The sequence below is a fragment of the Gigantopelta aegis genome, chromosome 2 (genome assembly GCF_016097555.1).
Source record: "Gigantopelta aegis isolate Gae_Host chromosome 2, Gae_host_genome, whole genome shotgun sequence".
NCBI lineage: Eukaryota > Metazoa > Mollusca > Gastropoda > Neomphalida > Peltospiridae > Gigantopelta > Gigantopelta aegis.
The window spans coordinates 17,885,498-17,951,201 of record NC_054700.1 but is presented as its reverse complement, the minus strand read 5'-3'; the positions used below and the strand labels follow the sequence as shown (position 1 = coordinate 17,951,201).

The 65,704-nt window shown below is 39.8% G+C and overlaps 2 protein-coding genes across 2 annotated transcripts in view; one reads left to right on the top strand and one right to left on the bottom strand.

Annotated features, from left to right (window-relative positions):
* Positions 1–19,583: 19,583 nt before the first annotated feature.
* Positions 19,584–45,672, top strand: LOC121387486. Its single transcript, XM_041518627.1, has 3 exons — positions 19,584–20,086; positions 44,027–44,112; positions 45,452–45,672. Exons 1-3 carry the CDS (start codon positions 19,584–19,586, stop codon positions 45,670–45,672), a joined length of 810 nt encoding a protein of 269 aa, XP_041374561.1.
* Positions 45,673–62,907: 17,235 nt separating this feature from the next.
* LOC121387479 (thrombospondin type-1 domain-containing protein 4-like) overlaps positions 62,908–65,704 on the bottom strand; it is a 168,577-nt gene continuing 165,780 nt past the window's right edge. The window contains exons 15-16 of the mRNA XM_041518616.1: positions 65,436–65,628; positions 62,908–64,651 (exon numbers count right to left, since the gene is read on the bottom strand). Coding sequence (XP_041374550.1) covers positions 64,533–64,651; positions 65,436–65,628 — 312 coding nt within the window. The 3' untranslated portion in view covers positions 62,908–64,532. The remainder of the gene's footprint in view (positions 64,652–65,435; positions 65,629–65,704) is intronic.

The following is a 65,704-nucleotide window of genomic DNA, read 5'->3' as shown; positions in this document are numbered from 1 at the left end:
TGACATCCAATAGCATATGATTAATAAATATATGTCCTCTAGTGGTGTTGTTAAATGAAAATAAACAAACTCGTCCAGGATCGATCGATGACCGTCGGATCATTGACCACGTCTGGCCCCCACCCATTTCTCATCGAGCTGTCAGGACCTGACCGTCGAAAACATCTATGCATTTCAGAACAGCTTAATGGCGGATCCAGAGGGTGCCGCGACACCGCCCCCATATTTGACGTACTCTTTTTTTAATGACTTGTTTTGTTTGTTTAAAATCATCATCCACAATATACAACGCTAAATTGCTCTGAAAACGCGCCTCGGAGCATCTTTATTTGAAGGGGTAGGACGTAACCCAATGGTAAAGCGCTCGCTCCACATCGATGCACAACGACTGGTATATCAAAGGATGTGGTATGTGCTATCCTGTCTGTGGGGTGATGCATATAAAATATCCCTTGCTACTAATGGAAAAATGTAGCGGATTTCCTCTCTAAGACTATATGTCAAAATTACCAAATGTTTGACATCCAATAGCCGATGATTCATTAATCAATGTGCTCTAGTGGTGTTAAACAAAACAAACAAACTTTATTTCAAAATCTTACGTGGAGCATGCCTCCGAACACCCTACAGATCTCGCTCCCCTTGGGAGCTCTGCTCATTTTCCTTCCAACAAACTCAAATTGACCTTGTTACAAGTTTGTGATCCCTTTTGCAAAATCATGGATTCACCCCTGCAGCTATAAGTGAAATAGTATTAAATTATAATAGCAGTTTTCTAGACGAGAACATCCTAGATTTTTTTAACCCTAAGTCGATTTTTTTTTTTGTATGGTCTTTTTGGATACGCGAGTTCCACCATTAGCTTTGAACTTTATGGAGAAACCTGAAAAACAAAATGTGTTAACAGAGCCATGTTCAGAACTCTGTAATACCTCGGTTTATTGATTAATGGGGTTCTTCTAAAAACCTATTTTATGGCGACTTCGTTACGTTCTTCCGATAACATGGTGTAATACCAGATCTATTAGCTGCATTCGGTTTTTATGTTACCACTCAAGCCACGCAAGGACGCTCTCACCAACGTGCCATACCTAATTAACGTCGCATCAAAGTCACTTTGCCAGTGTGGATGAACCGCAAATTGCACACTTTTTATGCAAGGGTGACCAGTGATGTTTTAGTTATTTTGTATGTAGCTTTTACACGTGGGCTGTTGCAACGTGTATGTTCTTAGCGTGTGTCATGCTTACAGGTTTCTGTTAAACAGACTGTTTATATAGAGAATAATGAGTGAGTGTACGTTAGATACCATTTATCTCACAGCGAATTGTTTTATAGGGTGTATACTACCAAATCAAATCCCATAAACGACAATAGTAACATGTGGCTAAAACTCCTACCTGCAACGTATCAATCGACATAAACGCCACGGATATAAATACTACCACCCCTCACCCTTAAAGTGAATCAGAAAAAAATTGGGTGCCAAGCTGCCCATTTCTGAGATAACGGGTAGCATCTATGACTACCCTAGTTCCGCACAAAATCTGAGTACTTTGTTTTGCAGTACATGTTGCAAGCACAAGGCTACTTGACACAGTGGTACTAGATGAAATAAAATTGCATACATTTTTAGCCCAGATGAAACTTTTTTTCTTTTTTTTACAACCAACACACATTTATAACCAATCACAGGACTTCTGGTGTTCACTTCTCTATCAAAAGTTCGAACTTTGACCCAGCCGGAAGTTATTTGGTTTAGTACTACCTACATAAAATGTATAACGATCGAAAGCGAGTTTGATACGTTTTGTTTTTAAACAACGGGTTGTGAGATAAATGGTATCTAACGGACACGAATGTATTATTCTATTTCTTACATATCCTAAAAGAAATCCCAGGTTTTAAGCAAATTTTAACATCTTTTTTGACTAGAAGTTATTTTCAGCCGTTGCATTTGTAACAGACTTGCGCGCCATAGACACATGCTTGTCAGGTTAACTATACATCACAGTGTAATCGATTTCCACTGTACTGGGTTTTTTTTATTGAACGTATGGCATTGGTGACCTGGTCATCACCTAGGAGCAGCTAATCGTATGTCTTGAAATTAACACACGTACGTGTGTAAACAACTATGTGTTATCAAAATAACGCATTGTGTTCTCACCAACGGGTGTGCAAGAAATGTGTTCGTTAGCTATCTGATCAGGCGCGTTTCAAGGAATTTCAGCTGGCTTGTGTATGTCAGTGTGTGTGTGTGTGGGGGGGGGGGGGGTCTAGACTGTGTCGAACAATGTATAGGGGGATCGAGTAATGCTCCCCCGGAAAATATATTGAAAACAAATTGCTTCAGCATGGGTGGTTTCGACTCCAGAACCCTGCGCCTGCTTAAGGTTTTGAAAGCAGACGACCAAGCATTACCCCGACCTCGTTTTGGCGTCTAACTGCTCCCTACCAACACTCTCCCTCTAAACTAAACTAAACCGTTTTGCCATGACTATATCCAAGTGTCTTGGGCGTTTACACAGGGCTTATTAGCCTGTGATCTCGCCACCGACTTTTCGGTAGTCCAGACCAAATGGAGGGTGGGGAGTGGACATATTTACATGAACTATTTAGTATAGTTCCTCACTCATTTTCAGAAATGTACAGGGATTTTAGCTGGGGGGGGGGGGGGGGGGGGGGGGGGGGGGGCTAGACTATGGTGACTAAAGTTCATAGGAGAGTCGTGTCATGCTCCCTCGGAAAATAAATGGACAAAGAAGAAAATTGTCTTGAGCAGGGATGGGTTTCGACCCCCCCCACCCCAAGACTTCCACCAGTAATATCAATATTCCGTTCAAATCCAGATCTCCTACGTATCTGCCCTGGATTTAATATTGGCTTTTAGACTCTTTGCATTTCCAGTCATTACTGTGTGCTTATTGAAAACTGTCTGTACATAAGAGGGTGTTAACGAGCTGTCTGCACTTCAAAGAGTTGCTTGAGAAACACTAAACATCGTCATTGCCCGGACACTGTTACCATTGTGGTTACCAATAGTAAACCAAAGCAAACACTATTGGCATGCCCATATATATTTATGATTCAGACATAAGGCTGTAGGAACTGGGTGGTGGGAAATGTATGCATTTTTGTCCAACTATAATAAATAAAAAAATCTGGCTTCCACTAGAGATTGGGACACACTCTCCCCCCCCCCCCCCCCCCCAATATCGTTCCTACTGACTGGAAATCCCATTTAAGATTCAACCATGACCATATTTATTTAAGGTTTAGATATGCCATTTAAAATTTAGCCATGTCCATGCATTTTAATTGAAGGTTTAGACATCCAATTTAAGATTCAGCCATGCCATTGATGCATATTCGTTTAAGGTTTAGACTGCTATTTAAGATTCAGCCATGCCATTGATGCATACTCGTTTAAGGTTTAGACTGCTATTTAAGATTCAGCCATGCCATTGATGCATATTCGTTTAAGGTTTAGACTGCTATTTAAGATTCAGCCATGCCATTGATGCATACTCGTTTAAGGTTTAGACTGCTATTTAAGATTCAGCCATGCCATTGATGCATACTCGTTTAAGGTTTAGACTGCTATTTAAGATTCAGCCATGCCATTGATGCATACTCGTTTAAGGTTTAGACTGCTATTTAAGATTCAGCCATGCCATTGATGCATACTCGTTTAAGGTTTAGACATCCAATTTAAGATTCAGCCATGCCATTGATGCATACTCGTTTAAGGTTTAGACTGCTATTTAAGATTCAGCCATGCCATTGATGCATACTCGTTTAAGGTTTAGACTGCTATTTAAGATTCAGCCATGCCATTGATGCATACTCGTTTAAGGTTTAGACTGCTATTTAAGATTCAGCCATGCCATTGATGCATATTCGTTTAAGGTTTAGACTGCTATTTAAGATTCAGCCATGCCATTGATGCATACTCGTTTAAGGTTTAGACTGCTATTTAAGATTCAGCCATGCCATTGATGCATACTCGTTTAAGGTTCAGACTGCTATTTAAGATTCAGCCATGCCATTGATGCATACTCGTTTAAGGTTTAGACTGCTATTTAAGATTCAGCCATGCCATTGATGCATACTCGTTTAAGGTTTAGACATCCAATTTAAAATTCAGCCATGCCATTGATGCATACTCGTTTAAGGTTTAGACTGCTATTTAAGATTCAGCCATGCCATTGATGCATACTCGTTTAAGGTTTAGACTGCTATTTAAGATTCAGCCATGCCATTGATGCATACTCGTTTAAGGTTTAGACTGCTATTTAAGATTCAGCCATGCCATTGATGCATACTCGTTTAAGGTTTAGACTGCTATTTAAGATTCAGCCATGCCATTGATGCATACTCGTTTAAGGTTTAGACTGCTATTTAAGATTCAGCCATCCCATTGATGCATACTCGTTTACGGTTTAGACTGCTATTTAAGATTCAGCCATGCCATTGATACATACTCGTTTAAGGTTTAGACTGCTATTTAAGATTCAGCCATGCCATTGATGCATACTCGTTTAAAGTTTAGACTGCTATTTAAGATTCAGCCATGCCATTGATGCATACTCGTTTAAGGTTTAGACAGTTATTTAAGATTCAGCCATGCCCATCTTTATTTAAAAGCGCAGACCCTAGTTTTAACCAGTAAACAATAATAGACACTTAAGTTTAGTTAATTTACAAACTTGTAACTCATTTAGATAAAGTTACAATAGAGTGAAAGAAGAGTCTGTGACGTTAAAATGGGAAACATTTTAAAAAATAGACTAGAACTCAAATCGGTTAACCGTTACTTCTTAGACGCACGTGCGTTTTTAAAACTATGAAAAATGCTATTTTTGGTAATTCAAACACCAGAATAACCAGAAACACTTCGGTTCTACGGAAATGAATAATCTAAAGAATAACCTATAAGTAAGGTTTGATTTCAGTGATCATAAACGGCTCTAATAGTGACAAATATGCTGTAGTGTTTAAAAACTAGGTTCTGTCCCTTTAAGGTTTAGACATCTCATGTTGGCTTCAACCATGTCCATGTGTGTTTAAGGTTTAGACATGCCAGTTAAGATTCAACCATACCCATATTTATTTAAAGGGACATACCCTAGTTTTTAACTACTAAGGCATATGTTTTACTATTAGAGCCGTTTTTGATAACTAAAATGATACTTTACTTAGATTTTATTTTTTAGATTATCCGTTTCCGTACATTCGAAGTGTTTTTGGTCATCCTAGTGTTTTTAATATAAAAAAAAGCATTTGTCATTTTTGTAAAATGCGCGTGCGTCTGAGAAGTAACAGTTATGGAGTCGAGTTTTAGTATATTTTAGAGATTATTTCACCATTTCAAAGTCAAAGACTCATGTTTCACTCAATTGTAAATTTATCCAAATGTGTTACAGGTTTGTAGATTAACTAAACTTAGTGTTAATTTTCATGGGTTGAAACTAGTGTCTGTCTCTTTAAAGTTCAGACATCTCATTGAACATTCAGTTATGCCCAAATTTATTTAAGGTTTAGACATGCCACTTCAGATTCAGCTATGTCCACGCATATTCATTCAAGGTTTAGACATCGAATTTAAGATTCAGACATGCCCATATTCATTTAATGTTCAGACATGTCATTCAATGTTCGCTCATGTTCATATCCATTTAAGGTTTTAAAATGTCCATATCCATTTAAAGTTCATATCCACACTGCACAACCATTGACCAAGCCCAGGGCAGGGGTAGAGATATATTTAAATGGACGGAATTTGCAATTAAATATTAGTAAATAACTCAAAAGGCTATGTCCACGGGAAACAAACAAAACAAAAAAACAATTTTAATTATTTTGAAATTATAATTTTATATATATATATATACTGATGGAAAGAAATAAGGGATCGTTTTTCTACTATCAGTAAATAGGGTCATAATTGCGCGTTTTGCATTAACTCCCATACAATTTCAACGCTATTGATTGAGCCTAAACTCACTCCCTGTAATGTAATGCACGTGCAGAATATGTTTCCACGATTTTTCCACAATGTTCTTTCGGGTATATAAGTTATTGTTGTATGGAGATTACAGGTTAGAAAGGGTTTTGAAATGGTACGACAATACATGACTTTAGCTCAAAAATGGACTGCTGTGGGTATGGTTAGGTCAGGAAAATCACTTAGACAGGTTGCAACTGCTCTTGGGAAGTCAATTAGCGTGATATCAAGGTTATGGACCTGTACCGACAAACTGGCAACGTGAAAATGCGACCTGGTCGAGGAAGACGTAAAGTCACCACCCTTCGACAGGACCTTCAGATTCGCCTGATTGCTTTACGGGACAGATTTAAGCCATCGTCTAAAATAAATGTTGAATTAAGGGCTATATGTCGGCTAAGAATCAGCGACCGAACAGTACGCAATCGACTGAAAGAAGCCAGGTTAAAAAGTCGACGACCAGTTATTGGAATCAAGATGACAACCCAACACAAACGATTGAGGTTACAGTGGGTGCGTCAATATGGGGTACGACAACTACGTCATTGGCGTTGTACAATGTTTAGTGATGAGTCTCGGTTCAATCTTGATTATGCTGATGGAAGATTGCGTGTTTGGCGCCGTCTTAATGAGCGATACACTACATGCACCATTAAAGAACATGACAGATACGGGGGTGGTTCTGTAATGGTGTGGGGCGGGATAATCTACGACAACAGGACAGATCTGATACGGCTTGATGGAAGAGTCACTGGTATTCGATACAGGGACGACATTTTGCAGCCGGTAGTGATACCGTTTTCACGCAGGGTTGGACGCAACTTTGAGTTCCAGCATGATAATGCACGCCCTCACATAGCCCGTGTTTCGGTGGACTGCTTAAGAAATGCCAATATCCAAACTTTACCCTGGCCAGCAAAAAGTCCAGACCTGAATCCAATAGAACATTTGTGGGATGTTTTGGGTCGTCGTGTTCGTGAACGCCCCATTGCGCCCCAAAACGTGGATCAACTGTTCTTGGCTCTCAGAGACGAGTGGCACAACATTCCAAGAGCTACCATCCGTACTCTCATTCAAAGTATGCCCCGACGTTGTGCTGAAGTTGCGCGGGTGTATGGGGGACACAACCGTTATTAATATTCAATAAAACAACTTAAAGTTCAGGTTTTTTTGTGTCATTTCTAACTGTATAGTAAATTCAAATTATATAACATAAACATCCGATCCCTTATTTCTTTCCATCAGTATATATATATATATATATATATATATATATATATATATATATATATATATATATATATACATACACATACATACATACATACATACATACATACATATAGTATATATACATATATATATACATATATATATAATATATATATATATATATATATATATATATATATACTCTTCAAAAGAAGAAACGCAAAACCACATTGTCGTAACATTTGGAGAATTGATTTAATTATTGAATGGTGAGTCCGATAATTACCAAATGTTGCAGGATTGTTCACAATTCACTCTAGTCCATTGTGAGTAAGTGATAGGACACACCACCAAGGTCAAGGTCATCTGGAGTCAATACCGGGTGTGGCCTCCGCGTGTGTTGACAACTGCCTGGCACCGCCTGCCCATTGAAGCAACCAGAGTACGGAAGACGTCCCGGGGGATGGTGGCCCACTCGGCCTGCAAGGCTGCTGCCAGCTCGGGCAGGGTCTGGGGCTGTGGTTGTCGCTGTCGGAGGCGTCGGTCCAACTCGTCCCATAGATGCTCATTTGGGTTCAAATCCGGTGATATCGATGGCCAAGGAAGGACATTAATGTTGTTGTTCTGTAGGAAAGCCGTTGTGAGACGTGCTGTGTGAGGCCTGGCGTTGTCATGTTGGAACACTGCGTTGGCGTTGGCCATAACTGGAACGATGTGTGGCCGGAGGATCTGGTCAATGTAGCCCTGTGCATTCAGGTTGCCCTGCACGTGGACCAGGTCAGTTCTGCCAGTGTGTGAGATGGCTGCCCACACCATGACACTACCCCCGCCAAATCTGTCCACTTCCTGCACGCAGTTTGCCGCATAACGTTCACCACGACGCCTATACACGCGACATCTTCCATCATGACGTCGGAGCAGAAATCGGGACTCGTCACTGAACCACACCTGTCTCCATCGCAGTTGAGGCCATTGTCGATGAATCTGGCACCACTGCAGTCGGAGTCGACGGTGTTGTGGTGTTAAGATGACACCTCGAACTGGACGTCTGGCACGAATTCCTACCTCACGTAGGCGGTTCCGTACGGTCTGGTCGGATATCCTGAGCAAACCTGGTATTGCTGCGGCTGTGGAGGTGGCAGTAGTCAATCGTTCCCGAAGGTGGCGTACCCGGATGTAGCGGTCCTGCCCGGGGGTAGTGACCCGTGGTCGACCGGATCTAGGGAGGTCACGTGTTGATCCATGTTGCTGGTAACGGTCCCACAGTCTGGAGATGGTGCTTGGGGACACATGGAATGCCCTGGCAACGGCCGTTCTGGATTCGCCTGCGTCTAGTCGGCCGATGGCATTGTTTCTCTGCGGTTCACTGAGACGTGGCATGTCCTGGATTGTCAACTGTCGGCCAGATACAGAGGCCAGGCAAGCGAACACCCTGCACTTTTATACTGTCGGTGTTCATGTTGCACGTGCAGACAACGCACGTGCAGTGGTGACATGGTTTGCACGTGGCTGCGTTTTTGCGAATATTCACATTTTGAAACTTTATTTTACAGTAGCTGCGTTTTATCGAATGTAACCGTGGGAATGTGTTTGGGACATGCAATGACCTTATATTCACAAAGCATGAACCGGTAGGAAACATAAAATCGGAGTTATAACCCATTTGTACCCTTTTGCGTTTCTTTTTTTGAAGAGTATATATATATATTAGTATACACAAAACACTGGTTGTTAAGGGGCCAATGGATTATTTCTTGTTCCAACCAGCGCATCACGACTGGAATATCAAAGGCCGTGGTATGTGGTATCCTGTCTGTGGGATGATGCATATACAATATCGTTTGCTACTAATGTAGCGGGTTTCCTCTCTAAGATATGTCAAAATTACGAAATGTTTGACATCCAATAACCTATTATTAATAAATTAATGTGCTCTAGTGGTATCGTTAACAAAAACAAATTTACTTTCATAACCTACCCAACCATACAAGCGAACATTTTGTTTCTTACTAAAAGCATAAAATAGAAAACAAAAAACTGTACCCTGATGCACATTTTCCCATACCCCACACATTTCGATCCATTTCATTACCATTACCTACTCAACCATACACCCAAACATTTTGTTTCTTACTAAAAGCAAGTGAGTATAAAATAGAAAACGGGAAAACTGTACCCTGATGCACATCTTTGCCCATACTCCACACATCTTGATCCATTTTAATTTATTTTCGAGATAATACAGACAATTCAAGTTCATCAGTGTTGGCAATGGTTGGTGAGATTGATATACGGCCTAGTGGCCTTACATTAACCAAATGTACCGGCCTCGGTGGCGTCGTGGCAGGCCATCGGTCTACAGGCTGGTAGGTACTGGGTTCGGATCCCAGTCGAGGCATGGGATTTTTAATCCAGATACCGACTCCAAACCCTGAGTGAGTGCTCCGCAAGGCTCAATGGGTAGATGTAAACCACTTGCACCGACCAGTGATCCATAACTGGTTCAACAAAGGCCATGGTTTGTGCTATCCTGCCTGTGGGAAGCGCAAATAAAAGATCCCTTGCTGCCAATCGGAAGAGTAGCCCATGTAATGGCGACAGCGGGTTTCTTCTCAAAATCTGTGTGGTCCTTAACCATGTCTGACGTCATATAACCGTAAATAAAATGTGTTGAGTGCGTCGTTAAATAAAACATTTCTTTCTTTTTAACCAAATGTGTTTTACCCTCTGTCTGGATAGAATCATGTGTTTTGTAGCGCGAACCCAGTACCAACCAGCTAGCCTTGAATTCGAAGGCTTAACCACTGATCCGTGACGCAATTTCTGGACCGTTTGGCTTGACCGTTTTATTTGAATTGCATTTAGCATTGACACTTTTATTACTAACAAGAAACAATATAGAATAATACTGGAAATGGATTTCTTAAAAAAGAAACATTCTTATTTTTCTAACATCATATCCCCTTCCACTTTTTTTGTTACCTCTGATACAACCCATTTCCCTTTTCTTTTTTGTTCTTCTCTTTTCATTTTATGTTAAATTATATAGTATATGTTATCCTCATAGGCATGAAAAAGATAATAAAATAACAATAATAATATAATTATACTACTTTATATTTCGAAATTTGATCTATTCTTTCTTGTCATGTTTTCTTCCATGCTTCTTTCTTTTTTCTCTTTAACAGTTTTCTCTTTTTATTGAAAACAAATTTATACTGCATGTACTCAACTTTTGCTAGGGATATTCCTGAAAAATACCCCTATTGCAAGAAAAAAAAGAAACCATTGATATTCATATGATATATTTTAATGTTCAAGAGATGTAAAATGAGAAATAGATATGGGTATCATCGAAAACAATGCAGAAATTGTAAAAACAAATAATATTTCAATATGAAACAGATATGTCCATTGCGTAAAACACCACACTTCGTACATTTGAATGGGTTAACTTGGACATGTCAGTACCGTGTATGATGTCCACGAGACTCCATAACACTTTGCTACCTTTTGCGTATACTACCGATCAGGGGCCTAATTCACAAAGGTCTCTTAGGCTCTGCTAGACAACAAAGTATCCTCTTTGCAAGTCTTTTAGCATTGCACTGCGAGATCGCAAAGTTGCGAGAGTTTAGTGAATTAGGCCCCAGGTGGCTAATGCGTTGATCTGGAATACAACCCCATTCCTCCTGGAGCACCTGCTGCAGCTCATCCAGAGTCTGAGGTTGCATTGGTAGTTCGGAGATGGCACGCTGAAGCATGTCCCAAACATGCTCTATCGGATTTAAGCCTGGAGAACGTGCAGGCCAGTCAATACGATCAATTGATTCCATATCCAGGCATTCATCAACAATGCGAGCACGATGTGGACGTGCATTATCGTCCATAAGAAGAAAGCCAAGACCAACAGCACCACCAAAATGGGCGAACAATCGGATGCAGGATTTCATCTCTATATCTCTGAGCGTTGAGAGTTCCATTTTGGATTACGTTGAGGTCAGTGCGTCCCATCATGTTAATGCCTCCCCATACCATTACAGATCCACCTCCATATCTGTCATGTTCCGCTACAAGATGTGATAAAAATCTCTCACCAGGCCGTCTCCATATTCTAGACCGTCACTCAGTGTAATCCAGACAATAACGGGATTCATTGGTAAACAGCACGGGGGCTCAATCTTGATGAGTCCATCCAACATGAACCCTTGCCCAGTTCAAACGCTCCTCAACATGATGCCGTGTGAGTGGAACAGTAATAGCTAGTTGTCTAGCATGCAGACCTTCTTCATGAAGCCTTCCACGGATAGTTTGTGTGGAAACACGAAGTCCAGCTACATTTTGGAGGTGGTTTTGCAAATGAGTGGCGTTCAAAGTGCGTCGACGACGCGCTTCTACGACAACATGGCGATCATCACAGGGCGTTGTCACGCGACCTCCACCATGACGTCGGTTTATTCTGTGAGGCGTTAGGTACCGATTCCATAAACTGGATATTACGTTTTGGAATACGTTTAGATGAGCTGCCACGTGAGCTTGAGTTGCCCCATTTTTTAAGCATTCCAACACCTCTGTTCATATGTCATCGTTGTTTAAACGTAGTCTGTGATTGTTTGGAGGCGTAAGGTTGCATGCACTATTGAAACGATGATAAAATCTGCTCAAATTGTTTACCGTGCAATACACTTGAATAAGTTTGCTAACTTTCAAATACATGATCACATATTGCACATGCAGTTCATGCTTCATGTTGACAGAGCAGCCAAACATCATTACCGTAGATAATTTGGTAAAAGACGGCTGAGTTGTTTATTTTATGAACTGCAATCCATGGATACAACATTGTTAAATTGCAATCCCTAGCAAACGTTAAGTAGTATAGCATAAGAAAATTTTGGAATGGCTCTCCCTTCATATGACCGAATCTGTTCTCTATTAGAGACAGTACAGTAACGTGCAGCAGCAACTTCGATCAAACATACAAACAATAAATTTAAAAAAGAAGACATTTTTGAATGTACATCAATAAACAGATAACACATACGGAAATTCAATGCTATTTTCTTTTTCCTTCTTTCTTTTTTTATTATTATTGTTTTTTTTTTTTTTTTATATCAAATTTAGGTTGTCCGTTATTACAGAAAGGCAAAGTAAAATCACTAGAATGTTAAGAGTAAAAGAGCAGGCGTGTGTGCCGGAATGTATGCAGTGGAGGATCTAGAATCTCTAGACTGTGGAGAGCGAAATTTATAGAAGGATCGAATCGTGCTCCTCCAGAAAATATATATAAAAACAAAGACATTTTTCTTGAGCAGGGAGGGGTTTTGAACCCCAAAGCCCTCCTACTGCGCCTGAAAACTAGTCTCATTTAAAGAACACGTAGGTCAGTGGTGTAATCAGTTTGTAAACATTATTGGGTACACTAGGAAAATCACCGTTTCAGTATTGTAATAGAACACTAATCAATCAAAGAAAATAGTTTGTATAGACGTACAGGGTGGCACTTTAATAAAAGAGGAGGCGGCTGTGTAAAGTGTCTCTCTCTCTCTCTCTCTCTCTCTCTCTCTCTCTCTCTCTCTCTCTCTCTCTCTCTCTCTCTCTCTCTCTCTCTCTCTCTCTCTCTCTCTCTCTCTCTCTCTCTCTCTCTCTCTCTCTCTCTCTCTCTCTCTAACATATACTGTAGCAAAAACTTGGCCAATCCCAAGAAGCAACTTTCTCAAGGAAAACAAACCATTACAAGGATCTGGTCATTAAAACAAAATAATTCTCTGGCTACGGAGTATACCCTCACCCCCCCCCCCCCCCCCCACACACACACCCAATCACCCATCTTATACGCCTATGATTGTTTGTTATCTCCTGTTTATATATAAAAATATACAAATAAAGAAATTTCCTTATTACAGATGGGAAAAGGTTTCATCACCGACAATAGACGAAGTGTCCCCATCTGTAATATCTGTCGATATTTGATGCTCACCATCTGTAATATCTGTCGATATTTGATGCCATCTCCACTGTTTGTAATATTATATCCGAAATTTCATCTTAACTCCTTGCAGGATGTGAAGATCTCGCCGTAAAGCTACAATTGCAAGCACCGCCAAGGATTAATCTTCTGTGTGATGCTAGTCTTGACAGACAAGCTGGATTAATCTATGTCTGGGAGTTCGACCTTAAGTGCTTTTAAAATAGTCATTCGTAAACCACAGAGTTCAAGAAGGTCAACGATTGCATACATGTGATGACCAATAATATACTGTCTAGCTGATATTCCGGGATATTTGGAGAAGAGAGGCGCCAGGGGGTAGTCATAGGAAGACGGGAATTCCCCTTTTATATTTAAAGAAGAAGGAAGAAAAAAGTTAGTTTTGTTTAACGACACCACTAGAACACATTGATTAATTAATCATCGGCTATTGCATGTCAAACATGTGGTAATTCTGACTGATAGTCAGATGAAACCCGCTACATTTTCCATTAGCAGCAAAGGGATCTTTTATATGCACTTTTCCACAGACAGTAAAACACATAGTACGGCCTATGACCGGCTGTTGTGCACTGGAAAAAAGAAGAAGAAATGTTTGATCTTAAAGTTCTGGAAAAATACATAAAATGTTTCATTGCAACTAAAATATTGATTATTGCAACAGCAAAATATTTTAATAATGTGTTTCAACCTGGTAATTCACACAATCTTTCTTACACTGAGCTCTAAAGAAAACCGACAATTAAACACACAACTTCAAGGAATCCAATCATTCAACAGCTTGACCAATTCATTTTGATTGTCCCTTAACACTTCAAACGATTCCATTACCGCAGCGTTACTTTCAAAAAGAAATTTGTTCTAGCAGACAGAAAAAAGAAATTAGATAAAAAAAACAAATTGGCGCGGGACAGTAACCTCTGATTTGTCTACAGGGAGTGCACGTAATGACAATAAAGTCGACAGACACCTAACCAAATCTTATGCATGGCTCGGATTTGGTGCTCGTTCTGCACTAGTCGAAAAATTAGAAAACAGCAAGATGTGCTAGCGGATGACGCTGAGAAAATCGATGCGGATCAAACTCTGCGGAACCAGTGGTCGGTCTTCTCTCAACTCCCTCCAATTTGCAGATCCGCAGACGGCGCTTTGAAAAGTGTTTTCATTTCTCATTTATTTTAAACGGAGTGCGTCGCTGCTAAAAAAGGATTTGAGATTTTGTTGAGGTTTTGTGTGTGTGTATTCCTGTGTCAGGTTCCTCCTATGCTGATGAAGGAACATCTGGTCCGTGTTTTCATCGTGTAAATTAATGTAATCTGTAAGAGTAGATTTGCATCATTTGGTTTTTGAAAGTTGAAGAAGAAAACGGGATTCGGTGACAGGTAAAGTTGTAGCTTTTGTGTGTGTGTGTGTGCGTGCGCGTGTGCGTGCGTGCGTGCGTGTGTCAGAGTGAGTGTATGTGTGCGTGTGTGTTCGCATATGTGCGTGCGTGTATGCGTGCGTGCGTGTGTGTCACTATGCATGTGTGCGCGTGTGTGTGTGTCACTGTATGTGCATGGCTGTGTGTGTGCGTGTCTGTGTGTGTGCGTGCATGCGTGCGTGTGTGTGTGTGTATTCCTGTGTCAACCCATGCTGATGAAGAGGTATTTGTTCCGTGTTTTCATCGTGTAATTTGTGCAACCTGTAAGAGTAGATTTTGTTTTTTGAAAGTTGAAGAATTAAACGGGATTCTGTGACAGGTATTTAAAGTTGTAGCTTTGTTTGGAGAAGAGGTTGGGGGCTTCCAGAGTCTGCTTTTTATATTAGTGTTGTTTTTTATTAAGTAGGCCTACTTGGTATTTTCATCGTTTTAGAATAATACATGGTTAATCACGTTTTAACAGTACTAGTATGGATTAGTATAAATACTATTTAAATATGTTAAAAATTAGGGTAAAATACTTTTATTATTATCCCACAAAAAAACCCTACCCCCACCCCTCAAAGTTGTTAATTTAAGGGGATAATTGAAGCATATATGCATGGTTTCCTATAGGAAGAGGAATGGTAGATACGATTGTGCGTGTGTCTCTTCTTCCCTCCCCTCTCTCTCTCTCTCTCTCTCTCACGAACCATTTTAATTAACGCAGCCTCAAGCTGTGACATTCCTAATAAATATTCATAGTTCAAACATGGAGAAGAGAGATGAAATAAAACTAAAAAAGAAAAAAAAAGTGATTTTGAACGTAACTCGATGCACAAATCTGTTCGAGTTCCTGTCCTAATGTAATTGGTTTGGAAAAGAAATCATCGGGTTTCCTCCCCAAAGGATGAATCTTCTGATTGCGTTTGAAATCCCAACTCTTTTCCCTCTTCCATCTGTCAATACGATCTCTGATGACACTCTGGCACTCGCTTTATCCCTCGCTCTCTCATCATGGCACATGTTGGTGAATTTAAATAGCTGAGCAATTTTTGACCCCGATTTTACAATCATGAAATTGCGTAATTTGCATTTAATGCGGTGCCGTGCTAGCGTTTCCAATTCGAAGAAATGTCACGCGGAAATACTGAAGAGACCTTTTTACCAATATGGACGGATTCCGAAATAATAGGGGGAAAAAATCTAAATAAGAAAATTTGAGTATGCTTGATCTCTTGCTATTGTTTTTTTTTAAATTTAAACTGTTGTACAATATGTCCTGGTTGAAGGTTCTTGCTTATAATGAATGAATATTTACACCCAGAGTCTTTTTGATTGTTAATGTCTTCTCATGGAAGTGTCTTGATATGACCGTTTGACGTTTGTTAATACTATACTTTTATAAATGCCTTTTATAAATATACATCCTATTAAATCGTCTGGGTGATGACAATACAGAACTTGAACACATAACGTTTGTTTTCATTTAACGGCACCATTTAGAGCACATTGATTAAATATTCATTGACTACTGGATGACAGACATTTGGTAATCCTGACACGTAGACTGAGTTTATCCATCAGCAGCAATCAATCTGTTATATGCATTTTCCCAGATAAGAAAGCACACATACCATGGCTTTCGATATATCAGTCGTGAGGCACCAGTTTTCACGGAAAAATACCAATGGATCCGCAAAGGCGGCTCAATCCTACGACCGAAGCACCTCAATCCTACGACCGAAGCACCTCAGGCGAGAGCTCTCTACCGTACCGACTGAGCCATTGGGCTATTTCTCGTTCCAGCCAGTGCACCACGACTGGTATATCAAAGTCCGTGGTATGTCCTATCCTGTCTGGGATGGTGCATATAAAAGATCCCTTGCAATGGAAACAATTAGCGGATTTTCTAAGACTATGTAAAATTTACCAAAACCCCCACATAAAACAACTATTTAAAACAAGAAACTAAGCTTTGAAAAGAAATACTAACAAATAGTAATTTTCTCTCTTTTCTTTCTTTTCTGACGAATGTAAATGCATGAACAAGAAGTTTCAATTTGGTGATGTAGTTTCTTGTATTGTTTTTTCAAACATGAGACATGATTAGCAAGTTAACAACATGATAATACATATAAGATATAAGTCTAAGCTTTTAGATGAACGACAGAGTTGACACTGCGACTGAGAACCCCCAAGGGAATGACAGCAGAGCTTCCCTCCTTGGGTCCCCGCTTCGGTTCTCTATATGGGTCTGTATCTTTCGATTTTTCTTTTATAAGACCAGGCTTAAACAGTTACGTCTTAATGTTCCTCGGGAATTGATCTCCCGCCAACAGGGTTGCCCAGGCTAAGACCTCTTTGTGAATTGTGTCGTTAGTTGGCACCTACCTATTATTTTGTCACATGATGAACTGTAATCGCTAACTGCTAACATAATGATTAATACGTATGCTTGTTGGCAGACCGGGTATCAGCTGGGGACATCAGTTAAAAATCCATATTGTTCTTGATTGCTGTGATTTAGTTTCACACTAATTGGTCTGATTGCTAGCCCCTAAGTAACTAAATTCTAAGTTATTGCATAATTGACAGGTGACACCATAACAGTTAATCAAATCGTATATGCACAACTCAAATATAAATTACTTTTGAATATAGTTGTAAATATTCCACTATGACAATACCATATCACGTTGCGAGAGAACAAAATATGTAGTGAAATTCTTAGCTATGCTCGGTAGAGCAGGCGAACCACTAGAAGGAAGGAAGGAAATGTTTTATTTAACGACACACTCAACACAGTGTATTTACAGTTATATGGCGTCGGATATATGGTTAAGTACCACACAGATATTGAGAGAGGAAACTTCATTGGCTACTCTTCTTTTCAGTTAGCAGCAAGGGATCTTTTATATGCACCATCCTACAGCCATGGTAGTACATACCACAGCCTTTGTTACACTAGCACTGGCTGGAACGAGAAATAGCCCAATGGGCCCACCGACGGGAATCGGTCCTAGATCGATCGCGCATCAGGCGAGGCTGTACCATTGAGCTTTGTCCCGTCCCCCGCGAACCTCTAGAAGCCACCATCCGCGCTCTCGGCTCTGAACATCAATTAAACTAGATTAGATTCCTGTATCTCCAAATGACGTGCATTAAGTATACATTATCATCTAGTAGTTTTAATTACTGAAAAATGTCTTTGTTGTAAAAATGTGCACTGAAGACTTTTAAACTTCAGCGTCCCCAAAAAACTCTACAACATGTTTGAAAATTGAATTGGTCATAGATATGGATTCAGAGTTCAGGATATTGTTTTGAATGAGTACAATTAAAAAAAAAAACCCACGACAAGTCAGGCTGTCAAATATCTCCCAACTTGATAATAAATCCGTTATACGTACAGGGTAAATAGAACACTTGTAACGCTAGAGGGTGTACCACCAGAACCTCCCTCTGGATCCACTCCTACAAAGATACGACTTTAAACATGTGAATGGTTCAGAACGTTTTCAACGTTTTGTGTATGTACATGGAATATGATATTGGTATTCAAGAAAACTACAATTATAACAGCATGTCATAGACTCGAAGCAATAGCTAAGAGCCACACCAATGGCTGTAAACGCTTGTAACAGACTCTCACAACCTATGATTCAGTTGTTGCCACCATTACATGGCAGTTATTGTGTAATCAAAAACAGTATATGTAGGTAGTACTAAACCAAATATCTTCCGGCTGGGTCAATGTTCAAGGTGCACCCAACTTTTGATAGAGAAGTGAACACCACAAGTCCTGTGATTGGTGATAAATGTGAGTGTATTGGTTGTAAAAAGTAATAGTTTCATCTGGGTAAAAAAACAGAAACAATTTTATTTCATCTAATACCACTGTGTCAAGTAGCCTTGTGCTTGAAACATGTATGGGGTACCTATAAAAAAAAGTACTCGAATTTTGTGCGGAACTAGGGTAGTCATAGACGCTAACCATTATCTCAGAAATGAGCAGCTTGACCCCCAATTTTTTCTGATTCAATTTAAGTGTGAGGGGTGGTAGGTTTTATATCCGTGGCGTTTATGTCGATTGATACGCTGCAGGTAGGAGTTTTAGCCACATATGTTACTATTGTAGCCTATGTGATTTGATTTGGTAGTGTACACCCTGTATTACTATTTTAACATTTGAGTTACTTTATCTCAAGCACATTTGTAACAATTCCACATCCAATCGGTATTGCTGATAACATTTTACTAACTAATTTGTAACTGAAAAGAACACATTTTTACCAGTAACTTGACAATAGTGTCTACACTACAACTGCATAAGAATAGACCCTATGTTTAGTTCTGGACTAAATAGGCATCCTTTGCCGCCCCTTTTCTGTCAAAGGATTACGACTAGTAGCCTGCAGCTGATGGTCTAGTCCAGAACTGGACATAAGAACAGATTATACATCCAATTCTGGCCTGGTGCTTATAAAACTTTCAGTAGTCTAGACTCAAGACTTTAATAGAGTCTGAGACTCGAACGCCGTGGCAATGCCATGTACAAATTGTATGTGTATGATGTTATTAGGATTTGAATCTAGACTATAAAGGTTTATAAGCATGGGTCCTAGGCCCCGTTCCACGAAGCGACCTTAGCACTTAGATCACTTTAAGTGTATAACTACCTTGTGCACTTAAGGTGATCTCAGCGCTAAGATCGCTTCGAGGAACGAGGCCCTGGACTAGATAGTGTTCTTTCGGCCCCCTTTCCATCAGACGATATCTGGACTAGAGCTTTCTCCTGCAATTATTCCTCTCAAATCTTCTTACATTGTAGATGCATGCCAAGACAGTTGCTGATCTGAACATCTTCGCAACAACAATGTCAGGATGCCACTTGTTGCCCCACGGCCATCTTCTACGTCATATTTCTGGCAGGCATCATCTTCTTCTTCTTCTGTTCCTTGCTCCGGAGAATGCAAAACTTTAACCGATCTACCGAGAGCTGCCGCGACCGAGACCTTCTTGATGTTATTTTACAGCGGAAGGAGGAGAGTCACAGTGAAACGAGTTCGAGACTTGGAATATCGACGCTTCTACCCAAACGTAACGGAGAGGTCGGCAGACCCCACAGCTGCAAGACTTCGCACCAGAGTCTGGCGAGCGACGGGTCACGCGACACCGTGTGCGAGAAAGACAGTCCCGTTGGTAAATTCCTCCAATGTCTGGGGATCCTGTCGTTGGCCTCCTTAATCATAAGTGTGATCGCGTTGCAGATACTGCTGTCTGTGAATGCTGCTGATGACTTGGATGCTGCTAATAAAATCATCAACTTGACTGTCGTGTACGACGATGTCTTGAAGGCAGTTGTCACCATGACGACGCTGGTCATCGTGCTAAACCTGTGTTGTTTGATGGTGTGTACTATGCAGTGCTACTTCGCTGCCAAAATTCTAACAGCGCCAGAAGGAGAGGGAAGGTAAGGTGGTGGGTTTCGTTGGTTAGTGTGTGTGTGTGTGAGAGAGACTCTCTCTCTCTCTCTCTCTCTCTCTCTCTCTCTCTCTCTCTCTCTCTCTCTCTCTCTCTCTCTCTCTCTCTCTCTCTCTCTCTCTCTCTGTGTGTGTGTGTGTGTGTGTGTGAGGTGTGGTGTGTGGTGTGTGTGAGAGAGGTGTGGTATCTCTCTCTCTCTCTCTCTCTCTCTCTCTCTCTCTCTCTCTCTCTCTCTCTCTCTCTCTCTCTCTCTCTCTCTCTCTCTCTCTCTCTCTCTCTCTCTCTCTCTCTGTGTGTGTGTATGTGTGTGTGGTGTTTATGTGTGTTCTGTGTTGTTTGTGGGTTTTTTGCATTGGTGCAACATGTCGCTCTTTCGAGGTGTGATGGATCGTGCGCTCGATTTTCATCGATGGTTCTATTTGAAAATGATTCAAAAACCGCAGTTCGTTATTTATGATAACACACACCAATAACACACATAGGTGTGTTATCGATTTGAAGGTGATGACCCGGTCGCCACAGCCATTCCATCCAATAAATGAAATTGATTTGCCTCTGACGTATAAATTAACTTTAAATTGATTTTTACTACTAGCGCGAGGGCTGTAAATAGGTTTTAGTTGAAAAAAAGACGTTTCAATTTGGGAGGATATGTAAGGAATAGAATACTAAATTAGTGTCCGTTAGATACCATAATTTATGTCTTACAACTCTTTATTTAAAGACGTATCCAACTCGCTATGCTCCATAGAGCAACTCCTTGTAAGATAAATGGTATCTAACGGACACGCATGTAATACTCTATATGTATATGCTGGCATGTCTGCATATAGGCTGGGTGGGTATAACAAACACACACCCAAAAATATTTTTAAATCCCCTCCCCAAAAATACTCTATATGTATATGCTGGCATGTCTGCATATGGGGTGTGTGGGTATAACAAACACACCCCAAAAATATTTTAAAATCCCCTCCCCAAAAATACTCTATATGTATATGCTGGCATGTCTGCATATAGGCTGGGTGGGTATAACAAACACACCCCAAAAATATTTTAAAATCCCTTCCCCAAAACAACAACATTGCAACTCCGCGCTAGGACACGCTTTATTGTGCAAAATTCTAGACCAGGCCTCACAGTATGTTAGATACCTAAATCTGGGTTTCCATAAAGTCTGTAACACCAACGCAGATCGACGCACATCGACCAAAGAAGATTTATATTTTATGGGAAAACAGGGCCAATGTAAATTGGTAAAGTTTGTTTTATTTAACGACGCCACTAGAGCACATTGATTTTTTATCTTATCATCGGCTATTGGACGTCAAACATATGGTCATTCTGACACTGTTTTTTTTTTAGAGGAAACTCGTAAAAACAGTTCCCACACAATCACCGACTATGGATGTACAACACATTTGACGGATGAATACGGTGAGCATAGGCGTACGGGCTACCATTTTTGTAAGGGGGCAGGATACTTTTCCCCGAGTTAAACAAAAGTGCCCGAATCTGGATTACAACGTTTATTCATATTAGCATTACTACCACATAGCTATATGTAACAGTGCTGTAAACGAATCGCCACGCATTTTTACATGGGTTACAACTAATATTGTGGGTAAAATAATGAAAATACATGGCGAAAAGTGTTCAGGCCAACTCATTTTGCCCGAATTACTCTATTGTTTTTGCCCGAATTTGAGGATTTTTTCCAGGACTGGGAGGGGTGTTGCAACTCTTGCCCCCAACCCCACCCGTCTCATACGCTTATGAGCTCGAGTGTCCTCTACCCTCCCCTGTTTATATGTTGGTTTCAAAACAAAAATAGAAACAAAAAGTTTGTTTTATTTAACGACGCCACAAGAGCACATTGATTTTTTATCTTATCATCGGCTATTGGACGTCAAACATATGGTCATTCTGACACTGTTTTTTTTTAGAGGAAACCCGCTGTCGCCACATAGGCTACTTTTACGACAGGCAGCAAGGGATCTTTTATTTGCGCTTCCCACAGGCAGGATAGCACAAACCATGGCCTTTGTTGAACCAGTTATGGATCACTGGTCGGTGCAAGTGGTTTACACCTACCCATTGAGCCTTGCGAAGCACTCACTCAGGGTTTGGAGTCGGTATCTGGATTAAAAATCCCATGCCTCGACTGGGATCCGAACCCAGTACCTACCAGCCTGTAGATCGATGGCCTAACCACGACGCCACCGAGGCTGGTCAAAAATGCAAATTGGAGCAGATCATCCACGATTGTATTCTCATAACAAATTTGTGATGTCCTTGTCGATCGTCGTCAGTCTTCGTGGGTCGCCAAGGTGTTATGGGATTGGATGTAGCCCGGTGGTAAAGCGATCGCCTGGTGCGCGGTCCGTCTGAGATCGATCCCCGTCGGTAGATCCACTGGGCTATTTCTCGTTCCAGTGCACCACGACTGGTATATCAAAGGCCGTGTTATGACATGCTATCCTATCTTTGGGATGGTGCACATAAAAGATCCCTTGCTACTAATGGAACAAATGTATCGGATTTCTTCTCTAAGATGTTATGTCAGAATTACCTAATGTTTGACATTCAATATCCGATGATTAATAAAATGTGCTCCACTCTAGTGGTGTCCTTAAACAAAAAAATTAAACTTTTAACTTTAATCGACGTATTTATTACAAATTGTATGACAACCTAAATTAATATCTATGGCTTAAGTAACGCGCTTTAATCAACAAGGACGCATTTGTACCTGTTTTGAGGAACACAGTTGCTGTACATGTAGGACAAGTAAATCTTCATTAAAGTCGCAGACTCTACTTTCAACACGTGAAAATGGAAACTAAGTTTGATTAATCTTCACACCTATAACACATCTGGATAAAGTTACAGTAGAGTGATACGAGAGTGTGTGACGTTGAAACGGGTAGAAATATCCTCTAAAAATAGACTAGAACTCGTCTTCATAACCGTTACTTCTCAGAGTTACGTCATTTGCGGGTTTAGAATTACAATTTTTTTTAAATAATAATAATAATAATAATAAAATACAGTTCATATTATAATGACCAAAATGACCAGAAACACTTTGGACGTACGGAAATGTATAATCTACCTAAGAAAGCAAGTAATATCTCATTTTAATTACCAAAAATAGCTCTAACATTGAAAAACACGTCGTAGTTTAAAAACTAGGGCCTGTCACTTTAATATCAGTACCGTAGCGAGGTTGGGTGGTATACGCACGGCCCACATAGTTTATTTCCTTTTTTAATTTTTCAACTTTTTAATATGTGGTGGTGGGTTTTTTTTGTGGGTTTTTGTGGGTTTTTTTTTTTTTCCGTTTTGTTGTCTGTTTATTTTGGGTTTTTTTTTTTTAGATAGCATCACGTTAGTTTCGCTTTCTGGGAAAAAAAAAAACCCCTCAACCCCCCCTCTGGGAAAAAAAAACCCCCCCCCCCCCCCCCCCCCAAACATACTTTCCTGGCAGTATTTGATATATCAACACTCAAAGAGTGCGTCGTTAAATAAAACATTTCCTTTCTTCCTCAAAGAACAAGATCGTGTGCTTCTATTCATGTTTTATATTTTCTATGTTTATTAGTGACGATATACGTTATGTTGCATTTGTGTTTGTGTAAACGACGATACAGATTAGATATTTGAAGTTGATAAAAAGATGAACAAAAAACTTTTCTTTTTTTACCCCCCGCCCCTCCCCAACTGTTATTATGTTTGTTAATGTTTTAGTTAGGCGATGGTGTAAACTACAGTTCATTATTGCAAGTGAAACATATGCCTTTAATAGTGTGTGTGCAAATAAAATTATTGTTAATTCCTAGTCACGTAGAGCTTCCTGGGGGTATTTTCACATTATAACTTGATGGTTTGCTACAAATCGTTGCAAGTTGCGCTCAAGGAGACGCATATAAAAAAACGTATTTGTTTAATCAATATTTTCTCCACTTTATATTTTCCAGGGGACCCCTGACTTTCTAAGTCTTTACAATTATTAGATATCAGCAACTGCATCTGCGTTTTGTTTGCCAAGTTTCACGAATGGCCGCAAGTAACGCTAGGCCAATAATTTAATTTTTTTGCTTTCACAAATTCACTTACATCGACTGCAACTCGTCGCCAGAGAGGAAGTAGCCATTTCGCGGCACAAATAACCTGGTTTCAGTTTGTTTTTGAATGGTAATCGAAATTGAATGACGACCTCTGTGGTGTTTATACACATATGAAGTCGTCCGAGCTGGGAGGGGGCGGGCAACTGTGGAAAAGGCAAGAAAGGGGCTATACCCCCACGCTGTTAACTGTCAGTTTTAATGATAGGAAAGCTAAATTTTAAATTCCACAGACTGTTTTTATGCAAAGAAAAAGCAACGATAGGGCAGACCCGTAGGAAGGATATCTTAGAAGAAACTTTGTTTTGTTACAACGACACCACTAGAGTGCATTGATTTATTAATCATCGGCTATTGGATGTCAAACATTTGGTAATTTCCCTCCTAGTGCTGGAGCAAATTCTCAATTTCGGGCAAAAACGATAGAGATACTCGGGCAAAGTGAACTAACCTAAAACCTGTTACCATGTATTTCCATCGTTATACCCACAATATTAGTTGTAATCCATGTAAAGATGCGTAGTGATTCGTTTGCAACCCTATACATCGCTGTTTGGCAGTAATGCTAATATGAATTAATGTCGTTATCCAGATTCGGGCATTTTCGTTTAAATCGGGCAAAAATCAGGCTGTCCCATCCCTAATGAGATAGAAGACACTAGCATATAATTTTGTCGACGAGACTGTTACAAATGGAGCTAGGTTTACAATAACCAATCGATCAGTTCGACCAAAGAAAGAAATGTTTTATTTAACGACGCACTCAACACATTTTATTTACGGTTATATGGCGTCAGACATATGGTTAAAGCCCTGTCACACCAGAGCTGAGTCCTCACGGAGACAGTGCGGCGTCCACGAAAAATTCAGAACGCCAAGGTGCGCACAGTAGGGTCTCCTAGAGCGCAAAAGCATCTCTGTGGCATCTCCATTGGACACCGTGGGGTCTCCTAGGTCTCCATGTGACATGCGCGCAGTAGGAACACCGTAGGATCGCCGTAGCAGCGCAGTTAGGTCTCCTAGAGCGCCACAGGAGCACCGTTGGCGCGCCCCAAGGACGCACATGGTCGCAGCACGGACGCAGCTGTAGGCGGCGGCGCTTGCACGGAAACCTCACAGAGCCAATGGAGATGTCACTGCGTCTCTACCGCGTCCTTATGGCGCGTCTACTGCGCTTGTACTGCGCTTCCACGAAGAGTTATTGATTCTATTGCGCTCTCACAGACTACACGGAGCTGCCACGGCGATCATTGCGCTTCTACGGTGTCCTTCAGCGTTTGCAGAGCGCTGAAACAGCGCTGCCAGCGCGTTGTGAGCAAACCCCACAAAAATGGTATAAATGCGTCCTAATCAATGTCACCCTCATGTGTTTCCCCGACCTCATCATGGCTGTTGTACGCCAGCAAGCCGGGCTACTCCTTGCCTACATGCACGTCCAACAGGTTCAGGATGATGCAAACGTTGTGCACCTCATTCAGGGACGGAGGCGGAGGAAGGTCCAAAGGCATAGGAGGGTCTGGGTACGGCAGTGGCTGGACGTCTGCAGGAGGTTGCAGTATGGTCACTATCATCGGCTCATGCCTGAGCTGCGGTATGAAGATCCTGCCAGTTACTTCAGTTTCCTCCGTGTGCCACTCGACATGTTCGATGAGATTGTTCGGCAGATTGGGTCCACTAATCACCAAACAAGACACCCGGTATCGAAAAGCCCTCGAACCAGGTTTGAAGCTGGCTATGATATTGCGCCACCTGGCCTCCGGGGTAAGGTACGCCAGCATGAAGTTCGACTTTAGAGTACCTCACAATACCATGTCTGTGTGTATTCGTGAAGTGTGCCAGGCCATCATCGATGAGTACAAGGACGAGTGCATCCAGTGTAGCGGGTGTGGATTGACCTGTACCAGGGCCCATATTTTCGAAGCTCTCTTAGTACTACGAAATAGCAAAACCATCGTAGGTTGTGACGTCACTACAGTACACGCCATAGTGACGTCATAGCTTACGATAATTTTACGATTTCGTAGGCTAAGATTGCTTCGAAAATATGGGCCCAGGTCTTCAGGGTGGCCACGTCTTTGTCCATGTCGGCTGCTTTGGATTCCCACAGAGCGTCCTTCTTCCTGTAGTCCTTGTAGGCGTTAACCTTCTTGTTGTACATGAGGTCGTTCGCCTCGAGCCATGATGCTGCCATGTTGTCCTCTTAGGCAGCAGTGAGGTCCGTGAAGGTCTAGACGAGGCCCTGGAGATGGACGGACTGCTCGGCCGAGAGATCCGCCTCGGAGACTGAGACGGCTTCTCCCCTGCTTGCTGAGGCGATGGCGGTGGACTGGGACTGCGTAACCTTCTCGCCGGCCATCCAAGCTGGTGTGACGCTATGAAGTTAAAAGATATAAGTAGAGTTAAAATATACAAGTTGACGTGGACTGTAGAGACGAGCGAAAGCAACTGACGACGGTGTTTGAATGTCGCAGCTTTTACACTCACTGCGCAGACGCAGTACGAACGTTTTGGGCACGCCGTCCGCGCAGTGTGCGCGCCGTGGGTGCGCAGTGACAACTACTAGCACGCCGTGAGCGCGCAGTCAGTCGCTAACTAGAACTCTGTGGGAACGCGGTAGCACACCACGGGCGCTCCGTAGAAAAGCCACAATCGTCGTAGGGACGCCGTGACATATCAATCTTGTGAAAATTTAAAATAATTTGCAACGATTTTCAGCATTTTTCTGCGATCCCACGGCGCTCTGAGAAATTTTACATTGCCGGGCCAACTCCGTGGAATCGCGGTAGAGTGTGACAGAGCTTTTAAGGACGACACAGATATTAAGAGAGGAAACTCACTGTCGCCACTTCGTGGGCTACTCTTTTCGATTAGCAGCCAAGGATCTTTTATACGCACAATCCCAAAGGCAGGGTAGGACATACCACGGCCTTTGATATACCAGTCGTGGTGCACTGGCTGGAACGAGAAATAGTCCAATGGGCCCATCGACGGGGATCGATCCCACACCGGCCGCGCATCGAGCGAGCGTCCTAACACTCGGGTTACGTCCCGCCCCAGTTTTACCAATCATCTCCTTAAAGCTACCTCGATTTAGCCGAAATCCCCCAAACCCTCCATTCCCCCCCCCCCCCCACAGAACCTCCCCCTCCCCCCCAAACAAACAAACAAATACTCTCCAAATAAGCAGACATAGAAAACCCCCAAAACAAAAATAAAAATCAACATAACACAACAACAATATAAACAGCAGCAGCAACAACAACACAACTCAATACAATGCATCTAGACTTGTTTTCGAAGGTCAAGACTTCATTATTCAGGTGTAATAGCCCAGAAATAAATTGGACTAGCCCAGAATATACCCCGGAGTATAAAACAGGCTAGCCCAGAATATACCTCTCTAGTCTGTATTTCAATGTCCAGAGGGTTTTTTTCCATCACAATTTATATATTTTGGGCTAGAAAATATCGAAATATCTTCTAAAATGACTAATCTGTGATAGTTTTATTTTTATGAAAGCAATAGTTGCTTTTCTTTTAAAGCGTTTATTATTGTTTATTTATTTATTTAGTATATAGATTAGTAATAAAAAATGAGGGTTATGGTTAGGGGTATAAAACAGGCTAGCCCACTTTAACCTCGGGTATAGTTTGGCGGGGGGTATATTTTGGGCTGTTACACTAGGTTGATTTGTAGAAATCAAAGCATATACGATGATATGCTTTCTTTATAACGTGACTCAAAACACCAACTTCAAAAAACAAAATAATAATAATAAAAAAGGATCAACTTTCCATCATATGACGCACCAGTCTACGATTTTCTTTAAATACCTGTACTATCTATAATCTAAAAAGTATTTGTATTGGTGAATTGCATGTCCGGTGTTTTTACTAGGATTATATGGATCCTTAAAATATTGAGAATAAATCATTTTAACACTCTCTGTTTCACAAACCAAAGATTAAGAATTCCGTTCTTACATTCCATTTTTAAACGGAATAAAAACAACAACATTAAAGGCGATGGCCTGAGTTTGCAACCATTGTAAGATGTTTTTGACTAACAGAACCTTTTTTGGCAACTAAATTTACATTTGAAATACATTTTCTTGTTTAGAATGCCAGTGACTGTAGTTTTAATGTTTGCAGTCATATGCTAAATGTTGGTAGAAATCATTGTCAGGGTTTCTGCCAGAAAGAAATTTTGGGGTATGGCGCAATGGAATTGAATATTTACAAAGTGTGTGCTGCATGCACCTGCTGTCTCCCAGAAAGAAAATGATTTAGGGTTAGGGTTAAGCAAAGCATACAGTAATAATAAGTCATTAATGTTCTCAAAAGGTTAACTTAAAAACAATAATATCAGCAAAAAATGTGGTTATGGTGCCGTTCCCGTTTTACCCTCTGGCAGAAATCCTGATTGTTCATTTTATTTCATAATATATCTATTTGTTTGGTAAGTACAAAATTATTGCAAGGTAAAATATTTATCCGGTTTCAGTTACATGCAAACATTAGGACAACGAACATCTTGTTTAAAGAGATACTAATATTCCAAATAGGAAAATATCTTTAGTGTGTAATTTTAGTCATCAAAAAGCGTCTGTTAGTGGTAACCATGTTTCAATGGCAGAATCTCTGATTCCATTTAAATAGCGAAGACGTAAAATGCAGAAACGCATGACGGTTGACCAATAAGTAATAATGTATTCGCGGCAAACATACAGTTCATAGGCACACACATACATTATTCATAACATAAATATACTAATATATCACATAATTATACATGCACATAATACATTATCCATAGTTTATCACATAATTATACATAATTAAAGATAGTGGCACAGACTGAAAACTACTAATTAATTGCAGGTACGATCGTTTTTACCTAACAGTCGCTAACATATTTTAAACAGCTGGCATTAGTTCAGGATGAACGATTTTTCTTTCCGTTTGTTTTCTCTCTGTGTTTCTCTTTGTCAATTTCTGTCCGTCATTTTTGTCTCTCTCTGTCTGTCTATCTGTCTTCCATCACTCTGTCTCTCTCTTACGCTCCCTCTCCCTCTCCCTCCCTCTCCTCCCCCCCCCCCTCTCTCTCTCTCTCTCCTCTCTCTCTCTCTCTCTCTCTCTCTCCCTCTCTCTCTCTCTCTCTCTCTCTCTCTCTCTCTCTCCTCCCTCTCTCTCTCTCTCTCTCTCTCTCTCTCTCTCTCTCTCTCTCTCATTTAAACGGCGAGATCTAGCGTGATTATTTGAGGTCCTAAGGTTGTAAGATCGAGCCCCTTCAGTGGATCCATTCTCTGATTACCCCCCCCCCCCATTCCAACCAATGCACTACGACTAGAATATCAAAGGCCGTGGTATGCATTGCCTTGTCTTTGGGAAAGTTAATACGAAACATTCCTTGTTACTAACTAGATGTCAGAATTATCATATTTAATGTTTCACATCCATTAGCCGATGCTTAATAAGTCAGTGTGTTCTAGCGGTGTCGTTAAACAAAATACATTTTCCCCCTCAATTTGGCTGCATAACCATATTTCAAATGTATTCCAAAATATCGATAACATTTGGAATATGGTGACTAATTATTGCTAGTTGAAAAAACAGCAGTTCTTATCGAGACAAATTAAACGTAGCCTACATATTTTCAGACATTATTTCGCTGAACCATTAATGATTTATTAGGTCAATTACCGAGACACCATGCCTTTAAAGACCTATCGAGTTAGCTTCGCCCCTGTGGCACCAGCATCATGGCGCACTAGTCTAATCCGTCCATGCCCTGACATACGGTTTGAAGTCCTGATCAATCTCCTTCCCTGATCCCTTAAGTGTACTGGTCGCCCTCAATATGATGCGGGTTGTAATTACATCACGAAGATGACATGCCATCCGTTATCTCAGCGTTCTGGCTCGCAGCTTCGACAGATCTATCAGCACTGGCGACGTCTCCAGTCCAGAGACTGTATACTTTGCCCAGAGTGCACATGCCTGAACCTTTATATGTGCATGGGCATGGTCGGGTTCGTGTCCTGGACAGAGGAGTCGGCCAAGGCCGGCTCTTGTACCCAGGACAGGCGTGCGCTACAACAGCTTGCTCTGAATGTGCACGTAAAGCCCAATGACCTGACCTGATCTCGGGTTCATGTGCATAGGCTTTCAGGGTCGAACCCCTTTGCAAAAGCGACATTTTGTTCCGAATATATTTTTGGAGGGGAGCATGACTCGACCCCACCCCACCCCCAGCTGGAAACTTTGCTCAACACAGTCTAGACCCCCCCCCCCCCCCCCCGTATAAATCTTAGAACTTTGATGTAACCATGAAGTGGGGGGGGAGGTTAGCACAGCGATAGAGCGCTCACTTGAGGTTCGATCGGTCGTAGGAACGATTATTACCCTCGATCGATTTCCCAGCCATCACGACTGGTACATCAAATGCCGTGTGGTACGTGTTGTCCTGCCATTGGGAAAGTGTATATAAAAGTTTCGGTGGAGTAGCTCATGTGATGAAAACGTGTTTCCTCATAAACAAATCTATCTCCCTCCCTTCTCTGTTTGTCTGTCTCTCAATATCACTCGCACTTACTGGTACTTCAAAGGCCGTGTGGTACGTGTTGTCCTGCCAATGGAAAAGTTTATATAAAATAATGTTGCTTTTCGATGGAATAGCTCGTGTGATGACGAGTTTCCACATCATCCATCCCTCTCTGTCTATCCGTCTCTCGCGCACTGACTGGTATATCAAGGGCCGTGGTGTAGGGAGGAAGACATGTTTCTAACGACACATTCAACAAGGCCGAGGACGGGATGTAGGTCAGTGGTAAAGTTCTCGCCTGATGAGCGGTCGGTCTAGGATCAATCCCTGTCGGTGGTCCCACTGGGCTATTTCTCGTTCAAGCCAGTTCACCACGACTAGTATATCAAAAGCCGTGGTATGTGTTATACTGACTGTGGGATGGTGCATACCGGTATATAAGATCCCTTGTTACTACTAGAAAAATGTACCGGGTTTCCTCTCGAAGACTATAAATGTCAGAATTACCAAGTCTTTGACATGATTAATAAATCAAAGTGTTGTAGTGGTCTCGTTAAACAAAACAAACTTTTTGGTGCAGGGAGAAACAAGTGTTTTAACGACGTATTCAACCAAACCAATCCGTGGCATGTCTAGACTGTGGAAAATGCATATAAAATATCCCTTTCTGCAAATGAAACAATAAATCGGGTTTCCTCTGAGACTGTATGTGTCAAAATAAGAAAATATAATCTAAATAAATCAGACAGCTTGAAAAACAAATTCAATAAGTTGCTGTAGATTTTGACGGGAACATCGATTTTTATCTCGAAAAAAGAACGAGTCTTTTAAAAATTTGCCAACGGGTTTCAAAGCTAATAGTAAAATTACCCGGAATGAGTTGTGTGAATGTAACATTCGTATAGACCATAAATGATTTACGTCTTTCAGCGCGAAGCCGTTGACCCCGACATGGACATATATATTATTGTTACTAACACAGCGCAGACAGTTTTATGTTTAGTCTAAGAGTTATAAATAAGATCCCCATTCGAAATACGAAACCAGGTTCAAATGCACTGAGACAAAATCGATTATTGGCAAGTGTAAATAAAGACCTGCTCAATAACTGTAGTTGAAAATGATTTTAGTGCCGTGGGATAGGCCAACTGAGTTAATGAATAAATACATGCAAAGTAAGTACATGTACATGCAATATACACAACGCACTAGAAATCAGTTAAAAATTTAAAGTTTGTTTTCTTTAACGACACCACTAGAGCACATTGGTTTATTAATCATCGGCTATTGGTTGTTAAAATTGTTTTTGTTTTTACTTATAGTCTTAGAGAGAAAACCTGCTATATTTGTCCATTAGTAGCAAGGGATCTTTTATCTGCACCATCCCACAGACAGGATAGTGCATGTCACGGTCTTTGGTATACCAGTCGTGGTGCACTGGCTAGAACGAGAAATAAAATTTCATCAGATTATCATAGCGTGAAAGATTAAAAGTCTTCGTAAATTAGTTTGATGAGAAGCAATGTAAAGCTAATGATAGTAGGTAAGAATACCATGTTCATGAAAGAAGTTTTGTTTTATTTAACGACGCCACTAGAGCACATTGATTTTTTATCTTATCATCGGCTATTGGACGTCAAACATATGGTCATTCTGACACTGTTTTTCAGAGGAAACCCGCTGTCGCCACATATGCTACTCTTTTACGACATGCAGCAAGGGATCTTTTATTTGCGCTTCCCACAGGCAGGATAGCACAAACCATGGCCTTTGTTGAACCAGTTATGGATCACTGGTCGGTGCAAGTGGTTTACACCTACCCATTAAGCCTTGCGGAGCACTCACTCAGGGTTTGGAGTCGGTATCTGGATTAAAAATCCCATGCCTCGACTGGGATCCGAACCCAGTACCTACCAGCCTGTAGACCGATGACCTGCCACGACGCCACCGAGGCCGGTGTGTGTTCATGAAAGAGCACAGTACCTAGTATAGGGTATGTTTCAGCTGTTACCAATAGCCTACGTCCCGCTCCAGCACACCCAATTAAATTGTCTATTCTAACTATTTAAGTACAAAAATACACTCGAGATGGCACCCTTAATTTATTTTGACCATAACATGTGGAGATACGTGATGTATCTCAGTGGTAAAGAATTCACATGACATACGATGGCCTTACAGCATCGATCGCCTATCATCCCAGTCTTGTGAATCAAAGGCTGTGGCATGTACTGGCTTGTCTATAGTAGAGTACATCCCTTTTTGGAAGGAGTAGTCTATATGGCAGTAATGGGTTTTCTCCGCCCCCCCCCCCCCTTCCCTCCTCCCTGTCTCCACCAATCTCCTCTGTCCTCCTTCCCCCCCTCTATCCCAACCTTCACCCGCCTCCACTTTCTCCCGTCTGTCTCCTCCTCGTCTCTGTCTCTCCTCTCTCTCCTGTCTCTCCCCTCTTCCCTTTCCAAGTCCTTCCTTCTCCTCCCCCCCCTTTCTCTCTCCCCCCCCCCCCCACTCTCCTTCCCTCTTCTTCTCTCTCATCCCTAGTTTCCTCCCCTGTCCCTTCCCTTTCTTCCCTTCTCCCCTCTCCCCCTTTCCCCTCTTGGTCTTCTTCTCCTCTCTCTCCATCTCGCCTCCTTCTTCTCCTCTGTTCCCCCACTGCCTTTTCTCTCCCTCCCTCTTCTTCGTCTTCCCCCTGTATTCCTTTCCTCAGGTCTTCTTTTTCCCTTCTCCTGTCCTCCAGCTTTCCCCCCCCCCCTCTCTCTCATGCTTCTCTTACTCCCTTTCCCTCCCTTCTCCCCTCCTTCTCTCTCCTCCCCTTTCTCTCTCTCCCTCGCTCCTTCTCTCTCCTTCTCTCTCCGCTACGGCATATGTCAAGATTTTGACCAATAGAAAAACCTCCTAAACTCCTCCAAAACAATCCAAGTAACCGGTCGTTTAAAAATTCCTTAAAATTGAAAAACATTCTACTAACATATTACTTTCCGTACTATAAGCTACATCACAAACCTTTTTAAAATCTAACACAACGTCGATCTGCATAGAACCTGGAACTCCCCTTCTCTTTTTTGAAAGATATACTTTTCACCCCTTCAATCAACCTCCTTAACGTACTGTATCTCACGATTCCTTCTCTTCGACAAAAGCACCAGATGTCTCATCCGACCGCTCAAATCTCAGAACATCACGACCTCTCCTCCCCAACGTCAACACTCTAATTTGCACTCGCGTTAGATACATCCGAGGTTTTCTCTTAACCTTCCATCGCCAGGCCTTCCCCTACTACCCTTGTGCTGAAAGTGCTAGGGCCGGGCTCTCACTTTTACCGCACATTTCTTAACTCGTCATGCAGCTTTAAAGAGTGGGTACTGAATTTGCTTTATTCTCCCAATTACTGCTCTTTCGATTGTCGTGGCCGCGCAATACACCACGTTCTAATTCCATATACTACGCCAAGACTCTGTTTCCTCTCATACGCTTATTTTCATTCTGACAAGTACTACCAGCGAATCCAACCCAACAAAGCCATTAAGACCTCATCCTTTTGAAACGGGTGGCCTTAAAACAATCCGTATGGCGAACGACAAAATCTATCCATTTCTGCGATTTGCGATCTGAAAAAAGACCTTAACACACGGGGTCTTGAGAGGACTCCATAAACTTAAAAAACCTTTTATTTTTCGACCCGCGAGGAAAAACGTCACTCTAATTCACTTTCCAAAACACAGGTAATTCCGATAAGAACAAAATGGGAACATACTCTCTATCACGGCACCAAGAAGTGCTCTTGTGTCTTTACTACCCCTATCTCGGTTTGTTGTACAATACGTCTGGCCAGAAACACGTGTTTCGCTGATCCAAGCGCCGCAATGGATACTAAAACTATCGCGTTCAGACCCTAGACTGTACAATGGTCATTAGTACGAAAGTCTTGTCGTATAATATTTCACTCACTTTTACCACTAAGATACCGATATGACGGCACGGCGTTTGAGTCCTCGAAAGAGTGTGTGTACCATTTGGGGTACGTCATTAAATTAGAAAGCTTTACCGAATATTCATTTTCTACCTCGTTTCATTCTTTCCGTTCATTAAGTTCTTCTTACTCAAGAGCCATAGTGTTTGTACTTGGTTTTGATGAGAGAGATTACATTACATTCGTTCATCATGAGAGTAGACTCCAGAGAAGAGCGAGAGAAGAGGAGAGAGAGAGAGAGAGAGTGAGAGATAGAGAGAGAGAGATAGAGAGAGAGCGAGAGAGAGAGATAGAGAGAGACGGACGAGTACGGATAAGGGACGAAGAGAGACAGACTGAGAGGAATAGAGATGATACATAAATATGTATAGCATAAGAAACAATAGCACATATTATGAATATTTAAATAATATTTAAATCAATTTGTTAAGAAACTTGAGTCAGTGATAACTCAATACATCATAAGTATTTTAACGAACATCAAAATCAACAACAAAGGTATATCTTAAAATTGATTATTATTTGAATAGTGCTTAAAATAACTGGATTTGAATCAGGCGAGGGACTGAGAATATTTTATCTTTGAAGGTAGTGTTTTCCACAGCATGAAAAACTATGGCGATAAAATTCTGTTCTTGGGTTTAATTCATAAAGATGACTGTTGAGTTGACCTCAGATTTAAGGAGTGAATTTCTGAAGTTGTTTGCAACATTGTTTCTAGATATGATGGAGTTTGTTGAGTATTTTGTAGACAAACTGGCAGGTTCTAAAGTCAATTCTCTTTTTGATTTTAAGCCATTTGAGAGAGCTGATTATTTCTGCAGTGGACGTTTCTTTGCTTTTTTCAGTAATAAGTCTTGCAGCTTGATTTTGGATTTTTTGAAGTTTTTCTATTTAAATCTAACTGGAGAGAGAGAGAGAGAGAGAGAGAGAGAGAGAGAGAGAGAGAGAGAGAGAGAGAGAGAGAGAGAGAGAGAGAGAGAGAGAGAGAGAGAGAGAGAATTGTTTCGCTATTTTCGCTAAATACATTTTGTATAGACAGAAGTAGATAAAGCGTCATGAAAATTGATTATTTACATTTTTGAGCAAATTATGCAAAGATTATTGTAGGTTTTTTTTAAAATCTCAAATAATTACATGTGAAATTAGCGATATAATATATGGCTTTTTGCACGTATAACTGTAAGAATGCATCAGAGGCGTTTTCATTTATGCTTATTTTCGTGTTTATATTCAATTAAGGTTTAATCATGCTGTCCTGGGGGGGGGGGGGGGGGGTGGGGGGGGGGGGGGGGGTGGGGGGGGGGGGGGGGGGCACACAGAGTTCAGGACAGTAGGTTAGTGTTTAGTTGTTATAGTGGTTAGTGAGAGAGGTCTGTGTAGGAGCCGGTATTGGGAGGCGAACCCTGTACCCAATCGTAAGTCCAATGGGGGGTAACCAGTACACCACCGAGGCCGGTTATCCGACGGTACCAGTCAAAATTGTTTCTGGGTGCTCACTAGCCCACCCCCCCCCCCCCCCCCCCCACACACCACCTATATACTGAACCCAGACTTCGCCCGAACTTAGCCAGACCGTGCACTCCCACCCCCATCCCCCGAAAAAAAAAAGAAAAAAAAGAAGAAAGAAGAAAGAGTTCGCAAGACTTGAATATTCGCTTCATGTAAAATCAAATGAGATACATCGGGGACCAGTGAAATAGTTCGCGAACGTTAGCATCGCCCGCTGTTGATGAACACGGAACCGTATTATGGTATATCAGACAGGATGAGAACCCGACATATCCCGCTGACACAAAAACCTGTTTCACCGAGCTGGCGAGATTTTGTGATTATTAACGCTTTCAGGGCTATTACGGAAAACAGTTGGAGGGTCTCTATCGGTCTTTATCGTGACTAAAGCGGTCTTATCGAGACTAACACGGTGCTCGTTGTAATCTTCGATTAGAATATTATTCCCGTGGTGACGTGATACGTGTTTATTGGGCATCTTAACATAATTGTGGTAATTCCGACACTTGCTTTTGAGAATAAGAGAAGAAACCTTTATCTATCAAGGGAGTCTTTTGTATGTACTTTCAAACATACCACAATGTTTGATATGCCAGTCGTGGCGCTCTGGCTGGAACGAATCTCTCCCCCCCCCCCCCCCCCCCCCCCCCACACACACACACACATGATTGTAACCACTGAGACAGGTCAATCCTTCGGCCCATCTCATGTCAGGCAAGTGCCTTTAATTACTATATCAGGGTCGTACTTTACCTAAAATAAGTGGCTATTGAGTGTTAAACTATAGTACATGCATTTACCATTCAATTCTAAAGTCAAAAGAGTACGTTTAAAGAAGAAGAAGAAGAAGAAGAAGCTATAAGAAGAAAGGCACTTTTTTCCAATGCTGATCAACAACTAAAAAAAATAACTAAAAAAACCCCTTGAAAAATCATTCAGTTTGAATTCCATTTACTGTGTCTATTGAAATTATGAATACTCATTTTGACAGTCTCATTTACCGAAAAATTTCATGAAAAATATTTAATGTATATACACACACTATTAAAAATTCTCGTTTCGTTTGTTGTTCGTTGTATTTTTCTGGTGGTGCAACCAGCTACGCATACTTTACACCCCGCTACGAACGAGTTTCGACAGGTGTCATTTTGGAGATATACAGAAGGATGTTCAATTTGGGGCGAGAAACGCCAACTTAACATCAGCTTTATTAAATGTCTAGTTGAGAGCCAGATATTGGCGGAATAGTCCCATGGTATATAGAGAATAATACATGAGTGGGCGTTAGATACCATTTATCTCACGAGTTTTTAAAAAAAATGTATCTAACGAGAGAAAGCAACTTTGATACGTTTTTAAACAACGAGTTGTAAGATAAATGGTATCTAACGGTTTTAAGCAAATTTTAACATCTTTTTCGACTAAACGTTATTTACAGCCGTTGCACTTGTAGCTAACTTACGCATTACAGACCCATGATTGTTAGGTTAACTATACGTCACAATGTAATTTCGATTTCCATCGTGTAGGTTTTCATTGGATGTATGGTAAGTGGTGACCTGGTCATCACATAAGAGCAGCTAGTCGTGTGTCTTGAACTTGTTAATACACGTACATGTGTTAACAACCATGTATTATCAAAAATAACGCACGGTGTTCTCACCAACGGGTGTGTAAAAACATGGTTACCATGTAGGACTAAAAATTAAATAGTATAAGTAAAAAATACCTAGACGCCAAAACGTATTCTCACTACCCTTTATCACGAATAGGAACAAAGAGTACTGTAAATTAAAGGTTTGCCTCCAAAAGCCATCTCTGCATAGGGTACATGTACATAGTTTTAAATATGAATGTAACAGGACGGATTTAGATCCATGGACAACTTTATTAATGGTAATAGCAAACATGCCCTCATATATTGCAGCGGCATCATCACTTTTAGGCGGTAGCTTCAAACTTAACTTTCCAAAAGGTTGTTGGCAAGGCTGTCCAATAGCAAAAATTACATTCATTCAATATCATTTGATGGTAATTTGATGGAAACCTTTTTATTTACATAATTTAAAAACAAATGTCATAAGAGGTGGTATGGTATGAATTTAAAAGGTAATAACTTTCTTGTCTTATCTTGCCTTGCCTTGACTTCCATTGTCTTCTATCTTGGCTTGCCATGTCTTATTTTACCTTGTTTGCCTTACTATGCCTTGCAATGTTTTTGTCTTGACTTTGTTTTTATTTCACCGGCCTCTGTGGCGTCGTGGTTAGGTTATCGGTCTTCAGGCAGGTAGGTACTGGGTTCGGATTCCAGTTGCATGGGATTTTTAATCCAAATACCGACTCCAAACCTTGAAAGTGCTCCGCAAGGCTCAATGGGTAGGTGTAAATCACTTGCACCGACCAGTGATCCATAACTGGTTCAACAAAGGCCATGGTTTGTGCTATCCTGCCTGTGGGAAGCGCAAATGAAAGATCCCTTGCTGCCTGTCGTAAAAGAGTAGCTTATATGGTGACAGCGGGTTTCCTCTAAAAAAAACAGTGTCAGAATGACCATATGTTTGACGTCCAATAGCCGATGATAAGATAAAAAAATCAATGTGCTCTAGTGGCGTCGTTAACTAAAACAAACTTTACTTTTGTTTTTATTTTGTTTTACATTTTGTTCCCTGGGTCAGAGGGATGGCGGCATTGGAATTTTAAATTCTCTATTATTGACGGCGAGTGGGAGGGATTTGGCCCCTAATGTGCCAGACCCGTTCACTACGCTACTGACCCTGTTCCAGATGATGTTGTTAAGAAACGATAAACTTGCGACTCGGAACCTGTCTGAGGAACCCACTTAGAGTTCAACTTGATTAGTTATCGACCGTTTGTGTTATCGAGTCGCTCGTTCTGACGCAGGATTAAACTGTTAGATCAAGTTCCGTGGGGGTCAGATCTCAAAACTCGATATTAATTGTAGTATTGTCTGAGAAAAATATTACTCACTGTTACACATATAGTCTTATATACATATATGTGAAATATATTTGAATGCTTGAGCGTTTATGTGCACAGGCCTAGCTGTATGTTGTATGTTAGTGTGCTGGGGGTGTTTACATACATTGTCTACGTTTTGTTTTATGTTTGTGTGCTGATGTCTTTACATACATTGGTCTACGATGAGGGCGGAACGTAGCCCAATGTTAAAACGCTCGCTTGATGTGCGGTCAGTTTGGTCCATCTTTGCACCCAGTGCACAATATATCAAAGGCCGTGGTATATGCTGTCCTGTCTGTGAAATGGTGCATATAAAAGATCCCTTGCTACTAATGTAAAAATGTAGCGGGTTTCCTCTGTAAGACTATATGTGAAAATTACCAAATTTTTGACATCCAATAGCCGATGATTAATAAAGCAATGTGCTCTAGTGGTGTCGTTAAATAAAAAAAAAAATTTGTGGTGTTTTTATGTTTGTGTGCGGATGTGATTTATATGCATTGACCTATGTATGGTTTATGTTTGTGTGCGGATGTGTTTATAAATGTGCATACGCCTACGTATGTTTTGTTTGTGTTCAATTTCATAGAGTACACAGTGGATGAATGAATGTTTAACGACACCCCAGCACGAAAAACACATCGGCCATTGGGTGTCAAACTATGGTAATGAAAACAAACAAAGTAATGATCAACATCAATATAAAAATTCAAAATTTAAACAAAAACAGTGTAAAGAACCGTGCAAAATCACAAATATCACAGATAGATACTGACTTTTACTCAAAATTTATTTATGCTGTATTGGCCATTCTCAAAGAGAATGTTACACCCCTGCATCACGGTGAGGTTACAGCACGCGCAGGGGAAAGTACACAGTGAGCGGCGGGCTTTATGCAAAAATAACGATGAAATATGTTTTTAGAAACAGCTACATCTTAGTAATTAAGCATCAAAAACCAACCTGTTTATGTATTGCTTCTTCTTCTTTACTTTTCGTTCGTCTTTTACGTTTGGTTGGTTTCTCTCTCTCTCTCTCTCTCTCTCTCTCTCTCTCTCTCTCTCTCTCTCTCTCTGTATCTCTCTGTCTCTGTATGTCTCTGTCTCTCTGTGTCGGTCTCTCTGTGTGTGTCTCTCTCTCTCTGTCTTTCTCTCCTCTCTCTCTCTCTCTGTCTCTCTGTCTGTGTGTGTGTGTGTGTGTGTGTGTCTCACTCCCTGTGTCTCGCTCTCTGTATCTGTGTGTGTGTGTGTGTGTGTGTGTGTGTGTTGTGTGTGTGTGTGTGTGGTTTAAACAATATTTATTCCCAATTATAATGCTGGTTGGGGATTGGCCAACAGGCAAAATGCCTATATCATGGCCTCTCCCTAAAATTTGAAAATGTAATTCAGCTTTATACAAGATGACAGACCAATGGTAAATTCTACGATTTCTAGTCTTAAAGGCATATTCCCACGGGCAAGTTTACAAATCTGTTCGAAATCCTAGTTTTACCAAGGATTATAAATAAAAGTAACCTTGATTAATATTGAGATGGGTTATTTCTATAGTCACGTGTGTATGTGTGTGTGTGTATGTGTGTGTATGTTGATTATATTTGTCTTTTTGTTTTAAAAAATATTATTTTCTTTAGGAGTTAGGTATCTTTTTTGTGTGTATTTTTTTTTTTATAATGTTCACTTTGTAGCAATAATTCAATGTCAGTTTTAATCCGACAGTATTCTCTTTATAAAATCGATCGCTATGACCTGTCTGAAAGTACAAATCTGATAAACACGGTCACAAACATCTTCGCAGCTTCTCATTTGTCAGCCATAAAGGATTTTCTTGTAAAATAATGTCAAAGGACAGATTTACGATTTTAGTTTTAGATTTTATGAGAAACGGGGGAATTCAGTGAGTTTCCTAGAGCATATCGAAAACTTAATTAAAAATAAAATTACGCTAACGACACTTCAGTGGTTATGAAGCGGGGCCTGATGCGCGGTCAGTCTGTGATTGATCCTCGTTGGTGGGCCCATTGAGCTATTTCTCTTTCCAGCCAGTGCACCACGACAGCTGTATCAAAGGCCGTGGCATGTGCTATCCTGTCTGTGGGTATATAAGACGGAATTGTGAAATGAAATGAGGTTATATAATGTCTGTCCAGGACAATAGTTAGGTGTTAGTGGTAAATAAGAGAGAGAAAGAGAGAGAGAGAGAGAGAGAGAGAGAGAGAGAGAGAGAGAGAGAGAGAGAGAGAGAGAGAGAGAGAGAGAGAGAGAAAAGGAGAGGGTGGGGGAGGGGAGAGAGGAAGAGGAGGGGTGTCCGTGTAGAGGCCTTACACCTACTCATTGATTTGTTAAACTCGCTCTGAGTGGAGGCCAGTACCGGGATTCGAACCCAGTGCCAATTTTTGTATAGCCGTAGAATATCCCCAAATCACCGCGTCTTGATTGTTTTTTCTACTACCACCCCTAGATGTTTTACGCTAAATACTGCCCTGGGAAAAACCATCAAGTACTGTTGGCTCACGTAACTGAGATTTGCATCGACATTCTTTTTACTTTAAGTCCGGACATGAAATTCGGAATGCTGACAGTTCTGACTATGGATTTTCCTTCTGTTCCCATCATAGCGATGAGAAAGCCGAGTTGCTGTACTCCCCAAGGATTTGACAAATCGTTGAAGAATTCAATAAGCTGATTAATGAAAAGGTCGAATTCTTCACTGGAGCTTTTCTCAAAAGATGAAACGGGAGATGGGGGTGGCAGTGGCGGTGGCGGATCCAAGGGGGTAGGGGTTTAATACCACGCCTTAATTTAGCTGACAAGTAAAAAACAAAATGAAAAGAGTCTACCCTCATCAGACTCCAACACATCACCCTTCCTTACTATTGCACACATTGCAGTGTGCTTGGTATTCTGTCTTTGTAGGTCCTGCTGGTGTTATAATATCTGCAATAGTTTGACACCCAAACTTATATTAAATTTACCCCCAACCACCCCCTCTTAAAAATCCTAGATCCGTCCCTGGGTGGTGGTGATGAAGATACGAAAGTTATCGCCTAGTTTTCAGTGATAATTTCCAAATGTTCATTTTCTATATTCTTTTCTAATTTAATTTGGTATGGTTTGATGAGCAAAGTTTCCTTAAATATATGCGTCATATCCACCAATCCCCGCTTGTGTGGTTTGTATGAGTGTGAACATTGTCAAACATGCTCCAAAAAATCATTCATGTTGAAGGCAAATTTGGAAATTTTGGGAATATCATGATGGAAATAACACAACAATTTAAAACCAAATATTTAAAATGTGTCCAATTTATAATTATGACCCTATTTGTAATTTCCTTGACTAAAATCACCTATACGTTTCTTTCTTTTTTAAAACATAGTTGGGCATTTGTGATGCAATGTGCTGGTATGCATCCATCTCAGATGAACATTCGCAAATAACTGTAGTCTTCTACCAGTACTAACAACTTGTGGGAGATATTTGAACGATAAAGTTCGCTCGAAGAAATGGCCAAAGAAAAAAAATCAATTCTTGTTTTTAATGAACTAATAATCTAATTTCCTGTGTGCGACAAAGTGCATAAAAGTTCCTTCTCTGTTAATCATTAGAAGTAGCCTATATATCGACAACGGACTTCTTCTTTTTTTTTTGGGGGGGGGGGGGGGGGGGGGGGGGGTCGTCAAGATTATTAACACAATTACCACAGAATGAAGTGGGCTTTTTGTTTCTTTGAAAAAGCTGATGTATTTGTTTTCAGTAATTAAAACCAATAGTTAAATGGTAAAATGTGTTAACAAGTTGGTGCAACCGGTATGAACGGAAAGGAATATATTAGCTATCGGTTATTTAGTATTTAGCAGGGGCGGATCCAGGAGTTTGTAAGGGGAAGTGGTGGTGGTCGTGGTGGGTTGGAGTCACAAAATTCTAAAAAGGGCAAGTTTGAGTTTGCGAAAGGCAAATGAGCCTAGCCCCCAAAGGGATTGAGATTTGTGGTGGTGGTGGTGGTGTGTGTGTGAGTGTATGTGGAGGGGCGGGGGGGGGGGGGGTGTTCAGGGGCATGCCCCTGGAAAAGTTTTAAATAAAGATACTCAGAAACGCGTTTTCGGGGAAATTTAGTGTTGTATATTTTGGATAATGAATCTTGTAATTACAAATAGGTTGCTAAAAAGGGCGCTTCAATCAGCGGGACCCCCGTGACTCCCCTTTGGTTCCACCAATGTTTAACACATTTGAAACCACGTCTATATGGTATTCGAAGTCCAAACGGAGCACATCCTACAGCAGTGTCCAACCTATCAAGGTTTGAGACAATCCGAGTGGCCTATTGAAACGACCGTACGAACCAAATTCAATGGTGACAGCTCTAGGAAAACTGGAAAAGACAGCTCGTTTCATTTTACAGACTGAACTGCTAGTGTAGATTGTGAAAGAAAAACAAAATTTGGTATTTAACATACAATTATGGCAAAACTTGTCTGCAGTTGGAGAGAAAACCCGCCGTTATATATTACATACAAATAGTACTGCGACAATGTGTACTTTAAAAATATGCCTTAGTGTTTAAAAAAACTAGGATATGTCCCTTTAAGTGACTATAAACTTTATTTTACTGTTTGATTTTCCCTATTAATATTTTACAATACTGTTACTATAACTGATATTGAGTCATACTACTGTTAAATGACTATATAAACTTTATTTTACTGTTTGATTTTGCCTATTAATAGTTGCCGATACTGTTACTATGACTGAGATAAATCCATTTACTTTACTTTACTTAGATTTTATTGTTTGCTTACAGAGCTCTGAGGTATTTGAAGGAATGTTCCAGCAGTCGCTTGATCTCAGTCGTTGGTTTCTTCGTCTCCATTCCAGTGCTAATTATAGGTAAGAAACACATAATTATATAGGACTAAGTACGCCACAGGTAAGATACACATAATTATATAGGACTAAGTACGCCACATGTAAGAAACACGTAAATACATATGTATGTAATGTATAAGAAGCATATAATTACATACATAATGTATAATGCTAATCTCAGTCTACCAACTATAATGACGGAGTTGGCCAATTCGCCGATCTCTCGACTTCTACGACTTTCCTGTTGTTGGTAGAAGTCGATTCTCGTGGTATACAACTCCTACGACCGATTAGTTGTTAATGTGAGCTCACCCGTCGTAAGTTGGCAGTTGGGGGGAATACAACGCAAATGTCGAGATGGCCAACTCCGTCGTGGCAGTTGATAGTCTGAGCCTTGCATAATTCTAATATACACAACGGCATGAGAAACAATTTCTCATACATACATTCCGACATATAATCAATGTATAGATATTCATACATTTATACAGTTGTCAATGCCAGGACTACCCACAACGTTAGTAAAAAATTTAGTTTGGTATATAGGTAACGTTTAAAATGGAGCATGATACAAACTATGTCAAAAAATAATATAGCGTTGCTTGCACACACACACACACACACACACGCACGCACGCACGCGCGCACACACACACACACTCTAAGCTACTGGTATACTGTCAATTTTGTGAAGAAAGAAATGTAACGATTTAAAGATGTCAGGAAAGTGAAACACTTTATAATTAACTTTAGTCCGTTCCCACAGGGAAGGCATTTTTTTTTTATGCTATGGAAATGACTATAAGTTATTTATTTCTGAGCCGAATGGTTTTGTTTTAATTTCCAAAACACTTTTACTTGTTTTTTCTACGTCAAACAAAAACTGAAATTATTTCCAAAAAACATGTTTGTAGGAGGATGGGACGGACTATAGTTAAAACAATGTTTATACCCATACTTTACGAGGTGTATCGGTGAATATCCAATCTGAGTAAAACCATCTCCACTGGGTCTTTAACTACCACAGGCTATAGTATCGGCCCAGTGAAGGCGACTTTACAATTTTGATCGTGAGGCCTTCGAGGCAAAGCCGAAAAGGTTCTCACGACCAAAAACTGGGGTTATTCACCTATACCCCTCGTAAAGTGTGGGTATAACTATTATTTATACCCACTTCCGGTCTCGTCGAAAACGAGACCGGATATGGGGTAAAATGTTTGTTTTTTTTCTTGAAAGAATGTTGACATCTTGAATATCCGTGGGGTGGGAGCATGAGTGCGGGTTTCTGTTCATTTAAAAATCAGTTCCTTGGTTTTATATTCATATTGATTTAATTCACTATTGTAATTTTCTTTTGTAGTACTGATTCTACATATGCTGTTACGCCACCATCCCACACCAGCGTTGACAGCGTGCATTATTCTGGGTCTCGGTCTAGTGTTCTGTATTCTCAGCGTCATGCAAAACATGTATCACTGGAGAACAGAAAAAGGCAGGATGAATGACGGGGTGCCAGTTTATAATATGGCACAGCCAAGAGAACCAGTCGTTCCGCGTAATGAATTGTCGACTCTTGTATGACATCATGGGCCGCGTTGTACAAGCTGAACGCTGCACAGCGCTTTAGGTGAAGAAAACTTAGCTGTCGATAGTTATGTATAGACTGCTGAGCAGAGAAGCGCTAGTCACAACTGACAGCGGATATGTTTTAAGCAACGCGGCAGATATTTGCCTGGCACCTTGGCCAATTTACAGATATTTCGGTACCATTTGTGGAACCAGTGGAGGATTTAAGTTTCATATTGTTTATATGTGCTATATATATTATACGAACTTCTAAAATACACGAAAACAAATGTTTTTATACGCAAATATAGTAACTGCTTCGCTGGAATTTCAATATTTGTTTTTATTTAAAAATGACAGATATTGTTCGCAATAAGCTACATCTTGTGTAGGTTTAGATTTTGTCAAACCAGATTCGAGTGTGGCGGTCCTCCTGTAACCAAAAATAGGACGGATGTATCGTCCTTGGTGTGGCAGACATTCTATAGACGAAAAAATACGATGATTCATGGGACAGCCACGACACTGTTAAAATATCACTTTGACCGTCTTGTGCAGAGATACGATTTTGAAAGTGTAAGTGGTTTATTGTTGGGGCTTGATTCATCAAACTCTCGCAACGTTGCGATCTCGCTGTGCAATACACAGACATCCTGAATGGACGATGTGAAGTTGTTTTAAAGAACTTAAACGAGCTTAAGAGAGCTTTGTGCATTATGCTCCTGGTTTCTATGTTGATACTTTTGGCAACTATTGTTCTCCGCTCTTTTCCCAGCGATTATGGGACATCATGGGACAACGATGCTCATCACTACCTGTGATTTAGCCAACCCATAGAGTTATGTGCTATAAATATTATCTAAGAGTTATTAAACTTATTTACATGTCCATCCATCCATCATGTGTGAACATTATAGTGGTACATTTATTATTTCGTCCCCAAGGCCGTAACAGGGTCGTACCTTGCCTACTATAACCTGGTCATGTCATGTCATGTCATGTCATAGGGTTTTACGTGCACATTCAGAACAAGCTGTTGTAGCGCACGCCTGTCGTGGGCACAAGAGCCGGCCATGACAGGAAAGGTGGGGGGGGGGGGGGAAGGGGAGATGGACCGCCTGCACTGGCAGGTGCAAGGGAGCACCAGCAGCCCGATCAAATCGGTAGCAGGCGGGTGGGGACCTGGTCATGTGCGTCTGCAGGAATTTATACAGGGGGAGGGGGTCTAGACTGTTGCGAGCTAAATTGGGGGGAGGGGGCTACAGGACATTTTCAAATTCAGTAACACCACAAATACCCCAGCCCACAACCGACCCTGGTTGGGTTGCCTGTGCTCTCCTGCATTCAACCGCGGGCGGTCCACTCTACTACGCACCCCCACCTACCCTTTCCTGTCCTGGACGAAGGAGCTGGCGACGAAGGAGGTCGACACCTGCGCTCATGACAGGCCGTAATCCGACAAGACAGTTTTCCATATGCGAGGTTTATGATACCACGCGCGTAGTACAGTACACAGAAAACGAATGCAACAGACGATAAGTTTTATGTTTATCAATACCCGTGATTTCATATTAGCTCGTTTTGTGCGTTCGTTTTCCGCGTACTGCACCCGTTTATTTAACGACGCATTCAATACATTTTAAGGGGGCGAGATGTACTCAGTGGTACGGTGCTCGCTTGATGCGCGGTCGGTTTGAGATCGATCCTCGTCGGTGGGCCCATTAGGCTATTTCTCGCTCCAGCCAATGCACCACGACTGGTACATCAAAGGCCGTGATATGTACTATCCTGTCTATGGGATGGTGCATATAAAAGATCCCTTGCTGCTAATCGAAAAAAGTAACCCATGAAGTGGCGACAGCGGATTTCCTCACTCAATATCTGTGTGGTCCTTAACCATATGTCCGACGCCATATAACCGTAAATAAAATGTATTGAGTGCGGTGTTAAATTAAATAGTTCCTTCCTTCAGCAATATGGTTAAGGACCACGTAGACAAAGAGAGAGGAAACCCGCTGCTGCCACGTCACGCAGTACTCTTTTTCGACAAAACGTACCATGGCCTTTGTTGCACCAGCTGTGGAGCTCTGGCTGGGTCGAGAAGTAGCCCAATGGACCCAGCGACGGAATCGATCCTAGACCGACCGCGCATCAGGCGAGCGCTTTAGTGAACCTTTACCATCGGGCCATCTCCCGCCCCCAATACGGCTTTACGACACGCGAGCTATTCCTAGACCAGAATAAAACAAATTCCATCTAAATAATATATAGAATCTTCGTCAGCAAGAAAACAAAGAGGTCCTTTTTAAACAAAGAAAGCATGTCTTAGTTTACGCCTGGGGCTACACCCCCGCCCCCTCCATGCTAGGCACGGTCCTGTTTAACCTTCATCCATTTCATCTCATATCTTTCTAGTAATTTTAACATTTGTGTCGTAATTGAGCCTAAATAAATATATAGTCTACAGATGACGATAAGCGAACTGCCAATATGCCAGAGTGTAAAAAATTATCTTTTGTCACATAAACAATTTGTTTCCCGCAAATCAGTGTTCTTAATGGCCGTTGAAGTAAGCCAGTTATCAGTTATTATGTATCAAGTGTATGTCCCTTGTGAAATACTTTTCATTTGTCGCTCGCTGAAGCTTTTCATAATTGATAATCATTTCACTCAGAAAATAAATTTAATAATAAATGTTTATGCGTTTATTATCCTTTTAATATAGCTTACTGCTACGGAATCTTTAAAGGAATCTATGCCAAATACAATCTAAGTTTGAAGTGCAACCAACATTAAATATTGCATTAAATATGACAAAAGTTTGTTTGTTTAACGACACCACTAGAGTACATTGATTAATCATCGGCTATTGGTTGTCAAACATTTGGTAATTTTGACATATAGTCTAAGAAAGGAAACCCGCTAAATTTTTCCATTAGTTTTTATATGCACCATCCCACAGACAGGATAGCACATACCACGGCCTTTGATATAGCAGTCGTGGTGCACTGGCTGGAGCGAGAGATAGCCCAAATGGGCCCACCGACGGGGATCGATCCCAGACTGATCGCGCATCAAGCGAGCACTTTACCACTGGGCTACGTCCCGCTCCTTAAATATGACCACGCCTGCCATTGGCGACAGATGTGACAGGACTTGTCATAAAATGTTGTTTCATCTGGCCCGTAAATCCATGTAATTTGATTTGAACTAATATCAATGTACGAAGTATGACTGTGCTTGAAATATATGCGGGATCCTTCTACATTTAGGACGGCATTTTGTTTCTGCGGAATTAGGGTAATGAAGGAGGAAAATGTTTTATTTAACGACGCACTCAACACATTTTATTTACGGTTATATGGCGTCGGACATATGGTTAAGGACCACACAGATATTGAGGGAGGAAACCCGCTGTCGCCACTTCATGGGCTATTCTTTTCGATTAGCAGCAAGGGATCTTTTACATGCACCATCCCATAGCACGAGAAATAGCCCAATAGGCCCACTGACGGAGATCGATCCCAAACCGACCGCGTGTCAAGTAAGCGATACACTGGGATACATCCGGCCCCATAGGATAGTGAAAGACGCGTCCTGTTATATCTGAAAGTAGCAGCTTCATCCCCGACCCACATTCCATTAAACATTTCGGGCCGAATTTACAAAGCCTGTTTATATTCTACACGCGTGTAACTACATACACTTTGAGATTAATTAACCAGTCACATTCGTTCTCTCTCTCTCTGTCCCTCTCTCACACGCTATCTATCCTTTCCCTATCTATCCTCCCTTTCTCTCGCATCCACACTCTCCCGTCTCCTCTTTCTCCCTCTCACACTTCCCTTCCGTTCTTCTCACCCTCTCTGTGTCTCTCTCCGTGTACAGTATCTGTGTCGCTATCTGTCTCTCCGTCGCTCTCTCTCATCTAATTCTAAATAATGTAAAATGCTTAAAGGTAATAACCTGTTCATCCTCTTTACCATCTTCATAATTCAAGGCTAATATTCGTTCCTCGTATTCAGCCTTGATACAATCATGTAGTCAAGATATCGTGCCACAAAATGCTTAAATTTCATTGGATGAGATGAGATCTGATTGCAACGAATCGCAACGCTCCTTATAGATTCCCTCGTTATTGTAAACAAAGATGGCAGCGTCAGCGTCCGTGGTAACGTGTCGTGTTTGTCACGATATGTTAAAAAAAAGGTTTCGGCGGTTAATTTTTGATATTGCTTTCAAGATTGTCACATGTTACCGATGCTGTGATTGGTCAGCGATGTCATCGTGTAAGGGACATAATCGGTGTTACACATTTTCTTCCAATAGAGGGCGCTAATAGTGGATATCAGTAATCTTGACTACATGTATCAAGGCTGAATACGAGGAACGAATATTAGCCTTGATTTATGAAGATGCCTCTTTACCTGTTCATTCTTCTATTTCTTCTCTTTGTTAGTAAATTTGGAAAACGTTATAATCATGTTTTATTTTATTGCTTGTGATAGATTCACATTGTAAAATGTTGGGAGAGGCCTTAGTATAGGCTAATGGCTGTTGGCCAAACCCCAGACCGCTACTGTTTTTGAACGGCAATAAATATTGTTTAAACCAACTACATACATTAACAAGAAAGAAGTGTTTTATTTAACGACGCACTCAACACATTTTATTTACGGTTATATGGCGTCAGACATATGGTTAAGGACCACAAAGATTTGTTTACAGGAAACCCGCTGTCGCCACATAGGCTACTCTTTTACGACAGGCAGCAAGGGATCTTTTATTTGCGCTTCCCACAGGCAGGATAGCACAAACCATGGCCTTTGTTGAACCAGTTATGGATCACTGGTCGGTGCAAGTGGTTTACACCTATCCATTGAGCCTTGCGGAGCACTCACTCAGGGTTTGGAGTCGGTATCTGGATTAAAAATCCCATGCCTCGACTGGGATCCGAACCCAGTACCTACCAGACTGTAGACCGATGGCCTGCCACGACGCCACCGAGGCCGGTCACATACATTAACAATATTTAAACACCCGCGTTTACGAAAACAACGGGCTTCTTAAATTCGGCCCGTCTTTTCGTTTTACAACCTTGGTGCACTGGATGTGTCTGAAGGCTTTTAAGCACTGCCACTGAAAAAGCTGCTAAACAAATCCAAAATACTACACGGCTTGAGCTTGACGAACTTCTTCGTTCATATTAGGTGAATATTTTTCTTTCCTATATCCAATTAAGGTTCAAGCATGCTATCCTTGGCAGATATATAAGCCGTTTCTTCAGAATAGTTAATTTTTAGTTGGAGGTGAAGTCGGTATAGTGGTCTTGCACCTTCCCGGTGTCTGGGATCGATACCCGTCGGTGGGTCCATTGGGCTATTTCTCTTTCCAGCCAGTGTACCACGACTGGTATATCAAAGGCCATGGTATGTGTTATCCTGTCTGAGGGATGATGCATATAAAAGATACCATGCTACTAATCGAAAAAGAATAGCCCATGAAGTGGCGACAGCGAGTTTCCTCTCTCAATATCTGTGTGGTCCTTAACCATATGTCTGACGCCATATAACCGTAAATAAAATGTGTTGAGTGCGTCGTTAAATAAAACATTTCCTTTCCTCTCCTCTCCAGTGAGCCAGTACCGAAATGCGAACCCAGTACATAATAATGAATTATATATCTAGGAATTTTGCTCATGTAATAATCTACATACCACACGCATAGGTGTGTAAAATGTGATTGGCTGGTTTTACCCGACACAAAAACACTGACAGCATAGTATTCTTCGAGTGTAAGCATGATATTCTTTGAGTGTAACCCGTAAATACATTAACGTCAATGAATTAATGGTTATAACACCCCCACCCGCCCCCTAAAAAACCCCACTAACAACAACAAAAGAACCTCAACACAATGTTCAGCAATAGTAAAACAAATACCGTTTCATATTAGATATTTATCATAATCATGTGTATACTAGTATGTGGTCGTCGATTATATATACATAAATACATATATATACACATTTATGAAAATTCAATATATCATCGACGAATTAATATTTTGATATACATAGCACTGCTTTACTTTTAACAAGGTTTTTTTTTTTTAATTTTTTTTTTTAATAGACATGTAAAAACAGTTCCCACACAATCACCGACTATGGATGTACAACACATTTGACGGATGAATACGGTGACCATAGGCGTACGGGCTCCCATTTTTGTAAGGGGGCAGGATACTTTTCCCCCCGAGTTAAACAAAAGTGCCCGAATCTGGATTACAACGTTTATTCATATTAGCATTACTACCACATAGCTATATGTAATAGTGCTGTAAACGAATCGCCACGCATTTTTACATGAGTTACAACTAATATTGTGGGTAAAATAATGAAAATACATGGCGAAAAGTGTTCAGGCCAACTCATTTTTCTCGAATTACTCTATTGTTTTTGCCCGAATTTGAGGATTTTTTCCAGGACTGGGAGGGGGTGTTGCAACTCTTGCCCCCACCCCCACCCGTCTCATACGCTTATGAGCTCGAGTGTCCTCTACCCTCCCCTGTTTATATGTTGGTTTCAAAACAAAAAGTTTGTTTTATTTAACGACGCCACAAGAGCACATTGATTTTTTATCTTATCATCGGCTATTGGACGTCACAAAAAAACGCGGTCGCCACATAGGCTCAAAGCTACACAACTCAGAGCAGGCAAGCGCTACAATTATATTAAAGAGACGGTCCCGAGTTTGTGGCACTGTAACATGTTTCCGACTAAAACAAACTTTTATATGACTAAAATTACATATTAAATATATATCCCTGACATTTCTATGTTTGTGATCTGGGACAATAAAAAGAAAAAAGAAAAAAAGAAGAAAAAAGATGCTAACAACGAAAAAATAAGCCCACAAAATACAACCAACATATTCTTGTTTACAATATCAGTGTCTATATACTAGTATATATAAATACAATGTACCTGGCCTGGTGCTTATAAAACGTTTAGAGTTTAGACTCAAGACTCAATTAGTCTGAGACACTAATGTCATGACAACGCCATACAAATTGTATGTGTGTGACGTCATTAGAGATTGAGCACGGGCCCTGGCCGCGTGCTTATAAACCTTAAAGTCTAGACTTTAACGTCATGGCAACGCCATTCAAATAGCATTACGTTAAAGTCTGGACTTTATTAAAGTCTAGACTTTAAGTTTTATAAGCACGGGCCATGGTCTGTCTAACGTCTGTATCAGTCCACACTTGAACATCAAGGTCTAAGAGGTTTAACGTGCGCATTCAGAACAATCTGTTGTAGCACATGCCTGTCATGGGCACGAGAGTTGGCTTTTGTCAACTCTTCCCTTTAGGGAGAAGGCTGGATCGTCCTCATGGGTCGAGATCGGAAACGAGCGAGGTCCCAAACTTTGTTTTACCTCCTAGTACATATTGTTTCGAACGTAAAAAATTACTGGGAGGTAAAACCCAGTCTGGGCTACTGCAAATACTAGTACGACCATAAACCCTTTGGATATATGAAAAGTGCTATTTTAAGTAGGAACATGCATTTAATATATAGTTTTAGTCGCCACAAAGAATCTTAACCATATGTCCGACGCCATATAACCGTAAATAAAATGTGTTGAGTGCGTCGTTAAATAAAACTTTTTTTTTTTTTTTTTTCAATGGTTTAACAGTGAAGGTGTATTTTAATTTGCAGTATTGGATACGATTTCATTCAACTTCGCCCTCAATGTCGTTAAACAAAATTTATTTTCCATTCTTTCTTCAAAGGCACTGTCCTGAGTTTGCAGTCATTGTAAGAGGTGTATGACATACAGGACCACACAGATTTTGAGAGGAAACCCGCTGTCGCCACTTCATGGGCTACTCTTTCCGATTAACAGCAAGGGATATTTTATTTGCGCTTCCCACAGGCAGGATAGCACAAACCATGGCCTTTGTTGAACCAATTATGGATCACTGGTCGGTGCAAGTGGTTTACATCTACCCATTGAGCCTTGCGGAGCACTCACTCGGGGTTTTATCCTGACTTTTTATTAGTTTAATAATGTGGATTCCATCTAGAACCCAATTCAACACTTGTACGTCCATTTATGAGTAAAAGAAAACTGACATTACCTATTGCAGATGTCTGAACCCAAATGGAAGTAGTAAGAGTACTTGTCATCAATTTTATAGGATCATTCAAAATGTTCGAAATGTTTCAGAAGAAAAAAAGAAAGAAATGTTTTATTTAACGACGCACTCAACACATTTTAATTACGGTTATATGGTGTTAGACATATGGTTAAGGACCACACATATATTGAGAGAGGAAACCCGTTGTCGCTACTTCATGGCTACTCTTTCCGATTAGCACAAAGGGATCTTTTATATGCACTATCCCATAGACAGGGTAGGACATATCACGGCCTTTGATATACCAGTCGTGGTGCACTGGCTGTGACGAGAAATAGCCCAATGGGCCCATCGACGGGGATCGATCCCAGAGTTTCAGAAGAAATAACCGAGCTCATTTCCATTTCCATGCTTCATGGCAGGAGTCACGACCTTGCCAAAACGTCCCGTTAACTGTTTTGTACAGAGACGCATTTTGATTATGGCTCATATTTAAGTCATACATTCTAACATATAAATACATGAGAGTTTGGTCAGCAGCAAGCGCTCGCTAGACTCATTGTTTGCGCTTCACATTAGCATTGATCTCTGTCACTGAACACAGATGGATGTCAGACGGAAGTACTTTTATCTTTAACGAGAAACTCGTGGGGTTTCATATAATATTCGACAGGCGCCTGAAGGGAACAACCAATCGGTGGTGGCGTTGCAAATGATGTTTGGTTCAGCATGTATTAATCAGAAGATTCGTTCACTCATTCAATCATGTTTTCTCCCAGTTGGATACAAGGTGTCAGAGTAGGGTATAAGGTGTTAGAAGAACAGATTGGTATCACGTTTTGGACAACACTGATTAATCAACGTTCTTGCAATAACATGTAATAACCTTTGTGTGAAAATAGCATTTAACATTTTCTTGACAGATAATAAAGCAAACTTTAATTACTAACATTTTTTTGACAGATAATAAAGCAAACTTTAATTATTATTTTGTTAAGTTTGTAACCGATTACTTGTAATTAGTTCTGTGATTTGACATCTGCGTCAACATAAGCAGAGAATCGTTGCGGTGGACCAAGATACGTTTTCAGTGGATGCAATTTTAATATAAAAAAGGCATATTAATCTTGTTTTAGAACCGCCCCAAATACAATTACTGCGAACAAAGTTTGTTATTGGTATACATTTAATAATGATCGAAATAAAAGGCATTACACCAGAACAGTCAGTTTTCACTCTGAAATATTGCAACCTCTGTGTTTCGTTAAAAGAAGAGAGTTTAGAATAAAATACTCAGAAGACCTCTAATTGCCTCATACGAAGGTGCCATAAAGTTGGACACTTTATGACTGATCACTATACAAAGGGCCCCATAAAAAACAACTAGTCCTCATTTACAGTTTGCATTTATGTGCATCTGTATATAAAATATATTGTGCATACAAAACTCCCTTTGCAGATAGGTGGTAGTTATTCGATGAGCTCTACTACGTTGTAAAAGGGACACAAAGAGAAAAATACGTTTTATGACATCTCCTTTGAATTCAAAATCTGAATGGATGTTTTCCAGACGGTAATGGCGTGGATCAATAAAGTGAGATGAGTGCAGACAGCGGCAGTCTCGAGTGGAGAAGAGACCCGTCTAACCTGTTGCATGCAGTATGGCAGTGACATGAAGTTAGTGATTATCAATCTGTTAAAATCCATACTTTAGTAAACGTCTGAAATGCTACATGCAGTTTGTATAGCAATAACATGACCTTAGTGATTATCAGTCTGTTAAAATCCATATTTTAGTAAACGTCTGACCTGAAGCATGCAGTTTGTATGGGAATGACATGACCTTAAAGCCTCCAGACTTCTATAAGTGTATAATTTTGCACTTTTGTTTTCAAAGTTTATTATCCCCAGAAAAGAAATACGGTAATGCCAGGGTTGGGGGCCCTGGTATCACTATATACCTTACATGAATTAATTTTGCACATTTGTGACGTCATATTTGAGTTATGAAACAAATTAAAGCACTTGGATAACACAAAAGAATCAAATAACAGTAGGGTATCTTGACAGAAAATCGACATTTACAACATAAAAAAATACTTTCACAATCGTTAAGAGAGTGTCTGCCTTGGTATTTTCAAAGATGAAAACGTAGATCAATTACATGGAAACTGCTGTTCAATTATATATAAGCTGGCCTAACGGGGACACTGGGAGTAATACACGAGATGCTGATGATGGAAGATCCACATTGCCGAAGTAATACAATTTGGTCGTTAACAAAATCTCTGCAGCCAATGACACGGCACTGATTGAAACCTGCGTTAAAGGGACTGACCTACGTTTTGCGCAGTTATTAAAAATTTTCCTTGTAAAAAGTAAAGTTTGTTTTATTTAACGACGTCACTAGAACACATTGATTTTTTTTTTTATCTTATCATCGGCTATTGGACGTCAAACATATGGTCATTCTGACACTGGTTTTTTTTAGAGGAAACCCGCTGTCGCCACATAGGCTACTCTTTTACGACAGGCAGCAAGGGATCTTTTATTTGTGCTTCCCCACAGGCAGGATAGCACAAACCATGGCCTTATGGATCACTGGTCGGTGCAAGTGGTTTACACCTACGCATTGAGCCTTGCGGAGCACTCACTCAGGGTTTGGAGTCGGTATCTGGATTAAAAATCCCATGCCTCGACTGGGATCCGAACCCAGTACCTACCAGCCTGTAGACCGATGGCCTAACCACGACGCCACCGAGGCCGGTTGTGTTTCCGTGTAAAGCCTCATATAGACTGGATGCGGCACGTGCGTGCGGTTCAACTGTTTCGTCTGCGGTTTGCGTTTTGGGCATATAAACCGTATATTATTTCATTGCGTCTGGCCACATGCGTTTTAAGATGCATGCACCACACTCAACCAGTCTAGATGCTCTCGTTGAAACAAATGTATTTCGATTTATTTATTTTTTTATTCGGACCGCATGCACGCGCTGCATCCAATCTATACGAGCTTTGTTTTTTTTTAACAGCAGCAGCCGGTTCTTTAACAATAAGGAGATACAATTTAAATTCAAACTGTGACATTTTGCATGAACCTGTTGGTTACTGTTATTGGATTTTTCAGTAATATAAATTTATAAATAGTATTAAATAGTGAATATTTGGATGTAATATTTTTTGGGCAAGTAATTCAATGTATATCCTTTTACAATTCAGAAGATTTTTTTTTTTTTAATTTTGCAACTTTGTCTGTCCCTTTTAGCTTAAAAACGGTTTGGGTTTTTTTGCTTATTACAGTTTATATATAAAAAAGTTTTTTTTAAAAATAACTTCTTACATTAATTAGGCACACGCTTCTACAAAAAGCTCCATAACAAATGCAACAGAAATAAATACATATACATTCTACAAAAGTCTCAACTAGAATGCTCAAAACTCGTCAGCTGCAAACCAATGTTTATGCACCATAATGTGATATATATATATATAATTTACACGATTCTCCATGAACATGCAATAATGTGCAAGCTTTATTAATATACACGTAAATGCATATTATGTATACAATATTTTTTGTAATGTGCCACATTTCCTAACATCAACAAATTAAGTGATTACATTTTTTTTCTCAGACTCACACAATATACATGAATATAAAGTTACACATTTTGCATTACCCAGCATAGGATAATTCTAAGATAATGCTAAATATTTAGATTACTGACATGAACAAAACAAAAACAAAACATTATACTAGCATATATTATATATAAAACAGTGAGATTATTCTTCTGGTTTGGTCGTTAAGTACCATCTGCAACAGTCAGTTCAGTTTGTGTCATGTAGTTCTGCTCTACATAAGACAAAAAGCCATTTTAAACATCCACTAGAACAACACTTAAAAGTTCTGCAGCATTTCTCAATATCTGAAAGCTTCTTAAAATTAATATGTACTTTTGTTTCAAACAATGTCATCAAACTGCACCAATCATGCTCATTCAAAAATGAATAATAATAATAATAATAAAAACAATAATAATAATAATAAAAAAAACAAAGTATTAAAAAATTAAAAAACACAAAACTAATGTGTCAAAAATCACCAGTTGAACATATTGAACATACTGTATAAATTTCTGTGTGTCCTTTACACAAATAAGCAAACTGTATGAACAAGAATCCTTTGATTTGCATTGCCAAATATGAACATCAAAAGCATTAGCAGGTTAAAGCTGGTATCACTGCACAAAACAGAGTTCAAAGGATGTATTAACAATGCTGTGACAGTATGTTAACATGAATTACTACCAGCTTGTTTGTCTGTAGAGAGGACTGCCACTCCTTTGGAGGACTGCCACCATTTCGAATACACCCTACTTCATCTACAGGACAAATTCTTCAGGATACATCCTAACTCATGTATAGGACGGACACTCCTATGATATATCCTACTTGCCAAGTAGTACTTGGTATGAGAGAGGACTGCCACAGCAGTAGTCATCATGCTATTCTATATCCATATTCTATACGATCCTCTTGTTAACTCACTGTTAACAAAATCCATATGTTGATGATACCAGTTCATTCACACTACATTCCATACAGTGGTCCAATTGCTTTATTTAACATATATGTATATATGTATATATGTTTGCAAAAGCTGGTTGATGGTTTGTGACCTGTCATCAAGTTTTGTCAGAACCAGGTAAGTGGATTTTAAGATCTGTATTCTGTCAGAATGACAATATTTATTATTAGCTTCAGTTCAGATGTCAAAAAATGCCAATTCAAAATGAACATGCCCCGAGTTGGGCCCCTGGCCTCCAGAGGCCAAACCCAGGGGGGACATGCTGGAAACCCCAGTGGTATATGAGCATGTAAAAAAATTTCAGATCAGATCAAAATGAACTGGCACTGGGTTTTGTTGACTATAATAATGCAACAGCATGAATCACTGATTTTAAGATTTAGTTTCACTCTAATTTTGTTTTTAGCATTACATCAGATGACAGGTCACATTGAATTTTGTCAAATCTCACAACAGAGTAACTATTGTGGATTTTTTTTATCTTATATCACTTGGATATCATCTAACACAATGACTTTTGTCAAATCTCATAACAGAGTAACTATTGTGGATTTTTTATCTTATATCACTTGGATATCATCTAACTATTGTGGATTTTATATCTTATATCACTTGGATATCATCTGACATATTGGCTTTTGTCAGATCTCATAACAGATTAACTATTGTGGATTTTATATCTTGTATCACTTGGATATCATCTAACATATTGGCTTTTGTCAGATCTCATAACAGATTACCTATTGTGGATTTTATATCTTATATCACTTGGATATCATCTAACATTGGCTTTTGTCAGATCTCATAACAGATTAACTATTGTGGATTTTATATCTTATATCACTTGGATATCATCTAACATTGGCTTTTGTCAGATCTCATAACAGAGTAACTATTGTGGATTTTATATCTTATATCACTTGGATATCATCTAACATTGGCTTTTGTCAGATCTCATAACAGATTAACTATTGTGGATTTTATATCTTATATCACTTGGATATCATCTAACATTGGCTTTTGTCAGATCTCATAACAGATTAACTATTGTGGATTTTATATCTTATATCACTTGGATATCATCTAACATTGGCTTTTGTCAGATCTCATAACAGAGTAACTATTGTGGATTTTATATCTTATATCACTTGGATATCATCTAACATTGGCTTTTGTCAGATCTCATAACAGATTAACTATTGTGGATTTTATATCTTATATCACTTGGATATCATCTAACATTGGCTTTTGTCAGATCTCATAACAGATTAACTATTGTGGATTTTATATCTTATATCACTTGGATATCATCTAACATTGGCTTTTGTCAGATCTCATAACAGATTAACTATTGTGGATTTTATATCCTGTTTCAACTTAGACAAATGATCACTTGGATATCATCTAACATTGGCTTTTGTCAGATCTCCGAATAATGGGGAGAAAATTATATTGTGGATTTTAACATCAATTCTAATTGGCTTTTGTCAGATCAGATTGCCATTTTCTGTGTTTTGGCATGTGGTTTTATATATGTCACAAACAAACACACACAGTGATGAAGCTACATTTCTCAACACTTGTTCATGATAAACATTTATATCGAAGCATCAATATTATGAAGGCGACAACTCAAGCAAACTTGGACAAACACACATGGCTTTCATACCAACTACCAGAGTCTCAATTATCACAATAACATAATAGATTGGAGATTCTTGGGTCATCGGATCAAACCTTCATGGCAGACCCATTCGGATTTTTTTTCTGTTCCAACCAATGCTCCATAACTGGTTTATCAAAGGCCATGGTACTGTAGAGTAATCAATAGTCGTGCACATCAAGTCACGCACGTCACATTTTTTTCGAAAGCTTGTGAGCATGAGAGAACCAGTGATATCACATTTATCAACAAGTAATAAAATACCACTTCCTGGTCCACTAACAGAAATATGTCTAAAATGCAAAACAGTGATTTAAATCATTTGTTTTTTCATCAGTGAAAAGTCAGTTTTCTCTAATACCAACTATAAGGGTCCAGAGACGGAAACTGCCGAACATGTAAATAGAATGGAGTGCGCGACTATTCGTTACATTTTATGCAGCATGTGCCAAAAGTGGGTTTCTATTGTTCATGAAAACATTTATATAGAAGCAGTGCGGACGATACCAACTATTCTCAATTATCACATTTTTGGATGTAGCATCTGCAAACCTTCAGGACCCATTCTATTGGTTTAAATAGGCCATGGTACTGTAGAGTAATCGATAGTCGTGCACATCAAGTGCACGTTTTGGCAAAGCTGTGAGCATGAGAGAACCAGTGATATTAATAATCAAAAAGTGATAAAATACATGTTATGTATCCACTAACAAAAATATGTCGGCAGTGATTTAAATATTTAACAAATAGTCAGTTCTAATATGAGACGGATACACCAAATGAATTCGGCAGTAAATATTAATAACAAATAGTGTGTTATATATGTATACACCAAATGAATTCGGCAGTAAATATTAATAACAAATAGTGTTATATATGTATACACCAAAGGACCAACTATTTAAGTAAATTATATTTGTTTTATTTCTTTTCGATTACACCTATTTACTGTTTGTTCTTAGGTGCGTGACTATTGATTACTCCAGGATATGTGCTGTTCAGTCTGTGGGAAAATACATATAAAAAGACCCCTTGCTACTAATGGAAGGAAGGAAATGTTTTATTTAACGAGACACTCAACACATTTTATTTACGGTTATATGGTGTCAGACATATGGTTAAGGACCATACAGATATTGACTGAAGAAACCCGCTGTCGCCACTTTATGGGCTACTCTTTTTCAATTAGCAGCAAGGGATCTTTTATATGCACCATCCCATAGACAGGATAGTACATACCACAGTCTTTGTTACACCAGTTGTGGAGCACTGGCTGGAACAAGAAATATGCTACTAATGGAAACAATGTAGCTAGTTTCGTCTAATGACTGTAAGAATGACCATATCTTGACATCCAATAGCCGATGATTAATTATTAATGTGTTCTAGTGGTGTTGTGAAAAAGAGTCTTTAGCATATGACCAAATAATTCTTAAATTGAATAGCTAGTTGTTGCTAAAAGATATCAGCCTTGCTTTGCTTTACATGAATATTTATTTAAAACTATATAATATCAAATGACAGGATATTGCCGTAATTTATTATGGTACATTAAAAAAAAAATTCAAACTCTGTGAATTCTATAATTTTAAATACTTTTTAATGACATATAAGATAAAGGCATACTGTCACAGATTTAAGGACCTTATTTCTCAAAATATGGATAATAAATAAAAATTACATTAATTGTTGGAAACCAAATCTAGCTATCACATCACCTTAACTGAACCATGATGGAGTGAAATCCATGTCATCCCTCTCAGCAATTTTAGTTTTTGAATTATGGACCATTGCCATAATTCAATTATTTTTACAAAATGTCATTAATAAATGGAGTATGGTGGTTATGAAGATGGTTGAATAAAGTACATTTAGGTACAAGTCAAATTATTTTTGTTCAGGTAATACTTTATTAGACCATTAAATAGGTCAGTGGTCTGTGACAGTATGCCTTTAATGCTTGAGGATGGACTCAATTTCTGAACAATAAGACTTTGGTGTCAATGTAAAAATATTTCTCACCACTCCATTTTTTCCCCAACATTTAGAGTCAATTTTATTGACTTTCCTTGGCACCTACTATAAGTAACACCATGTTTGTACAAATATACCCCAAATTGTCACCAGCAATCAAGAAACTTTATACTCATCCATTCTGCTCCTGTGAATAAAAAACCTAACTTTTATTAACACACACAATCCATTCTCAACATTCATCCACACATTTACATACACCAGTAACATAATTATATGTTTTTAAAAAATGCCATTTTACAACATGGATGGTACAAGTCAAGTTTCCTCTACAGCGAAAGCTGTATCATCAGTATTAGCCATTTTATGTTATATTCCTGTGTGTGATACAGAACTCACTAAGTCATATTCAGACATTTTGAATGTTAACACTTGACCACTCACTGTTATATTGTCAAAATTTTCACAAAATTTTATATTGTACAGAGAATAGAACATCTGTGTATGTGAGATAACCATCGTTTGTTCCATTCTTCAAGATAGTTTTCAATATACCTTCCACACACAGAAAACTGTACATGTTAGATCTGGGCATCCAGTGTTACGTTCTCATGAATAACAGAATTTGTTATAATGTAAAAAGCAAAAAAAACCTGTATATTGTAGATGTGTTATCTATATATATCTATATATATATATATATACTGTTAATTTCTAAAGATGGTACACTTTCGTTTCCTGAAAACGTGTCTCATAACTAGGTCACCATTGTTTGTCACTTCTCTCAGATGACACAATCCACTTTGTTAAATGCAGACATCTTGCATCATAGATCTGGGCCCCATGCTTAGAGAACTCAGAAGTCCACCTTTGTTACAAGTTTAAACTACTTCCCTATCATGGTACTATGATGGTAAGGGCTTAAGACTATGTGTAAGCCCAAGTCCAGACTTAAAAAGGTTTATAAGCATCAATCTTGATCTGGGCTCCATGCTTAGAGAACTCAGAAGTCACCTTTGTTACAAGTTTAAACTACTTCCCTATCATGGTACTATGATGGTAAGGGCTTAAGACTATGTGTAAGCCCAAGTCCAGACTTAAAAAGGTTTATAAGCATCAATCTTGATCTGGGCTCCATGCTTAGAGAACTCAGAAGTCCACCTTTGTTACAAGTTTAAACCACTTCCCTATCATGGTACTATGATGGTAAGGGCTTAAGACTATGTGTAAGCCCAAGTCCAGACTTAAAAAGGTTTATAAGCATCAATCTTGATCTGGGCTCCATGCTTAGAGAACTCAGAAGTCCACCTTTGTTACAAGTTTAAACTACTTCCCTATCATGGTACTATGATGGTAAGGGCTTAAGACTATGTGTAAGCCCAAGTCCAGACTTAAAAAGGTTTATAAGCATCAATCTTGATCTGGGCTCCATGCTTAGAGAACTCAGAAGTCCACCTTTGTTACAAGTTTAAACTACTTCCCTATCATGGTACTATGATGGTAAGGGCTTAAGACTATGTGTAAGCCCAAGTCCAGACTTAAAAAAGTTTATAAGCATGAAGCTTGATCATCCACTATTACAGCACTCTGAATGAACATTATTCAGTGTGTTGTGTGCAGATATCCTCCACTTTAAACCTGTTCACCCAATGTTACTCTCTTCAGTGACATTATTTAGTTTATTGTGTAGATTTAAAAAAATCTTGGATCAGGTCATCCAACGTCACAGTATCCAGAATGAAACGATTCCATTTTCTTTTTTTAGTAATAAGCAGGTATCTGCAACTTGTATCCAGTCATGAACTGTTCCATTCTTCTGGATGGGGAATTCAGTCTGTTATATACAGTGAACATTGTATCATAGACCTTGTCATCTAATATTAAAGTATCCTGAATCACATACCAGTTCAGTTTGTCATTGGCAGATATCCTGCAGCTCAGACTAGTCATCCAGTTTACAATGTCCCGAATGATACATTAAATTCAGTTTGTCAAATGCCAGTAGCCTGCAGCCTAGACTAGTAATCCAATTTGCAGTGTACTGAATGACATATTAAATTACGTTTCCCATAAGCAGATATCCTGTAGCTTAGACTTGTCATTCAGTTTACAGTTCTGAATGACATATTAAATTACATTTCCCATATGCAGATATCCTGTAGCTGACTCGTGATTCAGTTTACAGTCCTGAATGACATATTAAAATCAGTTTGTTGTATGTAGATATCCTGTAGCTTAGACTCGTCATTCAGTTTACAGTGTTCTGAATGGCATATTAAATTACGTTTTCCATATTCAGTTTACAGTCCTGAATGACTCTTCCATTTCCCTGTATGACAGAATTCAGTTTGTTTTATACAGAACATTACACCACAGACAATGTCATCTAGTCTGACATCCTCCTGAGTGACAGAAAGTCTGTTATGTCTCATGAACTGAACCTGTGGTAGTATTTGCCATACAGCTGTGTGATATTGTCTGTATGCTACCGGACTAGGGGAGCTATGACTTGTGGTCGCGACATGTCACGCAGCACTGCTGTTTGTAATAACTGTAACCACAGATTCGAGCCTGCTTCACGAGTCGACACCAGTCAGGAAACACGTCAACACATTCAGAACCTGAAAAACAGGGAAATGTAAGACTGTCTTCAGAAACTGAAAAATGTAACACATTCAGAATCTGAAAAATGTAACTCATTCAAAAAGTGAAAAATGCAACAGATTAAACACTGAAAAATGTAACACATTCAGAAACTGAAAAGTGCAACACATTCAGAAAATGAAAAATGTAACACATTCAAAAATGTAAAAAAATAAATCGGTACACTTGAATTAAAAAATAAACTATAGAACAACAATAAATTCAATTGTTAAACAAAACAAACTTTAATAATAAATTCAGAAAAAAACAAAAAACCCCCAGCAACATTGATAACTGAGAAAAAAAATAAATTTATAACAGTGAAGCTGAAATTTTTTAAATTTAATATATTTAGGCTGTAAAAACAAGGATATTTATGTCATGCCAACAAAAATAAATAAATAAAATTTATTAAAGCTGACTAACTTATGGAAGGAGAAAAAAAAAAAGACTTAAAAAATGGGAGGTAACCCTCATTATTAGTAAATATCCCCAACTGGTAGAATTACTTCCCTTGGACCTTATTTCCTTCCATTTTTAATAAAAAAAAAAAAAAAAAATAAAATATATATATACATTGTTTAGCCAGTGAGCATATGATAACTAATGCCCATACATAGCACAGACAGGAAAGCACACTCTACAGCCTTTGGTGTATACCAGTTGTAGGGTACTGGTTGGAATGGGAAAATGCCCATTGGGGCCACTGCATGATGGACAAAAACAAAGATAAGGATGGAAAGAAAAAAAAACTTAAGATACCTCCTCGTTCATCCTTCTGTATTCTATTGGACGTTCTAATGATGGGTTTCTTCTTTACTGAACACGACTGTCTGTTGCACGACTGACGTTCCCGGGGACGCCTGGACGGCTTACAGTCGAAACTGGGAACGAGTTCCGGATCGAGACACTTCACTTCTCTCGTCTTCGATCCTGTACCACAGCTTACTGAACACTGAAAAATAACAAGGATGTGGGACTAATTAAATAATCTACAATGAATCATGTACTCATAGTATTATATACTCTTA

Excerpts from the sequence above, each read along its gene's own strand:
- LOC121387486 (XM_041518627.1), top strand. The coding sequence starts at position 19,584 with ATGCAAAACTTTAACCGATCTACCGAGAGCTGCCGCGACCGAGACCTT. Across the intron at positions 20,087-44,026 it reads GCGCCAGAAGGAGAGGGAAG|AGCTCTGAGGTATTTGAAGG; the intron begins GTAAGGTGGTGG and ends GTTTGCTTACAG. Across the intron at positions 44,113-45,451 it reads CATTCCAGTGCTAATTATAG|TACTGATTCTACATATGCTG; the intron begins GTAAGAAACACA and ends TTTCTTTTGTAG.